This window comes from Archocentrus centrarchus, unplaced genomic scaffold (genome assembly GCF_007364275.1).
Source record: "Archocentrus centrarchus isolate MPI-CPG fArcCen1 unplaced genomic scaffold, fArcCen1 scaffold_125_ctg1, whole genome shotgun sequence".
Lineage (NCBI taxonomy): Eukaryota > Metazoa > Chordata > Actinopteri > Cichliformes > Cichlidae > Archocentrus > Archocentrus centrarchus.
Window position 1 is genome coordinate 8,874 of NW_022060170.1, and position 71,012 is coordinate 79,885.

At 41.1% G+C, this 71,012-nt stretch overlaps 3 protein-coding genes across 3 annotated transcripts in view; all 3 read right to left on the bottom strand.

The window, feature by feature from the left end:
• The window catches only part of LOC115775423 (multiple epidermal growth factor-like domains protein 8), a gene marked incomplete at its 3' end in the record, with an annotated part of 18,107 nt that extends 1,950 nt beyond the window's left edge, over window positions 1-16,157 (bottom strand). The window contains exons 1-29 of the mRNA XM_030722960.1: window positions 15,719-16,157; window positions 14,828-15,017; window positions 14,575-14,738; window positions 14,256-14,465; window positions 13,920-14,100; window positions 13,517-13,605; window positions 11,874-12,087; window positions 11,600-11,783; window positions 10,940-11,085; window positions 9,623-9,727; window positions 8,712-8,863; window positions 7,075-7,176; window positions 6,766-6,913; window positions 6,225-6,388; window positions 5,655-5,858; window positions 4,952-5,149; window positions 4,546-4,806; window positions 4,315-4,433; window positions 4,091-4,222; window positions 2,817-2,930; window positions 2,543-2,626; window positions 2,201-2,440; window positions 1,923-2,107; window positions 1,558-1,771; window positions 1,213-1,453; window positions 962-1,094; window positions 610-857; window positions 134-244; window positions 1-41 (exon numbers count right to left, since the gene is read on the bottom strand). The exon at window positions 1-41 is cut by the window's left edge and continues 78 nt beyond it. Of these exons, the coding sequence (XP_030578820.1) occupies window positions 1-41; window positions 134-244; window positions 610-857; window positions 962-1,094; window positions 1,213-1,453; window positions 1,558-1,771; window positions 1,923-2,107; window positions 2,201-2,440; window positions 2,543-2,626; window positions 2,817-2,930; window positions 4,091-4,222; window positions 4,315-4,433; window positions 4,546-4,806; window positions 4,952-5,149; window positions 5,655-5,858; window positions 6,225-6,388; window positions 6,766-6,913; window positions 7,075-7,176; window positions 8,712-8,863; window positions 9,623-9,727; window positions 10,940-11,085; window positions 11,600-11,783; window positions 11,874-12,087; window positions 13,517-13,605; window positions 13,920-14,100; window positions 14,256-14,465; window positions 14,575-14,738; window positions 14,828-15,017; window positions 15,719-15,742 (4,598 nt within the window). The remainder of the gene's footprint in view (window positions 42-133; window positions 245-609; window positions 858-961; window positions 1,095-1,212; window positions 1,454-1,557; window positions 1,772-1,922; window positions 2,108-2,200; window positions 2,441-2,542; window positions 2,627-2,816; window positions 2,931-4,090; window positions 4,223-4,314; window positions 4,434-4,545; window positions 4,807-4,951; window positions 5,150-5,654; window positions 5,859-6,224; window positions 6,389-6,765; window positions 6,914-7,074; window positions 7,177-8,711; window positions 8,864-9,622; window positions 9,728-10,939; window positions 11,086-11,599; window positions 11,784-11,873; window positions 12,088-13,516; window positions 13,606-13,919; window positions 14,101-14,255; window positions 14,466-14,574; window positions 14,739-14,827; window positions 15,018-15,718) is intronic.
• A 10,661-nt stretch (window positions 16,158-26,818) lies between these two features.
• On the bottom strand, window positions 26,819-59,402 carry LOC115775424 (multiple epidermal growth factor-like domains protein 8). The gene is made up of 39 exons (XM_030722961.1): window positions 59,031-59,402; window positions 58,139-58,328; window positions 57,886-58,049; window positions 57,567-57,776; window positions 57,231-57,411; window positions 56,828-56,916; window positions 55,081-55,294; window positions 54,807-54,990; window positions 54,147-54,292; window positions 52,831-52,935; window positions 51,924-52,075; window positions 51,671-51,772; window positions 51,364-51,511; window positions 50,823-50,986; window positions 50,254-50,457; window positions 49,556-49,744; window positions 49,149-49,409; window positions 48,917-49,035; window positions 48,691-48,822; window positions 47,415-47,528; window positions 47,134-47,217; window positions 46,792-47,031; window positions 46,514-46,698; window positions 46,149-46,362; window positions 45,804-46,044; window positions 45,564-45,696; window positions 45,212-45,459; window positions 44,736-44,846; window positions 44,525-44,643; window positions 43,305-43,530; window positions 33,725-33,896; window positions 33,380-33,543; window positions 33,135-33,270; window positions 32,821-33,052; window positions 32,606-32,732; window positions 32,310-32,520; window positions 31,683-31,897; window positions 27,567-27,762; window positions 26,819-27,449 (listed from the first exon to the last, which is right to left on the bottom strand). The coding sequence occupies exons 1-39, from the start codon at window positions 59,052-59,054 to the stop codon at window positions 27,364-27,366; spliced, it is 6,432 nt and encodes a 2,143-aa protein (XP_030578821.1). The 5' UTR covers window positions 59,055-59,402; the 3' UTR covers window positions 26,819-27,363.
• A 3,678-nt stretch (window positions 59,403-63,080) lies between these two features.
• LOC115775422 (zinc-binding protein A33-like) lies at window positions 63,081-68,131 on the bottom strand. The gene is made up of 6 exons (XM_030722959.1): window positions 67,501-68,131; window positions 66,902-66,997; window positions 65,258-65,488; window positions 65,131-65,153; window positions 64,819-64,937; window positions 63,081-64,250 (listed from the first exon to the last, which is right to left on the bottom strand). The coding sequence occupies exons 1-6, from the start codon at window positions 67,912-67,914 to the stop codon at window positions 63,676-63,678; spliced, it is 1,458 nt and encodes a 485-aa protein (XP_030578819.1). The 5' UTR covers window positions 67,915-68,131; the 3' UTR covers window positions 63,081-63,675.
• Between the last annotated feature and the right edge of the window lie 2,881 nt (window positions 68,132-71,012).

Genomic DNA, 71,012 nt, shown 5'->3' on the forward strand with positions numbered 1-71,012 from the left:
ATAGAGTGTCCCATCCGGTGGAGGAACCTGTGGGCCTGGGTCTGTAAAGGGGAAAAATGTTAGTGTGTGTTGGGCTGTGTAATCTACGAACACTTGAGTTCACTTTCCTGGTTCATTTTCCTTCAGTGCTTACCACAGTCATCTGTGTGTCTAGTAGGGTTTCCCACACCAAGCTGTTGAAGTCTCGAGGAATAGTGCAGTCTGATCCAGCCCAGCTCTCTGAGCACACACACACTCCCAGAGACTAAGACAAACAAAGTTAAAATGGTAAGAAATATAATTTTATTTTGTTGTTGTTTGGGATTTTGTTTAATAATTTTTGGTAAATCTGTTTTTAAACAGACTTTACTAAAAAAAAAAATCCTGGATAAAAAAAATTAAATTAAATTAAAAAAAACGTACACAATACACAACTAAAAAAATATATTACGTGATTGTTAGCCTTGTTACTCTGGTACTAAATAAAAATGTCAACAATTTCCACATTTTATGCAAACACTTCTAAGTCCTGGTTACGGTACTTCAAATAAATGTTCCTTTTGTCAAAAGAGCAACTTGGAAATATAAGCAAATGCAAACTTTTTTAAAGTAAATTTGCACAATCCTTACTATATTACAAGTTCCTCTTCCTTCTACTATTCCACAATCTTGAGGACACACCAGCCGGTCACAATGCGGTCCCCCATATCCCTGAGGGCACTGGCAGAGCCCACCTTGGCACTGGGCTCCACCTGGACATACAGATCCATCTTCATCCTCATCAGAGCTCTGCTGGCACCGTCGTACCCAGAAAGATGCATTAAAGCCTTGAGGTTTGTCTGAAGAGACGTTGGCTTCAAAATAGACTGAGATCACACCTGGAGGTAGAAGAGATGATTATACTATGCTCAGTTATTGCATATATGCAGATTGGTTTGATAGGTTAAATAGTATATTTATTAGCAAATGAGTTAAAGCGAACCTGAGGTGGCTTCCACTGTGATAGGCTGAGTCCTTGTGGTGCCACAAAATGCTCCAATTAAGTTGTGATCAGAATGTACAACTCCATTGCCCAGAAAACGAGGAAGGCCGTCAAACACATAGACATACGAGCTCTGAAAAATAAAGCAGTTCGAATATAATAATGAATAGTTTAGGAACAGTTTAAGGAATAGTGATAGTTTTGATGCTACAGAGCAGCCAACATGTTCATTGGTGCATATTTGAACTCACTTTACAGTGTGTATGGGAGTCTGGGTGTAGAGTGAGGGCAACTGGGGGACAGAACTGTTTAGGCAGACAAGGTGCCAGGTTCTCAGTCACAGAGAGGACCCACAGGCAATGAGAAAGTCCACCTTTCCCCTCTGTGCCACTTCGCCATCCCAAAGAAGAGGACAGAGGAATGGTGGTGGAGGAAGGGGAAGAGAGTAGGACAGAACGGCCCTGGCACTGACGATAGCATGTGCCATTATTCCTAGATGGTACAGGATGGTACAGACAAGTCACGATCACAGAATCACAATATACTAACAATCATCGCAAATTATTACTCCTGAGCAAAACAGTGAAGATGCTTACCTGGGAGCTCCATAGTAACCAGGTAGGCAGGACTCGCAATGTGGGCCCTGAGTGTTGTGGGTGCAGTAACACTGGCCTGTTTGGTTGTGACAGTATCCTTGCAGAGGGTCACCGTGTCCGTTACACTCACAAGGAACGCAACCGCCGCCACCAGCCAGGGCTGAGCCAAAGCTACCTGGACGGCAGTGCTCACAGTGTGGTCCTGTAGTCCAGTCTGAAAGTGATCCAAGGGACCGTTAACCAATAAATAACCTGACACCCTTTATATATCAAACACCAAAATGACTACTGCACTTTCAATTTTATGAATAGTGACTGTGAGTGTAAAACTAAAAATAGTTATAATCCATATATCAAGGTCTCACCTTGGCATTCATCACAGATCCCTGGAGCAGTAATACAGGTGGAGTGAAAGTTGCAGCCACAGTCAACATCACATTCAACGCCACTTAGAACCAGAGTAGCGGGGTCAGATGTCCAGCCTAGAGAACATTCACACTCAAACCGTGGGCTGCCGCTACATTGACCCTCACGACACTCATTGTAACAGCTGTAGTAGGGAGGAAAATTGAGTCCATTAAAAAATTTACTAAGAGCAATCTAGATAATTTAAAGAATGAATCATTACATTTGATGGACTTACGTTTGGTTGCAGTGCAGTGTGCCATCCCCTGTGTATCCTCTCTCACAATGGCACTCGTATGAAGTGGGAGTGTTGATGCAGGTGGCAAAGAGATGACAGTTGTGGAGGCCCAGCCTGCATTCCTCTACATCGGGACAAGTAGGATAGGCCCAGATTGCATCTTGTTCTTCGTCATTCAAGTGCTCCAACTCCATCTCCATTTCTAGGGGTCGAGGTGGGGCTGAAGTCTGGGGCTCAGGACTTGAGGAGCAAGAAAAAGACATGTAAAGTTGGACAGGTATACTACATGCCTATCATTTTTTTTCAGCCTATATGTAGAACAAATGTTATGAAAGATCTTACTTTGCAGCTCGTGCTTCAGCCACAGCTACACTACAGTTATACACAGATGGATCATCCATTCCTGCCCAGTCTCCTCTCAAGCATCTGAAAAAAGGGTGGAAAACATGAAATATATACAAAAATTAAAAAACAAACAAAAACAATGACTGCTAACATATCAGCACTTTTGCAATATAAAGGTTGTATTACTTTGAATTAAATCAAGGGTGCATTTGCCTTATATGCAATTTATGTATATACTCTGTTTGTATTGTTATTTGTCTGTCATACTTACTTTCCAATTGTGGGATTATTGTAGTCACCACACCAGCCACACTGGAAAGTCCTCAGGCACTCTGTACATGTGTTTAAAGCTGAGCACTGCTTACACTGGGGAACTGAGTGAACGCTGACAAGCAAAAGAATAAATATCATTTTATTACTGATTGAAATTAAAAAGTTAATTCAGCTGTCTGGGAAAATCTAAATGTTTTCTAAATCTGAGTATACTAGTATAAAAAAAGCTATCAAGAAAGTTAGTGACTATACAGCCCAGAGTGAAAGCATCTGATAAGTCAAAGAGTTTTGCTCTTTAGTGTGTAAGCTTCAATTTTTAATCATGGCCACTACTTTTGGTACCAAGTCCAAAATCTCAGCTTTAAGTTGACATGAATGAAACCTCTGAGTGACAACATACACTGGCCAAAGTGAAAGGGTCCTAAAGTAATTGGACAATGGACTACTGTAATCTCTTAGGCAGCTTCTCATTTCAAATTTTGTAAACTTAAAAAAAGTTGTTTGCAAGTTGCAAATTGCAATTTTAATTGGAGTTGTTAGTCAAATTTGCATGAAAAAGGCAATTAGGCTCAGAAAGAATAATATCAACAGATTTTCAGTTAGTTACAGTTGCAGTAACTTTGTAAATAAGGCAGGCACAAACAGGAGTCCTGACCAGCTGGAGTCCTGATGATGATCATAAGAAAGTAATTTGTTTTCTTCATTCAAAAAAAAAAAAAATGTAGAGGCAGCAAATGCATCAAAACAATATTTGATAATTCCACAGGTTACGGTACAGCTTTTCAGGGTGAAGAAGTGGAATATTTTTTAAATGTTAAGTCAATCATATAATCTAAATCTAACTGCACACTTGCTGAAGGCCCTCCAATAAACAAAGTGGCTGCAGTGAAGACATGAGAGAGCATAACCAGGGAAGATGTTTTAAAGTGTGCTAATGTCTATGGATCAGACTCCGAAGGACTTTCCATAAAATATTTAAGATTTTTTTGACTCTAGGTATTTATGACTCATCTAATTACTTTTGAACTCTTTCATTGGGTTATTAAAAAAAGGCTACAGACACTTCTTTTAATATTGATGTAAACCCACTCAAAATAAAGCTGAGACATGGCACCTGAATGTAGTTCAAACTGAAGAATGAGGTCTACATTAAAAAAAGAAAGGTAAAAATACAATACTTCAAGTCTGGACTGTATGTGCTACTGCAGTACAACTCTAAACCAAAAAAGCAACCTGATAATGTCTTTAAAAATGTCCTCGTTTTTTTTTTACCTGTCGTACCAGTCCCTGCACTCTCCATAGGGGTACTTTGTGAGGTAGGCAGCAAAATAGAAGCAGGCCTGAGCTGACTCACACCATGCACACTGGCTCGAGTTAGAGAGGCACTCACCACACGTCTTTCTCCTGTAAAAGAAAATGAAAGGAGAACAGAGAAGATGAGCTACAGAATTTTGCATGATCTGAAATAACATTAAAAATATAAACTTTCAGCTCACTGGTTGCAGACTTTAGGACAGCCCTTTGGGTCACGTATGGATCCATCTACTCTTCCCCGTCGACTGCACTGATAGTCGCCTTTCTTGCTGGAGTTTATCTGCCACTCACAATAAGGGTCCTGCAAGTCAAAGTAAGCGCGCATAAGTCAAGAATACAGTTGTCCCAAGTTTAGCTATAAAATTACTGCAGCACACTGACAGTCAATGCATTTTTTTCAGGTGTATCTATACCTGAGTACATGCAGAGCAGTCTCTATACTCTTCACACAAGGTGCAATGCTGGGGTGCCAACAGCAGATGGCGCTGACCTTCTACCTTCCCTTCACTATTCTCCCCCTCAGGGCAAGGTTCAAGGTCTGGGCTGTCACGCAGCAGACAGCGGGACAAAGATGGGCACCAGCCACAAGACTGGTCAGATAGACATGCCAGACAGGACATGTACCCTGAGCAGGAACCTGAGCGGTATGGCTCCAAGAACAGGAAGGAGATCTCCTAGAAGGAAAATGGTACCAAGTAAACAGTATGCTTTTGTTTCATAATCTAAGAAAAATCACAAAAGAAATGTGTGTAAGTTATTTTTTTTAATCACTACATGCAGGCGGTTCTGCTGTTGAAGCTGAACTGGGTTAGTACTCACACTCCCTCCAGGCAATGTCCTATTCCAGATCAAGGCCATCTCACTGGTCTGTCCTGAGCCCGAGTTGTTAAGGTAGCCCTCAGCCTGAACAAGGTAATGGTTGCCCCTGGTCAGGTTAGAGAAAAGTCGGCTCCCATCCGGTCGAGCCAGCAGCTTCAGCTCCTTTTCCTGCTGAGCTGCCCAGCGACCCACCACCTCCTGATCAGCCAATGGGGTCACAATGTGTAGAAAATTGAACATAAAGAAAATATGGACATAATTATAAAAAAAAAAATCCAAGCATAAAATTTAAAGTACCTGCTGCTGAACAACCCATTCTGGATTAAACTGTCATTCCAAAAATGTATGTCTGAGTATTAACCAATTTAAACCTGTTCTAGTAAAGCACACCAAAATAAAATGATGTGCCTGTAAATTAGCATATTAAAAGGCCCTTAAATTCCAGTGCAGGGAGCAGACGGATTAATGTTCAATCTTAATACTTAGCCCTGGGGCACAACATACTGGGTTTCATTGCCAATCTTTAAGCCTTCCAACAGTTACAATGTTAGTCCATATGAAACTATAATAAATTGTTTATTTAATTATATAATCTAATCAACTAGAACTAATCCTATGAAGACAAAGAAAAAATTAGACAAGATAGCAATTTTAATTTAATGAAATAAAAAAAATTCTATAGCTGACATGCATTTATCCTCACCATCTGGCTGGAGTTGGGTCCTGTGGCCATTCGAGCCTCAAAGTGAAGCCTCTGAATGCGAGCCCACATGGAGACAGTCTCTATAGGAGGGGGTGCAGGCGGAGGTCCCCCCCACAATGGGTGGATGAAGCCCCTGAACTGTAGGGCGACGTCCATTTCTGTGGTGGGGCTAAGGATGATGGTGGTGCTACGGAGAATGGACACCTGATGTAGGGGGTGAAGAGGATGGAGGGTAGTGGAAGATGGATGGAAGTGGAAACACATCAACAGAGGCACTATTCTCTACCAACTGCTCCACAAAGTTTCACAAACTACTTGAACAAGAGTATTTTTTTTCTATGCAAAACAAACAGAGAAAAAGAAAAAGAAATAGAAATGAGCATTGAAGTCAAGGGACTAAAAACCAAAGAGCACAAAGAAGAAATGAACAAAAGAGAATCATTATATCCAAGCTGGAGAACTGCAGTGGAGTAAAAGCAATATTGGAGGAAGGAAGGACGAGTAAGTATAAGCAGAGAGGGAAGTAGTTACAACCACAACTAATAAAATCAATAGATTTGGACTCCGTACCTTGTCAGGCTGGGAGTCGTTGCGGGGGTGCTGGAAGGTGAGCAGGTGCAGTCCCGGGACATAGTTCTCGGTGCGACAGGAGTGGAGGGAGGTTAGGAAAAGGGTACGCTCCCCCCACCAGCCGTACGCCCCTGAGAGCTGGTCCACACGGCACGCACTTCGCTCTGTGAGACCGAGAGGGAGAGGTCAGCACACAAAAAAAAACACATCTGACCTCTTCAAATTTGATATTACAGCAGCATCCTACTGTGCACTACTGTACTGAAATGAATGTAATTGGTGACTCTTGTTTGAAGTGTGTTCTGAAGGAGTAAAATGGCCTCACTGCACCAAGAGAAGTATGCCATTGGACGGGTGAGTCAAACTGTGGTTTGAGTAACCTGTCCAATCTCAGCTAGGTGTAGTCAAGTCACTGTACTTCATCTCTGAAACACATCCAACATGAGTCGGTTAAGTCCCTCCCAAGTCAACTCCCAACATCATTTCTTTTCCAGTCTTGACCCTTCTCTTCTGCCCTCCTTCCTCCCTCCCTGGGTCTCACCTGACACTGGTAGGCAGGACTCATTCTGAACACACCAGCCAAATTCACCAGGGGCGCGGGCCAGAGAAGCTGGAGTTCCACTGAACACCAGACAGGACTGGCAATCAGACAGGAAGCGAGCCAGGCCCAAGCAACCAGTACTCCCACACTGTCACCAGAAAACAGAGATATGCACTTTAATTTTATGCTATACAAACACTTTGGATTTATTAACATAATGGATTAAAAAATATATATATATATTGTTAAAAATTTTTACATTTATATAAAATCAGTCAGCCAGAGTAAAGAAATAAGCAGAGGTGTTACCGGGTTAGTGGGTTGGTACTCTCGACAGCGGCCTTCACACCAGCTGCACTCTGGGTTCTTAAGGCACATGCTTTCATCTACTGCCTCAGCGCAAACAGCGTCCTGGCAATGGAACAAACACACACACATGTATACACAACAATTTCATTACCACTAGAAGCCCTTAGCCAAAGCCTTTTTCAACCATACTTCCATTAGCCTGGCACATTTGCCAGTCTTCCAAATACTGTTACTTTAGAACAGTGGTCCCCAACCTTTTTTGAGCCGCGGACCGGTTTAGTGTTAGAAAATATTTCCACGGACCGGCTTTTAAGGTGTGGCGAATAAATACGTCAAAATAAATGATACGACCATAACCAAGTGTGATATTTTCTACGTATAATAATAAAAAACGGGAATCCACTTTGTATTCGTATGCAACTCTATCAGCAGCGTTCTCGTAACATCCCGCCTCAACATGAATAACAGGCTCTCTGCTCACAGCGCTCCCTGGTCAGCTGTTAGAGCCATGGTAAAACATGCCTTCAAAATAAGATACACCGCAAAAACAAATACAGTGGAAATCACCTCAGTCGGATTCAAATGGCCCAGTTTGGGTCTATTATCGAATTTCGCTGCAATGGCTTCTGCTTCATCTATGAATTTGCTTCTGCAAATTTTATAATCTGAAATTTTACTCGTAAGTGCAAGTTTGTAGCTTACACTTGCCACGATTGTCCCCGGTGAAATGAACTGATATAAACACTAAAACAATTTCCAGGCGTTGTTAGTGTGTGTGTAGTTGTGCACGAACGAGCCGATGCATGGAAGTGGGCGGACAGGAGCTGAGGAGGGTTTTAGCGCTAAACTCATCCAGTTTATGCGATCACATTTAACTGGAAATTTATTACAATAGGACCAGATTTTTCATCCGAGGTAGGTGAATATCCGACGGATTTATGTGATGATTTTATTGGAATTAATGTTAGGAAAAATCAGGACCTGCAGATGCCATCCAACTAGAGCGAAAACCCGATTTGTGCGACTTCGACTTAGGTGATTTTTACTGTATAAAGCGCATGAAAAATACAACTCACCATAACACTGAATCAGTGTAAGCCCCCTGAGCTTGTTTCTCTGATACTCATTTTTGCTGGCTTCTGGTTTGACTGGGTTCGGCCGATTTCACATGGAGCGTGGCTGCAGAGCCGCGGTGTCAAGCGCTGGACAGTCAGTTTGATGGCTGGGTCTACCTCACTGCTATCCCCGGTGTTGATAAATAAAAATGGTAAATGGACTAGTTCTTACATAGCGCTTTTCTACTCTTGTTGAGCACTCAAAAATATAAAGAAGCGTTATGTAGGTCAACCAACCGATTTCGTTAGACAGGCCTGAAGCTTCTGGGTTTAATTTTAGCGGTGACGTATCATGTGAGCAGAAACGTCTTGACACGTCAAGAGGAAGTCATGGAGGGAAGTAACGGAGCGAATCCCCCATTTTTCAAAATAAAATATAGTTTAGGCGCAGATAATAAGTAAAACGGAAATAATTTAAGTTATTTATTCTTTATGTGCGGCCCGGTACCAAATGTCCCACAGCCCGGTACCGGTCCACGGCCCGGGGGTTGGGGACCTCTGCTTTAGAACACTTTCACTCACCCTGTCACCTTGATCACTACTGACAAAAAGTGGTACTTTGTAAGCCACAAGGTCTCCACGCGCAACACCGCTGTAGCCTCCAGCAACCAGCAACACTCGTCCCTCCATTACTGCAGCAACATGTGAGTAACGCCCCCTCACAGTATCACCACCTTAGAAAGAAAAAAAAAAAAAAAGAAAAAGTAAAGAAAGCTGAGTAGACGCTGCACATGCACACATAACCACTGAGGGCCATTTTATACCCGCCGTGGGGTGCCTCACGAGCAGCACCGTAACTCGCTAGCTGCCATGTCTGCAGGTCGTGCACCTCACGATTTTTGTAACCTGCCGTGCTGTGCTGCTGCCACCGCAGCGACATGAGTGTACGGTTGTATTGGTTTTTACTGCTGTTTTAATGACATATCAGTAGAGAAGCTCAGAGATTCACAAATTATACAGAGGGAGTTGCTGCAACAGTTTGAAAATATTAGGAAAATACTCTGGGAAAAAAAAAAAAAAAAGATATTGAAAATGACTTTGCCAGACATCTGAGCATCGCTGACATTGAAACAGTAACTAGATGCCTTTTTATGTCTGGAAAATGCACTCATGCACCTCTACAAACTCCTCAGATGTCAAACAGATCTAAACCCAAACCCTTCTGACTGTCCTTAAGGCTTGTACAAATATTCTCATCATGTGACACACAAAAAGACATGTAGAGCATAATTGATGGCATAAACATGTTTTTTTTATATTTAAAAAAAATGCTATTTAGTCTGTATACATAAAATGGACTTTGTTTGACTCTCTGATCACAACCAAATAAAATATAGTGTTAAAAACAAGAATTAAACAACAGCTAGGTGTGATCCAGAAGTCTACTAAGCTTTCACTTTTAAACCAAATTTAACCAGATTTCAGGTACTCACTGAGTCGCTCCCTTGCAGAGACCCACTGGTGACAGCCCAGATGGTAGAAAAAGATCTCCTCATCATAGCATTTTTCCTCTTGATAATGAATGTGCACATTTCCTCCTGTCAGACAAACAAAGAGATAAATATTAACAGGTGGTTTAAATTCCTCAACTGGTTTAAATCCCACCATTCTTTAACTACAAAATTCTATTGGAAAACATGTAACCAAAATTGAGATAACACTGCAATAAAAGGAAATTGCATAGTGGACTAGAAGCACCAAATTTTTATAACAATTTCATAGCTAATCAAGTACAATATTTAATCAAATGGATACAAAGGGAAATTTTTAATAACTCATGGATGGCTATAGAACAAAATCAACTCTGACATTTTAATTACAGATCTCCCCCTCTTGAATAAGCTGAAGAAGACGGATGGATAAATTTATTTTTAATTAATTTATAGGTGTGTGTATGTCTGGACACATAATATGTACACAGGGTTCTAGCCAGCATTTGATCACCCAGTGCCACACCGGGCTAAGAATTTTACCGGTTCACCATCACAATTAGCAAGAGGGCACGGTTATTAGCACTGATAGCTAGGGGTGTGATTTTTTTCTGGCTAGAACCCAGACAAAAAATATTTTTTCTCTCTCTGATTTCTTAGTTGCTGGGAGGGTTAGATCTGGGTCACTGTCGGGGGTCTCAGGAGCAGGTGTCGTTAGGCAGGCCAGGTCACTGCAACTCTAAACAGTCTAGATAAGAATAACTTGTACACCATATACAACATCATAAAAGAAAAATAATAATATACAGAATAAAGAACAAAACACTGCTGACCTGGCCAATAACAACACCTCCCCCTCACCAAAACAGCACGGTACTCCTAATGAGGATCACCCTCTGCCATCCATAGTGTCCAGGGTTATAGCTTTCCCTGTTCCCACTCTAGCCCACCCCCAACTAATTATTCATATTTTTATTAATCTCTTTATTTTTTCCTCTTTCTTTCTTTTTTTTTTTTCAAAATTGCTATTATTATCATCAGTAGTTGTAGATATTGTAGTATTAATGGTGGTGGTACTGATGATATTATTGTTATTGACGCTATTTATTGACGTCCACATAACAACACAATGCATTCATACACATACTCACTCATGCACATAATATTTTAATAAAATCTGAAATATGCAAATATGCACAACTGTTCTGGGCGATTTTTCCTCTTTTTTTCAGTTGTCCCTTTTTATGTTTATGTCAGTGCACATAATGTAAATAAAAAGGTTTCAAAAATGATGCCGAAAAAAAGATTCTTAGTACTCACCGTACACAACCATGTAGTTTCCAATGACTGTGGCTGAGTGGAAAGCTCGCTCTCTCGGGCCAGTTGTTGGGAAACGTGAACGGAAAGATGTCCAAAATCGCCGGTCCACATGAAACACATCCGTGTTGTTGACCCTGACACTAAATCTAAGAAAAATATGTGTTGATTACACCAAATGTCAGCAGGGGACCACTAGCTGGCAGGAGACCTGACATGACATAGATAAAGCTAATAGTATAATAAAGTTAAGCAATGTTTAAGTCAAGGCTCATGTTGTCTTGCACATAACAGAATCATTCCCAGTCTCTTCCTCTCCCTCTAAATATAGATTCCTATAATGCTGATATTGAATCAATACTCAACATCAGTAGATACCCAAAGCAAAAGTACTGCCATTGTATCATGAGTCGAAAATGTTGGATCAGTGCAGTCCTAATTTCATATGATTTGATCAAATGTGATATAATTCACTGTTTTACAGGTAAAGGAACAAAACATCCCAGAGTTCCAAAACAAGCAGAGGAACACTTCAATCTTACCCACCCTACTTCACAACCACTAACAGAAATATGCACAAAAAGATTTCTATACTAAATTTCTCACTCTCAGCCAGCTTGTATTGCACATTATTGTATAATGCCTGTATGAAAAGATGCGTACCTGGCAGTGGTAGGCCTGTGGCCCCCATAGACAAGTAGTGTCCTTGATGGGCTGTGGAAGACCATGGAGTGGCCAGCAGTGGCTGGTGGCTTCCCACCTGTGGGCTGACCTGTCTCCCACCGTCCAGATCCATGCAGGCCAAACCGATACAGAGTTGAGGAAAACATATCCTCCTCGGTGCGACCTGAGAAACAAGTTTAGGTTTTGTTCATTTCTCAGTTGCTTAAATATGTCAATCTAAATAAGCAAAGTGACAGCATACCATCAAACCCACCTCCAAATACATAGAGATAACTGTCTACTACAGCTGCAGCATGATTAGCCAATTTAGGAGCACCATGTGAAGTGGAAAGACCAAGCTGTTGCCAGTCATCATTGTGAGGCCGGTACATCCACACATCATTGGCCAGGGAGCCGTTGGCTAGCTCTCCACCAAAGATAACCATTTTACCCATATACTCTACTGCTGTGGGGGAATGACGAGCCACCTGACAGCACAGGAGAGCCAAAGAGTGCAAGAAGGAAAGAAATAACATGGAGATGTTAAACAATAAATGAGAGAGTGCTTAAATCCCCCATTGACCATAATTACAGACTCCATCAGCAAACAAATACGGTAAAAATCAGGAAATGAGACAACAGATTTCTACACACTGCAATAACTTGATTTCTATAAAAACTATAAAAGCACACTTGGTAATAGTTGTGGTAATTTCTTCAAATTTTCTCAACAGTTATTTGATTATTTATAAAAACAATTAAGCAAATATTCTTGCTTTAATCTATTTTCTCTTGTTTTTAACAGCAACCAGTAGAATGTAATGCTCTACTACTACTACCACAAGGTAACAGTAATGCACAGTAAGGCTGCTGGTCAACCAGCATTAAACAACAACAAAAAAGAAATAGGAAAACGCAAGAAAGGCATGTTACAGTTCTGACATCTACAGGTATGCTAGGATCCACTTCAATATGAGTGACAAATTTCATCACCAGATGGTGACAGTTCTTTGTGACTGCATGGATGCATCCTAGGTGCACTAGGTGCACTTACTATATATGCAATCTAGAACAAGAATTACTCGTCTGTGTCCTTGAAAACTGGTTAAACATATATGCTATGGTGAGAGTAGAACTTATTTTATAAACAGAAAAAATGTGTAAAAATGAAACCTAATAAAAAAATCAAAAAACATTCTGTCAGCAACTACACACAACTTGAGCTTCAAAGAATAGTCTAAAACTTCCCATGAACGCTGAATAGTATTGTTGCTTAAAATGCTTTGGTAAGATATCCTCTCTACAGTAAGAGGGCAGGAGAACAGTACACATTTGTACCTGAGTTTTACAAATTATGTTACACAGCTGTAGAAACTATATTTATGTGACTAATATATTTCAGCTTTAGGTAAAGATTTATCTACATTTTAAGATTTTGCATTTAGGCTACTGTAATTAAGGAACATGAGTAAGCAGATATCAGCTGAACAAGTAAAGGAAAAGCAGTGTAAAGCTTTGCCTTTTTTCCTTCTTTTTAGTTTGACAAATTATTGTGAGATTTTTTTTTTATATATATATATATGTATAAAAATAGGACAAAAACAAGAGTTTAATAATTGTTATTCTTACAATGCATTCCTAAAAAGTGCATCTTTTAAAAAAAAATCCTGATGCTTAGGTTGCCACAGGATGACCTGGAGCCTGGCAGGCCATTGAGTGGAAATCTTGGAGAGGATTTCTTTGAATCCATTCTCCTGCTTAAGGAAACTAGATTTCTTACTTACATGGCATTCTGAAGATCAGCTTACTATCTAGTGCTGACAGTAACTGGGCCACTTGTTCGCATGAACATGACAAAGGAAATGCAATAGCAGGAGGAAGGAAAAGCAGCGCATGTTTGACTGTATGCTCACTTACAGGTGAATGACCATAAGACCTGCTTTCCCATTGGCTGGATGTGAAATTGTATTTGATCAAGTCACCAAGAGCTCTGTTGAGATCAAATCCTGCAAGGAAGATAAGCAAAATAATATTCAAACACTGGCACTAATTATCAGATAACACTACAAGACACTATAGAAGACTATGACTCAAATGCAGTGATTCAGCTTTAATAAATACATCAATATGACTATTGGTTGATATATAACACTTTAAGCAGAACTTATGTTAAGTAATAATCTGTGTTGTAAGCTACAATTTATTAAATCTACCAAAGAATCAAAGTCTTGTCACAGAATCACACTTGTGTGTTAAAAATTGAGTTGTTTTCTCAACATTGAAGCTGTATTATTAAAATTTAACAGTATTTCACTCTCACCGCCAAACAGATACATGGCTCTTGTGGTGGAGAGGTACACGCCTGCGGAACCTGTCCTGGGAGGTGTGTAGGGGTTTCCTTCACTCACAAGCCACCACTTTCCTGCCCCACTATCGTTATAGAGACCAAGCTGACAGCTCTGACCTAGGAAGTCTGGCTTACACAGACAGCGCTCTCCTTTCTGAAAAATAAATAAATAAGTAAATGAAAGCAAATATAAAAGATTTCATCATGCCACACAACTGAATAACCTAATCAGGTTGAAAAATGAGTTACTATATGGCTACATTTTGTGTGTGTGGGTGTTCATTTAATCTCCCCCATTCCTAATCTTACCTTGTCACACTGGCCATTCACAGAACAAGCCTGGGTGCAGAGTGGGGTTGTACAGGAGGGGTCACCCCAACCCTGATGACAGTGGCACTTTGATGTAGAGGAATCACAACGGCCATGACCGCCACATGCTCCAGGGCACAAAGAGAAGGTGTAAGTTGCATTGAAACCCAGTAGGTTGTAATTAGCATCACTGAAGAGATGAAGCAGCATCTGGAACAAAGATAGTTAAACAGTCAACACAAATTAAGTTAAAATTAAATTGCTAATGGAGTTTCAAGAGTTCAGTTGGAGTTTCATCTGTGTTATCTTCACTGGTTACCTTGCCAGACTTTGCTTCAATGGGTTGCGGCAATGTGTTGCCACTCAGACTGGCTAGGAGGGGGCTCTGGTAGGAGTCCCCATCATACACAAACAGGTAGTCATAAGTACACTCTGTGTCCATGAAGGTGAAATTCAAGACAATGCGGTGACTGCTGCTGGGAGCTGGAAGATATAAAAAAAAATTCAATAAATGACCAATCGCAGATAACAAACAAAATAACCAAAAAATATTTTCTCTGCACATATTATACCTTTGATTAGCCACTCGCAGTTTCCATTGACAGAGTAGTTTCCTGCTCCATCTGTGACATAGCCAGGTGGTCCCCTCAAAACCTGCCTGTGGCCCTTGCAGTCCCCCGCCTGGCACACAGGCGACCTGGCCAACAGCAGAACCACCAGGATGAAGGAGACAGGGAGGGGGGAGACCATCAAAGGCACTGCCTGAAGGACGGGAAGGAAACGGTGGGAATCATTTGCTGCTGGCTCCTCAAAAAAAAAAAGCTTAAACGTTTGCAATACAGATGAAGACCAACCTCTCAAAGTTTCATTTATGGACCACCTGATCTACCACATACAATAACTAAACTTTGCCAGGAGGATACAAGGGAACGTCCCTAATGGATATCTAATGGTCCCCTGTTCTCATAATTCTCGTTGTGCAGCCTTATGTCACTGAAAGGCTCCGATTTAAATCTCTATGAGTCATCCGTAAACTGCACTGCCATTCATGTTGCACAACATATCACGCATTGCAATGCTTAGTGCGAGACTGAGGGGTAGCCACTGCAAAAAACTGTTCTGCTGATGTTGCTCTACGTGCACTGGAAGGTAACCCATTACGAGTCCAGCAATCACACAACACAAACATAACGCTAAACGACGATACTCGACCAATGTAGTGTTGTGTTTAAACAACCACATACTACACTTTGGCCTTTTTTTTTTTTTTTTACACTTTGGCTTTTATTAACAGCGTTTCTAACAGCTAACTAGCCAAAAGGTAAACCAAAGAGAATCAGCAGCAAGAGTCTCTGCAAGCTATCACAACACAGCTAACGAAAAGGTAGCTAAGCTAATGTAGCTAACGGAATATAGTCAACAGCCTGGGTTGCCAGCTGGTACGGATTCAGGATAATACTCACCATTTCCCGTCTCTTTGTTCGCATGGTGGTTTACATCTTCGGTGGCCCTTTTAAGCGTCAGCTACTACACGAGCTAACTGGTGAGGGCTGCAAACTGACAGCTAGCTAAATTATCCAGTCGACACTCAATTTTGTGCACTGCAGAGGACAGCACTACAACATCCTTCTCTGCTAGCCTGTCCGCTAGCTAGTGGTAGCGGCTCGACCAAATCCAGATGCGCAATCGTAGGTGGCTGCAGACCCTACCATAATCAATCATCCTTGAGAGTAATTCTGCATTATGTAATAACAAAATTATGCTTATAAAACTACGATAGTACACCACAGGAAACTGCGGCTATCAGCGACACGTTTTTAAAGCGTCGACGCGACTCCTGAGGTCCATGTTGTGGTCAGAAGCCCGTGTTTTGGTGCTTTTTGGCCGGCGAGCAGCAGCCAACAGTGGCTGCAAACACAAAAGACAGCGCCGTGATTAGCCTGTCCCGCTACCGCCACCCAGCGGAGATAAGTAACGCTTACACCTGGATATTGCATTAGCCATAAATGGCAGGGTGTTTAAACCATATTTCACTTATTAGGGCCCGAGCACGAACTGTGCGAAGGCCCTATTGTAATTGCTTCGTTTATTATTATTTTTTTTTTTTTTTTTTTTTTTTTTTTTTTTTTTATTATTATTATTATTCAGGCAAATGAATTGGCTTTTTGGGGGCTTTATCATATTCAAAAACTCATGAAACTTTGCACATGCGTCACACCTGGTGAAAATTTAAGTATTTTAATGGGCTCGGGCAAGGGCGCGCCCAAATGGCTCGCTAGCGCCCCCTAAACTGGAGCCCCACCGCTGTGTTTCACGTACATGAATGAAACTTCATACACATGTATATCATGTCCAGGCGCACAAAAAATCCTCTTGGAGCCATGCCCTAAACCCAACAGGAAGTCCGCCATTTTGAATTAATTATGCAAATTTGGCGATTTGCAGCCCTCACACTTTTTCTAATAACTCAGAGGTTTTAGACGTTATCATCTTCATATTTGGTTTGTCTAACCTACACCCCAGGGGAATCTAAATCTTGAAAATGGTGAGTTTTTGCCAAGGGGGAGGGGTCCTTATGCCCCTTTGAACTTTGATCATTCGCCATGAAATTTTGATTGCCTCTCATTCATACCTACATGATCCAATGTGCATCAAACTTCTCCAGTAGGATGAGGGTGCCCCCCTGAACACATACATATGACAATATTTAATATCAGTCGCAGCGCCACCTAGTGGGAACAGGAAATGTCATATTTTACACTTGGAGGTCCAGCTCCAAGGTGGTTTAGCAGAACCATCTCAAATTTCACCTGGAAAGCCTTAAGAAGTTCGACTTACTGTGTTTTCAAAACTGTGACTTTTTGACAAAAGGGCGTGACCCTTATGGGACGGCAAAGTTCGATGATTCGCCATGAACACAAAAATGGCTGTAACTCCAAGCCAACTTGCCCAATCTGGCTCAAACTTCTGTGGTGTGATAAGCATGCTGCCCTGAACACACTCATATGCATAAAGTCCATAAACGGTAGAGCGCCGCCTAGTGGCAGCTCCGAATATCTTAAAATAGCATGTTTTTTGAGTAGCCCCGGAGCTACGTTTTATCTACATGTATGAAAATGTACAGGCTCATGTAACATCCTAAGACGTACAAAAAAGTCTCTTGGACCCATACCCCAAACCCTACAGGAAGTCGGCCATCTTCAATTGAAGGTGTCAATTTTTGCCATTTCCACGCCTGCTATTTGAACGAACTTGTCCTAGGGCATTTGACCCAGTGAGACCAAATTTGCTCCACATCATCTAGACAAGGAGCCCATCAAATATTGTGGAAATCTTTACAAAATATTAAATGGCCTTATCACACCAGGCCATTGAAGTTGGCCTTCGTTTTTCTCCCTCACCACCAAAATTGTTTGTGCACTTGTTCGCACATGCTTTGTCTGATCAGGCTGAAAATTTAATCACTCATGTACACACCCAGGCTGAATCCATAACTACAGATTCAAGACTGTAGGCGCAATAGCGCCCCCTACAGAAGCAAATGAAAATTTGTATGACCGTCCACAGAATTAGTTTTGCTCTGAAATACATGAAATATCTTTCACCATTCCTTACAAAATCCTCATCTATTTGATAAGCCTCCTGCCCTGAACACATTGATATGCATAAAGTCCATAAACGTTAGAGCGCCCCCTACTGGCAGCTTTAAATATCATAATATACCATGTTTTTTAGCTAGCCCCTGAGTTACATTTTATCTACAGCTCTGAAATTTTGCACACTCATGTAACATCCTAAGACATACAAAAAAGTCTCTTGGAGCCATACTCCAAACCCTACAGGAAGTCCAGCATCTTCAATTGAAAGTGTCAATTTTTGCCATTTTCAGGCCTGCTATTTGAATGAACTCCTCCTAGGGCATTTCACCCAGTGAGACCAAATTGGCTCCACATCATCTAGACAAACAGCCCATCAAAAAAGTCAATCAGACCCATGCCCTATTTTGCATGCTGGAGCCGTGACCACACCCCCAAATATTCCATTGCGTCTATGCCGAGAGCAAAAGATACCTTTTCCTATAAAAGAATTCAACTTTCTAGAGACCCATCACGATCACAAAACCTCCGAGTGCGGCACGGGTCGACGAGCGCCACAGGTCGACGCGCGCGGAGTGCGAGGGCCCGATATCACCGCTTGCGGTTTTAATTATTTAAGTAATTAATGCGCAGCTCCCTTTAGGGTCCGCCACAGTGGATCATCTGATTCCATCTTCCCCTATCCCTATCATCCTCCTCTGTCACACCAACCCTCTGTATGTCCTCCTTCACTACATTTATGAATCTTCTCTGTGGTCTCTCTTCTCTGTCTGCTGGGCAGCTCCATATTCAGCATCCTTTTTCTAATATTTCTCATCTGCACATGTCCAAACCAACTCAGCCTTGCCTCTCTACTTGTGCAGAGGCGTGATGGTAGTGAGGGCTTGGAGTCAATCCTTCTTCCACAGAGCTTGTCAACATTTGGGTTCAAACGAGCTCCAACGCAGAATATCAACAACACTGCACTACTAAGTGTGAACTTACCTCAAAGCTACTGAAAAAGCTACTGAAATAAACAAAAAAATCAAATATAAAAGCATATATTACAGACTAAACACCAATCAATGGATAAAATAAATTTTGCTAATATTGCAATGAATAATCTACATTTTAAAAGCTAAACAGTGGAACTTTGAGAACATATGGACATCCTTCATCTCTTATGTCAAGAATGTGGATATAACAAGTTGAAGGAGTAGTGATTAATTCTTTCCCTCCACTCTTTACTTTTTTGTTCAGTGAATCTGCAGCTCTGAGCAGAAAAATGTATATATGTTTCTTTTATTTGCTCTGTCATCTTATGACTAAATGCACACTGCAGTTTACTATTTCTCTTGGATTAGAATCCCATTTTTTAAAATAAGGAGCATACCCTTTCTTCTTCATGTACGTGCAGTTTTTTTTAAATTATTGTTTTTGGCTATTTTGTAAATGTACTTATTTATGGCTGTATTGTGTTAAAATTGAATAAAAACATTGTTGGAAAAAAATACACTTCATGGCATTGACCTGTAAATTCTAATAATTCTATGTGTAAGTCTAAGAGGTGGTTTGTGCTTAATTTGGAAACAAAAAAACCTCTTACAAGCCCTTTGTCTTCATTCTGTTGTTGCACTCTCCTACCTATAGACATTTTCCAGAATCCTCTCTGCCAGAGAAAGTCCTCCATACATCCAGAGGTTGCCCTGTAGTCCAGACACCAGAGAGTGCCCCATCCTGTGGATGAACCTGTGGGCCTGGTTCTATAAGGGAAAAAATGTTTGTATGTGTTTGGCTGTGTAATCTACACACACTTAAGTTTATTTTCCTTCTTCATTTTTCTTCAGTGATGTCTCAAAATACAGCAATTAATGGGACTCAAAGTTCACCAGGGTCTTAGATTAATGTCTGAATCCTACAGTATACAATACTGACTTTAATAAATACTTATTACATGGCATACAGAAAAAATAAAAATAAAAAAAACAACCAAAAAGGGAGGAGACAGCTGTAAGCAGCATCTATTAACTGATGAAGATGGTCATACAGGGGAATTTATATTTTTAAATTCAGTCTGACATTGGATCACTTTTATAGTTGAATAATGCATGGGGTGAAATAGGCTTAGAAAAAAAATAAACATTCACATTTAATCAAATAGCAGTATATCTCTGCTTATACCAGAGGGGACATATAATAAGAGTTCACTATGTTTAAGTCGTGGTTCTGGTTGCTCTGTAGGATTCAAAGTAATGTTTAGCAAGCAGAGCAAAAAAACAATCAAACAACCCCCCCCCCCCCCCCCCCCCCCCCCCCAAAAAAAAATAAAATAAAATAGTGCTCAAAAAAGAGCGGAGTGAAGAGAGGCCTATCTTATTTTTGGTACATGAGTTTTTGTGAACCCCCCCCCAAACAAACAAACAAACAAAAACACAAACAAAATAATTGCACAATACATTAAAAAAAAAAAAGAAAAAAAAAAACAGCCTGTTGTAGCAAATTTGATACAAATTAAAACTCATATTTGACAATTAATATTTAATTATTCCATCCATCTAATCATCTCCACTTATCCATTTCAGGGTTGGTTCAATACACACGCTATTTTCAAATGATTTAATTTTCTGGCAATTATTTCATGTTTCAGGCTTTAAAGGGTTAAGCAGTGTCGTCAATGACTTTGCTGAGCACAAAGACTGAAAGATGAAATTCTGATGGGTAAGTAGATTGTGTTTTTGTAAAGGACTGTAACATTGTTACCACTTATATGCTGAAAATATGCAGCATAAATATGTTATTTTAGGAAGGCTGAACCTGTTTTAGGCTTGTAGTAATAAACTGAAGAAGAAGGAAGTGCTTCCAGCTTATCAGTAACATGGTTTTTAAAGTATCGCCGTTGCTCCTGTGGTCAGAAGCCTGTATTTTGGTGCTTTTGGCTGGCGAGCTCGAGCCAGTGGTGACTGTCAACACAAAAGACAGCTATCCCACTACTGCCATGTCAGTAGTCTTTACACCTGGATATTGTATTATTAGATAATGATTAGCAATAAATGACGAGATTAGATGTTTATATAATGTTTTCCTCACTATTTCAGTGACTGCAATTTGCAGATAAAGTGAATAGAAATTTTTTTTTTTTAAAAATGGCTACACCTGTGTCACAGGAACAACAATCATTATCTGTCTTTGTGCTGTTTGATTCATGTTCTTGCTTTTTTGTTAGTTTGGATATCTGTAACATTTTTAATTTTCTGCAAAAAACAAAAGTATCAGTATCATTTCCTCCACAGTTGTAGGAATTCTCTTCACTGTTGAATAAATGTCCTCCATATTTTTTGCAAATATTTTTTATTTCTGTAAATCAGATTTAGGAAAGAACACATTTAATCTCAAACTTTTTTTTTTTTATTGATGAAGTCTTACAGAAAGGGAAGGTTTAATGTTTTGAGCTTATACAGATTGTAGTAGTATATTCTATAAGCACTGCTGAGCATGAACTTTGTATAGTGCACGATAAACAGCATTGCAATTTAACTGTCCAGAAAACCAGCAGTTTTATTTAGTCCAAAACATCTAACCTGCAGTTTCACATAATAGTAAAACATCCCATCCATTTCAGGTGCATTTTTTAAGCATAAATATGGGTCACTCGTCAGAGTCCTGACAGAAAATCAAACCACATCAAACATTTCCTAACACACAGAAGCAAACAATCTTAGCTATATTCACAATGAAACTTGTTTTTGTTGAGCTCACAAATATTAAAAGCTGACTGTTGTAGTTTTGAAAAACAAAAGCAAAAAAAAAAGGAAAAAATAAAAACTGTTTAATCACCTTTTCAAACTTAATCAATGAAAAATAAAGCTATCAGTCCAATCATCTTCATTCTGTGTTTTGTCTGTTTGGCCACATGAACTACATTCAAAATGAGGGTATGGAGGTTCAGAAAGTCAAGAAAGACAGCTATACAAAAACAGTGTATAAGCAATCACATGAACTGATAAACAGATCAATAAGCCCTAAAATTACCATCAGCACAATGCATAATAAACAACAAACAAAAAAAGAGAAAGTGGACAGAGCTTGTGTGTTGTATGATATAAATGACCACATCTTTACTGTGGTAGTAAGTAGCAGCCTGGTTACTGCCATTTCTTGTCTTTTTTTTTTTTTTGCTGTTTAGTCGTGGATGGCAGCCTGCATTAAGCTGCAATACCATCATCTATGCTGGAGTGTCGACCAGTCGCTGTATCTATGAGATTATCATATGCATAATATTAACACCACAATATTCTGACGATCGCAATTATCTTTGATATAACACACTGTGACACCTTTTCCCCTTTGGTCTGTCGCTAGTAAGGGGTCAAAAAATCGGTTAATTCGGTTTCTCTCAGCAAAGGCAGAAAATGTCCATCTCTGATCACTTCCTGGTTTCCTGCCTTCTGTACACGTTGAACTTGTTTCAGCTCGACTTTCTTTGCAGGCTGGTACGCATGGTTTCAGTTCAGTTTTGGCATTTCACTCTAAATTACATTTCTGACACTTTTTTTATCGTGCATTCCAAACATCACGTCAGCGTCATCATTTTCATTACTTAAACTGATGTTTCATCTACTTTGAGTTTTTAGTCTTTTATTAGATGTTCACCCCCCCCTCATTGATGAGTAAAGGGCTCTTGAGTTTGTCTTGCTTTCAAAAGCTTTCTGTCATGGATTTTTCAATCCTGCATCTTTGGGCCAACAACCCTATCTTGGGTCGTTGACGTGTGTATAGCTATTTTTCCCGGAGCCAGAATCATAGGTGAGCTATGGAGGCCGGGACCAAAAATAGGAAATATCGTGCCTTCAAACTTGTGTGTAAGTGTCACCAGGTACTTTGATAACCCTCCATCCCAAAATGTCATTGCAGGCAAAGACAGGACTTTGTTCCGAATTAACTTTTGCTATTGTTTTAATTATGCAGTTAATATAGTAGTATAACACAACAGTACTAACTCTGAGACAGGCCTTTATACCCTACTGCATGACATGCACACTTTGCTCATAAAATGCCAGGGGCATTCCCAGAATGCAATTAAGGCTTGGAACAATTTTCCATATAATAAACTATAATAAAAACTGTCACCACACCCAAATACTGCATTTTGAATTAAAGCAATATAACCCTAAAGACACGAGTTAAAAACCTGGAAAAAACCCATTAAAACACCATTAAAACGTTAAATAAATAATAACTATTTACTATATAATACTATATTTAACTGTCTCCCGCTCCCCTCCGCGGTGCAGGCGGGCATTTAAAACGAGCGTTTCCTTTTCCGCCTAGCAGAAAGGTCTGTGAACTCGTCACATCGTTAGCTAAACTTCGTACAGTTACCGAGAATTAACATGAACATTAGCGAGTTATATTTCTCAAAGTTTAACCAAGCTAAGTGTGATGCATTTATGAATCACGTTAAGGTGTCTACACCTCTGATATCGGAGACCTTTAAAGGCGCGTGTGAGGCTGAGCTTTGATCTTCAGATATCACTGAAGCTGTGCGTTCAATGAACTTAGTTAAGTCACCTGGTAGTGATGGTCTTACAGTAGAGTTTTATCTCTGTTTTTGGGACTTAATTAGTGACTATCTCTTACAAATGTTCAAAGATTGTATAAGTAAGCAAGAAATGACTACAACCATGAAACAGGGTCTAATAACTCTGCTGCCTAAGGCTGATAAAGACCTTTCAAAAATAGAAAATTGGAGACCTATCTCACTCTTAAATACTGATTATAAAATTTTAGCTCTGGTGTACGCTAAACGATTGAAAAAAAGATAATAAGTGAAAACCAAAATGGATTTCTTCCTAAGCGTCACATAAGCTCTAATATTAGACTAGTGTTGGATTTAATAGATTATTCAGACTTTATAAACTCCAATGCTCTGATGATCTTCCTGGATTTTGATAAGGCATTTGACTCAATTGAACACTCCTTCATTTTGCAAACACTACAACTTTTAGGTTTTGGAGAGTCATTTATTAGGGTCATTAAAATGTTTTATAATGACATAAACAGCTCAATTATCTTATATCCACGGATGTCTGGAAGGTTTCGATACTAAGTGGTGTACGATAGGGCTGCCCAATTTCATGCTTTTTGTTTTTGATCATTGCTGAACTCTTACTCTTGAATATTTCCCACAACCCGTATATACATGGCTTAACAATTTTTAATAAAGAAATTAAAATGGCTCAACTAGCGGATGACACAGTCTTATTTCTTAAAGATAAAACAGAGATACCAGGTGCTCTAGATGCAATTCAGAAATTTTCAGAGGCCTCAGGGCTCAAACTAAATGTTGACAAAAGTGAAATTTTATGTTTATATGATACTGATGAATGCCATATGTTTAATATTCCAGTCAAACAAAGTGTTAAATTTTTAGGAATTCATATAACAAAAGATACAACTCTTAGACAACAATTGAATCTACAATCAAAGATTAAAAAAACACAATCAATCCTTAATATGTGGCTGCAAAGGGACATTTCTATTTTTGGAAGGGTGTTATTATCAAAAGCTGAAGGTGTATCAAGGTTCGTTTATCCTGCCCTTTCCCTTTACATTAATGACAGTCAATGCAAAGAAATTAATAGTTTATTTGTGAACTTCGTTTGGAAGAATAAATATCATCATTTAAAAAAGAATATACTTTATATGGAAAAAGCAAAGGGTGGGTTAGAACTTTTAAATTTCTTCCACCTTAACAACACCTTCAAAGTCAAATGGATTAAAAAATGTTTCAAGTTATCAGAATCTTTATGGAATTTTATTCCACAAAATATTTTAAAATGGTAGGTGGTTTAAGATTTTTGCTACGTTGCAACTTTATTGTTTCTAAGTTACCAGTAAAACTTTCAAAGTTTTACCAACAAGCTTTACTTTCATGGAAATTGTGTCATACACACAATTTTTCCCCACACAAAGAAATATTGTGGAATGATGGCAATATCACTACCAGCAACAAAAGCTTATATAAAAAGAATTGGATTGATAGAGGCATTATCTTTGTTGCAGAATTACTTGATGATAATGGTAACCTTTATAGCTATGACAATTTTCTGAAAACTAAGTGTTTTCCAGTGAAATATAAAGAGTTTGCCACAGTAGTGAAAGCCATTCCTTCAGGAATAGTAGAGTTAATGAAAGCACATATTGCATATCAAAAGGTTAAGTCTGCAGTTACCTCTTCTAAAAGTTGGAGGAATTGATTTAAGGGACAAGAAATGCTCAAATCAGCATATAAGGAAGGTTTTGTGTAGCTCGAGTATGGTGATACCCAAAGGAAGGTTTTTCTGGAATACACAATTTGTTATTGCAAATTGGAGGAAAGCATGGATGGTTCACTTTCAATATTGTGTCTCAAACAAAATAAGAGAGCTTAACTTCAAAATTTTGCACAACATTTACCCTTGTAACAAAAAGCTATCATTGTTTAGGGATCTGGATGAAAACTGTACCTTCTGTCAAGTTAAGTCTGAAACTGTAATACATTTATTTTGTAACTGCTCTCTTGCTTCTTGGTTTTGGAGGGACATGGAGGAATTTGTCAAAGATAAAACTAAACACACTATCCAAATCACTCCTAAGGATGTCATAGTCAAGTTTGAATGTAGAGATAAAATTTTGAGCTTCATTATTAATTTAATGCTCCTCTTAGGGAAATTTCATATACATAAGGCAAGGTCCTCCAGATCCCTCCCAAACTTTTGTGTTTTCTTAGTAGACTTCCATTCGTATGTAAACACTTTAAAGTTAACCACTAATAAGAAAGCAGAACTCACATTGCTGCATCTTCAAAATTTATCCTTGATTAATGCTGACTGATAATAATCATATGCCTTTGCTGTATTTTAAAACATTTTTTTTTTTTTTTTTACTTGCCATGTTTTGTATTTTGTTGTTTTTATGTTCATGCTGATGTCTGTTTCTACCTCATTTTATTTGTGTTTGTAACCAAAGCATAAATAAAGTTTCTGGGGGAAAAATTAAAAAAAAAAAAAAAAAAAAAAAAAGAATTAACATGAACATTAACGCGAGCCAGAGTCGCTTATAGTTGAAGAAAGGCTTCTTCTGGGGTATTTCATCTATTTTAGCCATTTATAACCAGGCTCAAGGAAACTTTGTTGTGAGTTCAGCTTTGGTATGAATTAGGTACTCCACCCACCTAGCATAAACTGCGTGCATCATTGAAGGGTCAAGGAACACCAAAATAGATGTCTTTAAAGGTACAGTACTGTGCAAAGGTCTTGAGCCACCACTCATTTCTTTATATTTTGCTAGGAAAATGGGAAGTAGGTGCAGTGATTCACTGAACTGTGCAAATACACATGGAAATACAGTATGTAAGACAAAACAGTTTGTATACTTCTAATGACTTGGAAAGCCAATATTTGGTATATATGATCACCCTTATTCTTCAACACAGCCTGAGCTCTCTTAGGCACCTTTCTTGTAATTTCTTTAAGGAGCATTCAGGAACAGTTCTCCAGGCTTCTTGAAGGACATTCAAAGGCTCTTCTTTGGATGTTGGCTGCCTTTTGTTCCATTCTTTGTCAAGATGATGCCACGCTGCTTCAATAATGTTGAGGTCCGGGCTCTGGGGTGGCCAATCCATGACTGATAATATTGCATTGTGTGATTTTCTATCCAGGTATGCTTTTACTGCACTGGCAGTGTGTTTGGGATTGTCATGCTGAAAAAATGAAGCTAAGCCAATCGACATCCATAAATTTTGACATGATCCCCAACACCACTGGCTGAAATCTAGCCCCAGACCACGACAGAACCTCCACCAGGCTTTACAGATGGCTGTAGACCAGGGGTGTCAAAAGTTGTAACTTTGTAGCTTGTATTAGTTACTTGTAAACTTGTATTCTCAGAGATAAAACCTCTGATTTTACATGTATGTATGAGTTGGAAAACACAGAACAAATACAAATCTTAAATTTATGCACGTTTATTGACTTACATTTACATATTTCAGATGTGCTGTAGATGCTCACTGTTGTATTTCTCTCCTGGTCTTATATATACTTGCAGTGTGATGACCATTTGAACCAAAAGATTTTGATTTTGGATTCATCACTCCATAAAACTTGTCACTAATTTTCTGTCCAGTTCTTGTGTAATTTGGCATACCCCAGCCTTTTGACCCTGTTTCCTTTCCTTAGGAATGGCTTCTTAACAGCCACCCTTCCTCTAAGACCATTTCTGACAAGGCTTCAATGAATAGTAGATGGACCAGCTGATGCACCTCTCAGGCTTTGTACCAGGTCTTTGAATTTTTCCTATTTCTTAAGGACACAACTTTCAGATACTGCTCATCTGCTGTAGGTATTTTTTTTAGGCCTGCCAATTCTTTTCTCCTTCACGTGTCTCGTTTCCTCAGTTTTTAAGGACACTGCGCACCATGCAGAGATACACTAGGTTTTTGACTAGTTTTGGGGAATCACCTCGTTGGTGCAAAAAATACTATTTTATGCCTGTCAAGCTGTGTTATCTTTGGCATTTTCTGGACAATGGAGAAAAGACCAACTGCTATTTCTCAGGGGGCAAACACCCTCACTCACGCCTGTGAAAGAAAAATGGACAAAGGTAAGTGAATCAGGGATCAGAAAGCATAAAATAAATGGGTAACACTCTTAGATGCTCAGCTTCTTAAAAACCATTAACTTCAGATTGTTCTCACCATCGAGTCCTCCTTGTAGGCAGCGTCCAGCCCCACTGCCCCCACGAAGGGCACACCAACCACACTGAGGCCTGGCAATGCACTGGGAGCACTGGGTGAGCTGGGAGCACTGGGGAGAGCAGGAGTCCCCCCCTGAGAGCAATCGACCACACTGGCCCGCCTCACACCGGAGGGGCACAAAAGATGGGCTCATGCACTACAGCAAGGGGAGAGAGGTTTGCTCAATAAAATAATAATAGTAATAAAAAAAACAAAACAAAAAAAAAAAACAGTATATTCAGTTAAAGTCAAACAATCAAATTAGGGGTGGGTGACACAGGTTCAATATTATATCAGGATATTTTGAGAAAACTTGCAACAACAATAATTCTGATGCCACAAAAATTAATTTATTGACGCTTGCATTCAACAGCATTTATAAGTGTAAGTAAATGAAAGGCATTTTCCTTCCTTTGCTTCTTTCCCAGTGAGCTTTCATCATTGATGCCACACTACCAAATTTGAAGTGTGAATCTAGTGAAACAAGAGCAGCTGAGAGCAGCAGTGTCTCTCACACACTGTCCAAATAAGAATAAGATTGAGAGTAACATGGATCTGGCAAGCTGGGCCCTAAACACCATTGATTGAATTTTTTCCACTATGAGATCGGGGAAAGGGGAGCCTGCGTGTCCGAGTGGAACAGACCCGGTTGGATATGTCATCGATTCTTGGAGCTTGTGGAGACCTGTGTGCTTCTCAGCCCTGGAGGTCGAGGACGTGGAAGACGTCTACATATTTGGCTATGTGGTAGGGGTATCTCTTTTGTTTGGGCTCGGAGGAGATCTGATTTACCAGGAAATTAAGAAAATCTGGGCAGCAGTTCAACATCTGCAGAGGCTGCAGACCCAGGTGGATGGGCTGTGCAGGGCCGTACAAACTCAGACTCAAAGCCTGTTGGACCTGAGCCGTAAAGCAGACGGGTAGTACAGCTGAGAACGTGCTCGCAGGCGAGAGGGGTTCGATCTGGAGATAAGGTTCGGTTCTGCACGGTGAGGACGGTAACTAATGAATTTGGAATATTGGATTACTGAATAGGTTCCCCAGTGAGACTGAAGGCTGTTGGAAAAAAAACAAGCAGCCTGTTCCAAAAACAACATCTGCATTATCAGGAATTCGGCTCCCTAGCCGGCCTTGGGCTGGCAATTATATCTCCAGGCCTATGTGTGACGGTAGCTCTCCCCCTCAGCCCCTCTCTGTGATTTGTGAAGCTGGATCTGGTGTACCACGGCCGCTGATGAACTTCCACCACTATCAGCGAACTGTTTTGGCTAGGAGCTGGCATCTGGGCTCCACAATGCCCCCACCCTCTCGTCTCCGTCTGCATCCCCTCCTGACCCTGACCTTACCCAACATATTGCTATCCTGGCTTTAAATGTGCAAATATGCTTTTGCTGAGGTGTTTTTTGGAACCTCGTACGGTGTTTATAATAAATACAGTACGAGATGATTTTTTTGAACCTACCTATCCCAGTGTATCTCTTTCTGTCCTCCTGCTAAAGGTAGCGCCGGGAAGACGGCTGCATGACCTCGGACACCTGTCCCCCCGTGTTTGTGTTTGTTGTATTCTTGGATGGGTGCTCTGTTAACTGCAATTTCCAATGTGTGAACCTGTTCACCCACATGGCAATAAAACCTTCATTCATTCATGTATAGAGTAATAGTAGTGACACAGCACTATATCCAGTGACACAGCAAGTCAAATGTAAGAATGAAAGTAGCTCAGTTAGCTCTGCATGTTTGACCTGGCAGATTTTTTATTTATTTATTTTTTTTACACCACATGCTAAAGCAGTGCTAAAGAGATTTGTGTTTTCTTCCAGGACTGAACCAGGGACCTTTTACTTATTAGGACAATGTGTAAACTGTCACATAATAAAACTAGCAAGGCCACCTATGCATACAAAGCCCAATCATCCAACACCGTCAACGATCAGCTGATATAGGCCTAAACATTAGACCTTGCAGTCTATTGCAATTGCAATCCTGCAATCTATTTTCATCAATAATTTTTCCTAACCGGTAATATCAAATAAATAATAGTCTACATGAAAAATATTCCTCTTGAAATGAGCTTCATTTTGATTCAAATTTTATTATCCAAATGTCTCAATAAAATGGTTTTCCATCCATTTGCTTCTACTTATTAATACAAAAAATAATACTTATTACCTCAAAACGCATGTGTTGCCCGCAAAGGAATATTTTGACCATTACATTTTATGAAATGAAATGAAATTACTAGGAAGTCAGACAGATTTTATCAGAATTATTCTGTCAAAGTTTCACGATAATAGTACACCAAAATACATGTTTGTTTTTTTTAAATGGTAAGTCTAAACATCATTTAAAAACTTTTGAATGGTAATGTATATATTATCAAAATCCATTGTGATTTACACTAGGGCTGCAACTAACGATTATTTTGATAGTCGATTAGTCATCGATTATTCAAACGATTAGTCGACTAATCGGATTATGAATCACATAATTATGAAATGGCACTTATTTAGCTCTCAGCTTTTACATTTAGCATAAGGTTATTTAAAATGTGGTAGTAAACACATACTTCATTCAAAACCTTTAATCAGGTTTGCTGCTGATATAACTTTAACGGTCCATTTTTCCAACCATTAAAAAAAAAAAAAAAAAAAGTACTTTTTCGTCCCTGTAAAACAAAGTTGGCACAGTTTCACCAGTATCCCCAATCACTAAATGTGCTGCTGAATGCTATCCAGTCTTCAAGTCTGACGTCGTTTCTGGGTCCAAATGCTTCTAAATAAACAGCAATGGTATAACCAATGACTGTTCACTATTAAAGATTATTGTAACATACCTTATCAACTGCAGCCATTTCCGCTTCTCTTTCTCATCGGTAAAAATCACAGCTGAGTGTGTTTTTTTCGAGTTAAAACAACCAGGGACACAGCATTGCGGAAAATTGATCACGTGACAGTTTGGACTCGGAAATGAAATTCTACGTCATCACTTAACCGGATTGCGCATGTGTGAAGCTCGCCAGAGATAGACGGACAAGAAGATGTCTCACTACGTTAAAAAAAAAACAAAAAAAAACAAAACACCAGTAATAAACGACTATTATCGACAATTAAATTCATCGTCAACTATTTTTATTGTCGATTATAGTCGACAATGTCGACTAATCGTTGCAGCCCTAATTTACACCCGTGCACAACACTGAGAAGCTGGCCTTCCATGCTCGGTTCTGAAAAACTGCATGACGATCTTTGAGGTCACACGTTTAGATTTCAGCATTGGTCAAACTACGTCATCAACAGTTCATTTTTAGACTTGTCTGACAACATTTGTTTATATTTTGCAAGAATGCCAAATATTATGCTCTGAAGCCATTTTTTTTGCCTGTTATGACTGGAAACTTTATGAAACACAGTGCAGCTTATGTTAATGATTTATTTAGGCACCTTTGATTATATTGAATTCTGCCATAATCTCTTCCCAAATTTCTCACAGAAAATCAGAGACTTGTATGAATTCTGACCAATTATGATGACAAATTAAAAAAAATTCAAAAAGCATCACATTTGTCTTGAATTGCTCTATTTTGGTACCAAAATACAAAGAATTTAACATAATTTAAGAAAAATCAGGTGGCCTTGCTAATATATATCTTTCTTTGAACAAATAATAGGTAACGACATGAGTAATTTCCATCCACTGTTTGCTCTTCCATGTAGAGTGCAACTAGCCAGTGAAACTAGTGAGTGCTCCAGAGATGCTCGGTGGAGTCATCGGTCTACATTTTGGTCACACATCACCAGCTGCTAGTATCGCCTCCTTTGCAGCCTCTACTTGTCATTGTGTTTTTTGCTTCGAGTGGTGAAACACATTTATTGTTTCCACCTTCAGCTGGCAACATTTTCTTGCACATTTTTCAAACTACTGTGCTTTGCTGTAGGTTGTTGAAGTAGTTCCCTTTATAGGTACTAAACTGCATTGCAATAGCAGTGATATTCCGATATGACGTTTATATCATGTAAGAATTCATACCGCTGTTATCACGGACGATATGATGTGGCATACCCTTAATTCAGATCTTACCTGCTGCAGGGCCATGCTCCACACACAGTGCTGCCAGCCCCCGTCAGAGCCTCTGGAGCTCAGACAAAGGCTGCAGTTATGGAGACTGTGGCAGGGAGGAGGGCATGGCAGAGGAGGGGATGACTCCACCTGCATGGGTGAGACGTTGAGCAGAGCAAGGCTGAAACATGTCCAGTCATAAGTGGGGTTCACACTCAAGATGCGCCTTGTCTCGCCTGCAGGAAACAAAAACAGTAAACATTTCTCAGTGGAACATTTCTACAGAATAAAAACATCCTAAAAGCATGAGAAACATCCATATGAAGCTATGCAAAGCAGTCACTGTAACAAAATCACAACTGCTTGCACTTTTAACTGATTATTTTTACACACCATTCAAAACATGGGATGTAATATGTGACCTTGCATGATTATTCTTCATATCAAGACATTATGCAGACATCAACTCCTGGAGGTTAAGGTCAAAACTCATGGTCACATAATTATGAAATCTTTGTTTTTCATGTGTCAACAAACAGGGTTAATAAAGTGTAATGGGTGCATTTTTTCCCACTAGGTGGTGCTCTTGTTCATAGATGGAAATAAATTTTCAGCAACATACTGAACACTTAATCTAAGCCTGGGTACCTGTGCGTTTGAACTGGCGTGTCCACATGCATTTTCCAGAAGCTGTACACTTGGGGCAGTCAGAAGCCTCACAGCTAATCTCAGTACAGCTGCTGGACAGGAAAATCTCTCTCTGGTTGACTCGACAGTCGTGTACAGCTGTACAGCTGAGAGAGCTGCTGATACAAGCTCCCTCTGGACAATTTGTGCACCACTTACACTGTAAAACAGGCTGGGAAATTTATTTAAGAAGACATTTTAGTAACTGTCTCTCTTTGAGTGAATAGCTGTGTTTGATAAGGAGCATTGTATGTTACCTGTGATGGACTGGAAAATGTTTTAGGGTGTCGTGCAAGGCATTCACTGCATGTCTTTAGTCTGCGACACTGCTCTGGTTCACGAGGGGTTGGAGAACAGGGAGACTGACCAGTGAAGCAACCCATTCTGATGGTGAACAAAGAATATAATATGCATTTCATTTAATATCTATACATAACTTTAACCTCAGAGTTGCTGCCAAACAATGTTTTACCTCTCAGCAGTGTCAGAAGAAGCACAGGTTCCCCTACACCAGATACAGCTGCCTGTGGTGGTGTTGCAGGCCTCTGGTGTGGGAAGAAGGGCGCAGGGGTCAGAGGGCACAGACAGGGTTACGAGCCTGCCAAGAGTGACACCATTGAAGCCTCCTGACAGGAAGAGACGACTGCCCCAGCTTGTCATGGCAAGAGACACTGAACCATTTACTGGATCTCCAACAGCTGAAACTAAAGGAAAGACATGAAGAGTGGTTAGCCTATTGTGTGTTATGATTTACAAATTAATCTGCAGCTAGAAATCTATAGTTACTTGGTTGTATCCAGGTGTTACAGTTGATCTGGTACAGAGAGACAGAGTTACTGTAGTCTTCTGCTTCTGTCCTGCCACCTACAATCACCATAGTGTCTTTGATCATTGCAGCAGCGTGGAAGAAACGGGACAGGGGCTACACAGGAAAACGAAGACACAGCAAGAATAAAGAAGTTATCTTTCTGCAGTGGACTGATGGATGATGACTGGCTGCCTTTTCCGAATGTAAGAGAGCAGCTTCTTACCTTAATACCCTGAGAAGAGGCCAGCAAAGACCAGGTGAGGTTGGGGTAATACAGACTGTAGAGCTCACCAGATGGCTCCACACTTTCCACGTGAAAGCGGTAGCCTCCAAAGACATAGATGGCGTCAGTCTGTTCATGGTAGACTGCCGTGTGGCCATATAAACCTGATTCAAGAAAAAATAAAGCAAAACAGGTTCATATAAAAAAAAAAAAAAAAGAATTTTTAGATCTGTTTTTGTCTTTTTCAAAGCATGACACTGTATTGTAATAGCAGTAAGTGGTCCATCAGTGAGTTATTGATCATTTAAAACTATGGCTCAACATAGCAAAATGTTTCAAAAAAACCTGTTGGAGGTGTGCCAGTATGGGGGGCAATGGTCCAGTTTCCAGACTGAGGACTGAACTCCAGTAAATGGTGGTTGAAACCATTTTCTGGAGAGTAACCGCCAATCAACAGCACAGAGGAGTCTCGACGTACAGTTAAAGTGTGACCAGCCACTGGGGGAAGCACTGTGCTCTGTCAGCAGCAGAAAAAAAATGTGATTAGTTAAAACTTAAGGTTATGTATATAACCCCGGTTCTCTGAGTAGCATGAGTTAGTGTCTCACTATGGGAACGCCTCCTGCGTGACCTCATCAGAAGCTCAAATGTCATTACACCAGCCCTTACAGGCTGGCTCAGCGACGCTCATGTCAGGGAGGGGCCAGAGCCTCCCTATATAATAGGCCGACATAGCGTCAGATGTCATTCAAAACAAGCCCACCTCTTCCTCGCTTCCATTGCAAGGAGGGTGGTCTGGTGAGACACTCACTCATGCTACTCAGAGAACCGGGGTTATATACATAACCTTAAGTTCTCTTTCATAGCATTCGTTTCGTGTCTCACTATGGGAGAAATACTGACTCCCGGATTGCCAGACATGCCTGTTAAGAAGACAACTGTCCCCAATAGCACTTCACAGGGGCACAGCCCCCACTTAGGAAGAACCTGCACTGAGGACCGAATGCGCCAGGCTAGGTGCTGTAACATCTAGCTTGTAAAACCTAGCAAATGTGTGAGGTGAAGTCCAGCACGCAGCTGCACACACCTCCTGAATGGAGACCCCCTTAAAGAGCGCCCATGAGGTTGCCAGACCTCTGGTGGAGTGTGCCCGCAACCCAGCAGGAGGCTGAAGATCCCTGCTGGCATAGGCCAGGGCGATTGCTCCTACTATCCAATGGGAAAGGCGCTGTTTAGACACTGGCCTCCCCCTATGTGGTTTAGCCCAAGACACAAACAGCTGGTCGCTTTGCCTAAAGTCCTGGGTTCTGTTCATATAAATCCGAAGAGCCCGGACTGGACACAGGGTATGCAGCCGCTCTTGCTCCTCAGAAGTGAAAGGTGGCGGATTAAAGGCAAGCAGTTCTATAGGGGAACACGTGCCCATAACCTTTGGAATAAAAGCGGGGTTAAGCCGCATACTGACCTTTGTATCACCTGGGGAGAACTGAATGCACGACTGGTTCACTGAAAGAGCATGCATCTCCCCCACACGCTTAGCCGAAGCTAAAGCGATCAGTAGAGCTGTCTTCAAGGACAGCAATTTTAACTCAACCTGTTCCAGGGGTTCAAACGGGGGACAGGAGAGTGCAGTTAACACTGTGGGAAGATCCCACAATGGAGCCAGTGGCTTGGATGTAGGCAACTTACGGCGTGCACCCTTCATGAAACGACGTAACAGGGGATGCTGACCTACCGTCTGCCCCTCAAAACCGATATGGCAAGCTGAAATGGCTGCCAAATACACCTTGATGGTGGAGAAGGCTTTACCCTTGTCAATCAGGGCCTGAAGAAATGACAGAATCACAGCCACAGAGCACTGAAAAGGGATGGCCTGTGATTCTAAGCACCAGTTTTCAAACACACGCCACTTATGCTCATACAGCGTCCTAGTAGATGATGCTCTAGCACACTGAATAGTGTCAATAACACTACGAGGGAGCCCGGCTGTGTTCAGGATAAACCACTCACGGGCCAAGCCCACAGAGCTAACCTCTCCGGGTGGGGGTGGAATATTTCCCCCCGTGCCTGAGACAGCAGATCTCTGCGTAATGGCAATGGCCATGGTGGGCTGCACAGCAGCTGAAAGATCTCCGCTAGCCAGTGCTTTCCTGGCCAGCGTGGGGCTATCAGGATCACAGAGTGACCTCTCTCCCTCACTCTGGCCAGAGTTGGGGAAATGAGGGCCACTGGGGGAAAAGCATAAAGGAGGGTCCTTGGCCACTCGTGAGCCAGTGCATCCACCCCCCAGTGGTGCTCTCTGATCGTGCAGGGAGAAAAACAGGGGGCACTGAGCACTCTCCGCTGATGCAAAAACGTCCACAGTCGCCTGACCGAACCGCATCCAGATCTGCTTCACCACCTCGGGGTGAAGTTTCCAGTCTGCATAGAGTGGACTGCCCCTGGATAAAAGATCTGCCCCAAAGTTCAGGATTCCTGGCACATGAGTTGCTCTCAGTGACAGCAGGTGGATGCTGCTCCAGACTATCAGTCTGTGTGCCAGTGTGTGTAACCTGGGGGACCTCAGGCCCCCTTGTCTGTTGATGTAGGCCACCACAGTGGAGTTGTCTGACCTCACTAAAACATGATGGCCTCTCAGCCACGGGAGAAAATGTTTTAGCGACAGATGAACTGCCAGCAATTCCAGACAGTTTATGTGGGTAGTGCGCATGTGAGGGCCCCACCTCCCATTCACTGCTCTCCCCTCGTGAGTGGCACCCCAGCCTACAAGGGAGGCATCTGTGGAGACCACCTTCCTGGTTAAAACTGTCCCCAGGATAACACCTTGAGACAGGAAGCCTGGCTTCTTCCACTGGCGAAGAGCAAGTGAACAATCTGAAGAGACCCTCACGCGACAGTGGCCGTTGTAGTGGGGTTCCAGTCCCTGCGAGCCCACCCAACTAGTGTTGTAGTACTCGAGATCGGTCTTGGTCTCGAGACCGGTCTCAAGACCGCTTTTTGATGGTCTCGGTCTTGTCATGGACTCGACCGCATTTGGTCTCGGTCTTGTCATGGACTCGGACCTTGCGGACTCGGGATTTTATTTCAAGACCAGTCAAGACCACAGCTGTGGAAATATCACTAAATTACCAGAATACTGTCCAATTTATTTGTTAACATCTTTGCTTTTATTGGATGCAAAATGTACTGATTCAAATCCAACAAAGAAGGCGCTCCTCTGCCTCTCAAAGGAGCGCACCTCACAGACTCCGCCCCGGCTAGGTCGCTGCTATTATCGCTGCTTACACCTGTATCATTTCACCGCAGTTTGCAATCTACCACAGAGCACGGACAGTTTCATTCACAATGTGTACGTTTGATCTCACTATGGTCACGTGTGTGCTGCATAAATCGAAATAACAACCGGCATGAACACGAGGAGAAGTAAGAGGGAAAATGAAGATCAAAGGAAAATTTCAGGCTTCCGATTCAACAAAAAAATCCCAGCATGAAAGGTAAATACCAACCTTCATGTATGTTGACACACAAACAAAAAATTTAATGCAAGTTTTAGGGCTGCAACTATTCTTGGAATAACGCAATTCGATTATTAAAAATCCTCGACACAAATTTGTTGCTTTGATGTTTCGTTTCAGCTCTGCAGCTCAGGTGTCTCCGTGTAAGCGGAGCATTTCCAAAAAAAACAAAAACGACCCTTTAACACGAGTGGATCGCTGAGATGTTTTTCCACGCCCCCACTTCTCTGTGCTGTGAGTGCGCATGTTTGAATGTGCGCGCGTGTTGTGCAGAGGATGTCAGCTGTTACTTTTTTCTTTACGTCAGCTGTAGCCACCAGAACAGATCTATAACCACAGTGTACTGGGGAAAGGGGGGCTGCCATTAGCACTAGCAATCGTTCGGTGCCCCCCCACCCCCTTCAGTACAGAGGGGCTCCGTCAAAATGTTTTTATCAACCACCTGATCAGCAACATGAAGAACAGAGAACTTTGTAGCTGCTCCATCCACCCTGTTTGTTTCACACAGAGAAACATCTGCAGTACAGAAGTTAAAATATGCTGATGAATTGTTAAAATGAAAAATTATTTCTTATCCAATTACTTGATTAACTGACGGAGTAATCAATTGAATACTTGATTACTAAAATAATTGATAGTTGCAGCCCTACTTGTATTCAGAAAGCCATAGTCAAACATTAGTTTTCAGCACCAGTAGAGCTATGAGAGGCCTTCAAGAATAAAATATTACAGTTCCCAGCAAGATGATGTCACTTCCTATTGTTGCATTAAAAACGTGATAGTTTATGCTCACAATATGGTGGCTGATATTCAAATGTAGGAAATGCTATTAGCAGCCGAGGAATCTGGATTATGTTTTTGTTGTGTATTTTTTTATGTGATTTCTGCAAACACAGTGGAAGGAAACGGCACTCTGGGACACATTAAATGCGTGATGTATAAATGTAACTTTTCTGGATTATATGCAAAAATGATCATTCTATCAATCTAATAAGGCCTGATTTAGAATTCTGCATTGATCCTTTGTGTATAACTGAAAATCCTCTCTGAAGCAAACCTGACATGCACCTCGAGAAATGTAACTACACGTCCAAAAAAACTGATTACTGCTTTCTGGTTATGTCTTAGGCCCCATCACTCAATTAACGAGTGGGAGCGGCATTTAGTGGTTAGTATTAGCTTACTAATTAGCATTAGCATTAGTGCTGGGGTGAGAAATATTTCTTGCTAGAACCCGGAAGTTACCATGGCCACCACCAATGGTAACAGCAGAGAAGTAAGTAAGTTGTTTCTCCGCCATTAGTACACTGAGCTAGTGGTGGGCAGATTGATCCTAATATTGATAATATGGATGCCAATGTTGTATTGGTATTGATCAATATCAGTGTAATGAGATACTTTGGCTTCAGTTTCTTTCCTGTATGCAGTGCTGCGGTTTCATCAAAGATGCGAGCTGACTGTCTAAGTGTCGCTCCTGTCACAGCACAGAGCACTTTGCTCCTCCCCTCCCCACAGTGTTTTGTTATACTGTCATGTGATGCATAACATATTTTATTTGGGAAAAAAAAGGATTTTGCTATGAAACATTTAAATCAAATTTAAATTTAAATTTGTAGAAAATTAGTGAATGAAGGAACATTTTTTATTAAATTTTTTTTATTATACTTTCTGAAAAATCTACCTGGAAAAAAGTTTGCATTTGTTCTTGAGTGATGATTTTGTACACTTAATTTATGAAAAAAAATTCCAGACATCAATTTATGGGGAAAATTGTTTTGTTCTATTGTTTCAGAACAATAACTTTTATTTTGATAAAGTATTTTCTACTTACATATAAACTTTGCCCAATTCTATCCTGGGTTTTAACTAATTAATGATCCAAAGGAAAAAAATCTCAAACCAGTTAAACTTCATGGAAATTCTTCATAATTATTAAAAAGTATTGGTATCAGTATCGGTGATAATGGCCCTGTGTTTACTTTACATAAGATCGATACCAAATTATGAAGTGTTGCACACAACTACATTGAGCAGCATACACCAGGAGTGATTGACAGTGCTAAGACCCTCCTCCTGGCTCTGACCGGTTGTTTTTGACTGGGAGCGGTTCAGGGAGGAGGTGGAGGAGCTCCATTTTTTTCGCAGATTATCGGTCTCATACTGTCGTGATATGGTGACAGTTTTAACAAATATGTAAAAACCAGATTTTTTATAAAAGTTACATCCTGCAGCTTTAATCTGTATAAGATTAAAGGCTTTAGTTCTTACTGTTGATGAGTGTTTGCCATTTTTTCAGTTTTACACATTTAGCTATGTGGCTTTGAAAAAGCACCCATTTTTACAAAGGTTGTTGGTTTAAAAACAACACAACTTTATGCATAGTTTATGAAAGGCAGAGAAAAGTTAAGACTATTGTGATGAACTATGAATAATTGTTTTACATTCTGTGATAAATGATGGAAGTCACCCAGGAGTATTAAATAAAGATGGTTATATTTATTTGAGCTGTGAGTGTTTAATATCAGGATGATTTTATGGGAATGCGGATCTTTCAGATCAATTTGAGAAGTGATTTTGATCATGTTTCACATTTTATTGTGTCATGTAGCATCAGGCACTGGTCTTGGTCTTGTCTCGGTCTCGCCCCCCCTCGGTCTTTGTCTCGACTGGTCTCGGACCCTAAAAGTCTTGGTCTTGTCTCGGTCTCGATACCCTCTGGTCTTGGTCTTGTCTCGGTCTCGGGTTAGGTAGTCTTGACTACAACACTACACCCAACGCTGAAAACTTCTCATGTGCAGGCGTCCCAGTGGTATCGCCACTACAGCGGAAGCCATCAGGCCCAGCAGTCTCTGGCACTGTTTGAGGGTAACTGTGTTGCCTCTGCGAAACAGTGCAAGGGATGACTGAATGGTCACTATTCTCTCTGAGGTGAGAAACGCTCTCACCTGGAGGGAGTCTAGACTGAGCCCTATAAATGTTATGCATTGAGTTGGTCTCAATATGCTCTTTTCCACATTTATCTGGAAACCCAAATTCTCCAGATGGTGTATAAGAGCATCTGTGTGACAAACCACCTCCTGACAGGAGGGGGCTGCACCAGCCAGTCGTCGATGTATGTGGCTACTCGAATGCCCCTTTCCCTGAGTGGGGTCACTGCTGCCTCGGTGCATTTTACAAAGACCCTTGGGCTCAGTGACAGGCCGAATGGCAGAACCACAAATTCGTATGCTATCCCCTGGAAAGCAAATCTTAGATACTTCCGGTGTGGGGGATATATGGGGATGGTGAAATAGGCATCCCTCAGGTCGATTGATGTGAACCAGTCGCCTGCTCTTACAAACCGTAGCAGCGAGGCGTGGGTCAGCATCCTGAACTTGTATTTTCTTAAGTGCTGATTTAGAGCACGGAGATCCAGAATGGCTCTCATCCCCTTCCCCCCCTTCTTTGGGACAAGGAAGTACCTTGAATAGAAACCGCTGTGGGCTTCCTTGGGGGGGACAACTCTTATAGCCCCTTTGTTTATTAAGGTGGCAATTTCCTCCAAGAGAAAACCGGCAGACTCGCCCTGGGCATGAGAGTAAATAATTCCTTTGAATTGTGGTGGAGCGACATTGAATTGAAGCCTGTAGCCCTTTTCTATTGTCCTCAACACCCATGCTGACTGAGTGCATGTGGCCCAGCTCTCCATGTGAAGAGACAGCGGGCTCACTGGCCACTTTGTCAGAGACGGTATATTGGCGCCCCCTTGTGGCTGGGGCGCGTAACATACGTCGCCCCGGTGGCCTGTCACCTCGCTCACCTTCGGTGAAGGTGGCGGGACCGTCTGACTTGTCACAGCCGTGGGAGTGCGAATCTCCACGGGCTGCGTTATGGCAGACAGTACTGATCTGTTTTTCAGCATGTTTATCTTTATTATTTTTTTCAAGTGTTTTACAACACCTGACAGTGCCCTCGGCAAACTGCCTGGATGCGCATGTCGGGACTTTTTTAATACAGAATGCATGAGAGAAGTGTTTGTGCAACAACTTTGCAAACTTCGACGCTGTTTCTGCACGGTGGGTCCGGTGAGAGGAACGCCGACCCGAACACTGCACTCTGTGTGGAACATGTCCCATTGAACTTGCTCTGGAACGGAGCTGGGTGGGGGCAGAGCGGCCCAAAGGGACAAGCTGGGCTCGCTCTTCCCTAGAGGGGAGGCTGTCAGGCCGACCGCTTCTTTTTCCTCCCGGTCGCGGCAGCGGGGAGAGGAGGAGGAGCTGCTTGAGGTCTGGCCTGGGGAGACTGCTTCCTAGCCCATGGATTCTTGGGAGTCCCCGCAGCTTGGGGGGCTGCCTGCGCCTTAGGCACCTTAGGGATTCTAAAGCCGGGGGCCGGGTGAGACGCTGCCTGCGCGTATGACTGGCGTGGCGCCGCTGGGGTGGCGTGCTGAGCCCTCCTCGGCAGGCAGACTTTCAAAGCCTCATCATCTCTCTTTTTCTCCTCACATCTCTTCTGCATGGAGGTAACAGCTGCACCGAAGAGACCTTGAGGGACGACAGGTGTGTCGAGGAGCTCCTCTTTTTCCTTAGTCGTCAGGTTGGTAAGCCCAAGCCAGCGTGCCCGCTCCTGGAGAACCATGAGACCCATGGCTCTCCCAGTAGCCTGTATCGCTACTTTGTGGAGGCGGAGGACGTGGTCAGTTATAACACAGATTTCTTCCCACACAGTGGTATCTGGTTTAGCCGTCATGTCCTCTTCTAGCTCAGCTTGGTATGCCGTTAAGATGGAAGAGGCATTCAGGGCTCTCGCCGACAGAGCCGCTGCCTTGTAGCACTTATCCGTGAGGCTGGACTGGAAGCGGTCTGCCTTGGAGGGAAGGGACGGGGCCGACGAAGACAGGGAGGTCTTCGGGTGAAGATGGCTCGCTACCAACGGCTCCACTTGTGGCATCTGGCGGAGACCGAGGGATTCCATCCCCTCACAATCCAACAGGAAGCTTCCCACGATGGGGTGCTTCTCGCTGTATGGTTTTGCTTTCCATGTCACCGCTATCTCGTCGAGTAGCTCCGGTAACACAGGCAACATCTGCTTACCCGTCTTTTTCGCCTTAGGCAATTTCTTACCATCAAAACGCGATTTTACAACCTCGTTTTGCACAGCGGGCCACGGGATGTTGAACCTAGCGGCTGCGCGCTTGCACATGTCCTGCATATCGAGATCCAGGGGAGACGGCGCCGCAGGTTTATCAACCTCGCCGGTAGCCGTGGGCTTCGCAGCCCAGCTGATGCTAGCCATGGAGTTGGAGTCTTCCTCCTCGTCGTCATCTGACAACAGGAGCTCCGAGTCGGCCGACTCGTCTCCACCCTTGTTAGCATCTTCTCCTAAGATGATCCCAGCAGCGGAGAAGCCCTCACATCCTTTGTCAGCCTCGAGCAACGGGAAAGCGGTGGCGATGGGCAGAGGGTCTGCCTCTGCCCAGCTGGGGCCAGGCGTTGCCGCCAGGTCCCCGGGCATTTCCATTTCTGCCTGCGGTGCAGCAGCCTCACCTAGCAAAGGGTCGCTGCCCGATAGATTAGCTTGGCGAGCTAACCTGCGGCGGAGCAGTTTGCGTGGAAAGGCCGCACAGTGGATACAGTCGTGAGTAGACGTTAGGGCAGCCTGAGCGTGGGATAATCCCAGGCATGCCGCACACACGGGGTGTGTATCCCAGGAAGAAATCTTGTTGCCGCAAGGACAAAATTTCCCAACTTCGTTTGGGTTGTTAGTCGTAGCCATGGTTAGCTAGAGGACTATGAACGCTAGCGAGCCTGACACCTGATTGAAGTGCGGAGAATATTGCTATTCCTCGGCTAGCGTGAGGAGAAAAGTAGTTCTACTTCTCTACAGGTATTGCTACCTAATGTGAGAAAACCGCTAGCGCCAATGGATATTGCTACCAAAGGGTGAAGCTAGTGGTACTTTATTAGCAAAGTGTTGCTACTTTGCTTTGGGATAGTATTGCTACTTCCCAGGGTGAAAGTATTGCTACTGAACACCGGCACTAGCTACAGGACAGTATTGCTACTGCTTGCAAACTAGCGAACAACTGAAAAGTTGGGAACAAAGCGCCCGGTGACCGAGTTGTGCACTCGAATCTGTGGACAGTTTAGCTTAGCACCCAATAGCACAGTTGTCAACAGGCTTCTGTGAGAAGCGAGAAGAGGTTTTTGAATGACATCTGACGCTATGTCGGCCTATTATATAGGGAGGCTCTGGCCCCTCCCTGACATGAGCGTCGCTGAGCCAGCCTGTAAGGGCTGGTGTAATGACATTTGAGCTTCTGATGAGGTCACGCAGGAGGCGTTCCCATAGTGAGACACGAAACGAATGCTATGAAAGAGAACAAAAATTTTTCAGATATTTAGTATTTACACATCAAGTCAAATACAAACCTTGTGCTCTCTCCAGACTAAACTGCTGAGATTGAGACTCCAGGTATCCATGGCAACACCATCTTGAGTAACCCCGCCTACAACCAACATAAAGTTGTGACTGGTTCCAGAACCAGACTCATGACTCAGCAGTGCAGAGGCGTGATGGTAGCGAGGGCTTGGAGTCAATCCTTCTTCCACAGAGCTTGTCAGCATTTGGGTCCAACGACGCTCCAACACAGAATATCTAAACCAACCAGTGAGAAATGTGTTATCACACACATACAAAAACAACAATGCACTACGTAAGTGTGAAATTACCTAATTAGAGTTACCAACTTGCGATTGGATGCCTCTGCCAAGATGTGCGCAATAAGAAGGTTATATAAAGAACACTGATTTGATTTTACTTTAAGTTTTGTTGTTCTCATGCTGCAGTATGCCTACTTTATTAGGTTTTAGGCCAATAAGGGTGATTCTGATAGACAAAAAAGTTGTAGGCATGGCTGTAGATAATTAAAAATATTCAAGTTCTTGCTGCAAAGAAAGTAAGAAATTGTAAAACACAAATGCTTAATACACACCGTCAAACCGGCACTACAGAAAATCTACAACCACAGTTTGAGGATTTCAAAATTCCTGTTACCAATTCAGTTTGAAACCAAATGTGAAATAGGTTCACAATACCCCCTTCTTTTAATGCCAACATAACTATCTTTGTATAATAATATCATGTTACAAATGGTTTACCTGTTAAATATAAAATGTCCTCGCTTGTTTCATGACATTGACCTTTAAAATCTAATAATTTGTAAATCTATTAGGAAGTTTGTGCCTAATTTGCACTCATGTCAAAGTCGAAATCAAAATTTAACTTTGGGTCCAAAAAAGGGTTTGTCACAAATCAGAACCAATTGTTTCACACTAAGAGGATGGAAGGTTTTCACAAATGGATGGACTGGTGGCTATTTCCACTACGTTTGAATGCTTTCTTGCTACAAGCCTTATTTACAGATTCACACAAGCATTTTTTTTCTGTGCGGTTTAGGGGTTCAAAATCTTGCCCTAGGATACTTTGACATTTAACTAGAGGAGCCGGGGATCAAACCACTGACCTCTCAATTGGTAGCAGACCTGTTCTACCTTCTGAGCCACAAACATGAAAAATGAGAACTACTAGGAACTTGACTCTTATAAGCCCTTTGTCTAAGCATATACATTCTGTTGTTGCACTCTCCTACCTATAGACATTTCCCAGAATTCCTTCTGTCAGAGAAAGCCCTCCATACATCCAGAGGTTGCCATGTGGTCCAGACACCATAGAGTGTCCCATCCGGTGGAGGAACCTGTGGGCCTGGTTCTGTAAAGGGGAAAAATGTTAGTGTGTGTTGGGCTGTGTAATCTACGAACACTTGAGTTCACTTTCCTGGTTCATTTTCCTTCAGTGCTTACCACAGTCATCTGTGTGTCTAGTAGGGTTTCCCACACCAAGCTGTTGAAGTCTCGAGGAATAGTGCAGTCTGATCCAGCCCAGCTCTCTGAGCACACACACACTCCCAGAGACTAAGACAAACAAAGTTAAAATGGTAAGAAATATAATTTTATTTTGTTGTTGTTTGGGATTTTGTTTAATAATTTTTGGTAAATCTGTTTTTAAACAGACTTTACTAAAAAAAAAAATCCTGGATAAAAAAAATTAAATTAAATTAAAAAAAACGTACACAATACACAACTAAAAAAATATATTACGTGATTGTTAGCCTTGTTACTCTGGTACTAAATAAAAATGTCAACAATTTCCACATTTTATGCAAACACTTCTAAGTCCTGGTTACGGTACTTCAAATAAATGTTCCTTTTGTCAAAAGAGCAACTTGGAAATATAAGCAAATGCAAACTTTTTTAAAGTAAATTTGCACAATCCTTACTATATTACAAGTTCCTCTTCCTTCTACTATTCCACAATCTTGAGGACACACCAGCCGGTCACAATGCGGTCCCCCATATCCCTGAGGGCACTGGCAGAGCCCACCTTGGCACTGGGCTCCACCTGGACATACAGATCCATCTTCACCCTCATCAGAGCTCTGCTGGCACCGTCGTACCCAGAAAGACGCATTAAAGCCTTGAGGTTTGTCTGAAGAGACGTTGGCTTCAAAATAGACTGAGATCACACCTGGAGGTAGAAGAGATGATTATACTATGCTCAGTTATTGCATATATGCAGATTGGTTTGATAGGTTAAATAGTATATTTATTAGCAAATGAGTTAAAGCGAACCTGAGGTGGCTTCCACTGTGATAGGCTGAGTCCTTGTGGTGCCACAAAATGCTCCAATTAAGTTGTGATCAGAATGTACAACTCCATTGCCCAGAAAACGAGGAAGGCCGTCAAACACATAGACATACGAGCTCTGAAAAATAAAGCAGTTTGAATATAATAAGGAATAGTTTAAAGAATAGTGATAGTTTTGATGCTACAGAGCAGCCAACATGTTCATTGGTGCATATTTGAACTCACTTTACAGTGTGTATGGGAGTCTGGGTGTAGAGTGAGGGCAACTGGGGGACAGAACTGTTTAGGCAGACAAGGTGCCAGGTTCTCAGTCACAGAGAGGACCCACAGGCAATGAGAAAGTCCACCTTTCCCCTCTGTGCCACTTCGCCATCCCAAAGAAGAGGACAGAGGAATGGTGGTGGAGGAAGTGGAAGAGAGTAGGACAGAACGGCCCTGGCACTGACGATAGCATGTGCCATTATTCCTAGATGGTACAGGATGGTACAGACAAGTCACGATCACAGAATCACAATATACTAACAATCAAAGCAAATTATTACTCCTGAGCAAAACAGTGAAGATGCTTACCTGGGATCTCCATAGTAACCAGGTAGGCAGGACTCGCAATGTGGTCCCTGACTGTTGTGGGTGCAGTAACACTGGCCTGTTTGGTTGTGACAGTATCCTTGCAGAGGGTCACCGTGTCCGTTACACTCACAAGGAACGCAACCGCCGCCACCAGCCAGGGCTGAGCCAAAGCTACCTGGACGGCAGTGCTCACAGTGTGGTCCTGTAGTCCAGTCTGAAAGTGATCCAAGGGACCGTTAACCAATAAATAACCTGACACCCTTTATATATCAAACACCAAAATGACTACTGCACTTTCAATTTTATGAATAGTGACTGTGAGTGTAAAACTAAAAATTATTATAATCCATATATCAAGGTCTCACCTTGGCATTCATCACAGATCCCTGGAGCAGTAATACAGGTGGAGTGAAAGTTGCAGCCACAGTCAACATCACATTCAACGCCACTTAGAACCAGAGTAGCGGGGTCAGATGTCCAGCCTAGAGAACATTCACACTCAAACCGTGGGCTGCCGCTACATTGACCCTCACGACACTCATTGTAACAGCTGTAGTAGGGAGGAAAATTAAGTTCATTAAAAAATTTACTAAGAGCAATCTAGATAATTTAAAGAATGAATCATTACATTTGATGGACTTACGTTTGGTTGCAGTGCAGTGTGCCATCCCCTGTGTATCCTCTCTCACAATGGCACTCGTATGAAGTGGGAGTGATGATGCAGGTGGCAAAGAGGTGACAGTTGTGGAGGCCCAGCCTGCATTCCTCTACATCGGGACAAGTAGGATAGGCCCAGATTGCATCTTGTTCTTCGTCATTCAAGTGCTCCAACTCCATCTCCATTTCTAGGGGTCGAGGTGGGGCTGAAGTCTGGGGCTCAGGACTTGAGGAGCAAGAAAAAGACATGTAAAGTTGGACAGGTATACTACATGCCTATCATTTTTTTTCAGCCTATATGTAGAACAAATGTTATGAAAGATCTTACTTTGCAGCCCGTGCTTCAGCCACAGCTACACTACAGTTATACACAGATGGATCATCCATTCCTGCCCAGTCTCCTCTCAAGCATCTGAAAAAAGGGTGGAAAACATGAAATATATACAAAAATTAAAAAACAAACAAACAAGCAAAACAATGACTGCTAACATATCAGCACTTTTGCAATATAAAGGTTATATTACTTTGAATTAAATCAAGGGTGCATTTGCCTTATATGCAATTTATGTATATACTCTGTTTGTATTGTTATTTGTCTGTCATACTTACTTTCCAATTGTGGGATTATTGTAGTCACCACACCAGCCACACTGGAAAGTCCTCAGGCACTCTGTACATGTGTTTAAAGCTGAGCACTGCTTACACTGGGGAACTGAGTGAACGCTGACAAGCAAAAGAATAAATATCATTTTATTACTGATTGAAATTAAAAAGTTAATTCAGCTGTCTGGGAAAATCTAAATGTTTTCTAAATCTGAGTATACTAGTATAAAAAAAGCTATCAAGAAAGTTAGTGACTATACAGCCCAGAGTGAAAGCATCTGATAAGTCAAAGAGTTTTGCTCTTTAGTGTGTAAGCTTCAATTTTTAATCATGGCCACTACTTTTGGTACCAAGTCCAAAATCTCAGCTTTAAGTTGACATGAATGAAACCTCTGAGTGACAACATACACTGGCCAAAGTGAAAGGGTCCTAAAGTAATTGGACAATGGACTACTGTAATCTCTTAGGCAGCTTCTCATTTCAAATTTTGTAAACTTAAAAAGACTTGTTTGTGAGTTGCAAATTGCAATTTTAATTGGAGTTGTTAGTCAAATTTGCATGAAAAAGGCAATTAGGCTCAGAAAGAATAATATCAACAGATTTTCAGTTAGTTACAGTTGCAGTAACTTTGTAAATAAGGCAGGCACAAACAGGAGTCCTGACCAGCTGGAGTCCTGATGATGATCATAAGAAAGTAATTTGTTTTCTTCATTCAAAAAAAAAAAAAATGTAGAGGCAGCAAATGCATCAAAACAATATTTGATAATTCCACAGGTTACGGTACAGCTTTTCAGGGTGAAGAAGTGGAATATTTTTTAAATGTTAAGTCAATCATATAATCTGAATCTAACAGCACACTTGCTGAAGGCCCTCCAATAAACAAAGTGGCTGCAGTGAAGACATGAGAGAGCATAACCAGGGAAGATGTTTTAAAGTGTGCTAATGTCTATGGATCAGACTCCGAAGGACTTTCCATAAAATATTTAAGATTTTTTTGACTCTAGGTATTTATGACTCATCTAATTACTTTTGAACTCTTTCATTGGGTTATTAAAAAAAGGCAACAGACACTTCTTTTAATATTGATGTAAACCCACTCAAAATAAAGCTGAGACATGGCACCTGAATATAGTTCACACTGAAGAATGAGGTCTACATTAAAAAAAAGAAAGGTAAAAATACAATACTTCAAGTCTGGACTGTATGTGCTACTGCAGTACAACTCTAAACCAAAAACGCAACCTGATAATGTCTTTAAAAATGTCCTCGTTTTTTTTTTTACCTGTCGTACCAGTCCCTGCACTCTCCATAGGGGTACTTTGTGAGGTAGGCAGCAAAATAGAAGCAGGCCTGAGCTGACTCACACCATGCACACTGGCTCGAGTTAGAGAGGCACTCACCACACGTCTTTCTCCTGTAAAAGAAAATGAAAGGAGAACAGAGAAGATGAGCTACAGAATTTTGCATGATCTGAAATAACACATTAAAAATATAAACTTTCAGCTCACTGGTTGCAGACTTTAGGACAGCCCTTTGGGTCACGTATGGATCCATCTACTCTTCCCCGTCGACTGCACTGATAGTCGCCTTTCTTGCTGGAGTTTATCTGCCACTCACAATAAGGGTCCTGCAAGTCAAAGTAAGCGGTGCATAAGTCAAGAATACAGTTGTCCCAAGTTAAGATATAAAATTACTGCAGCACACTGACAGTCAATGCATTTTTTTCAGGTGTATCTATACCTGAGTACATGCAGAGCAGTCTCTATACTCTTCACACAAGGTGCAATGCTGGGGTGCCAACAGCAGATGGCGCTGACCTTCTACCTTCCCTTCACTATTCTCCCCCTCAGGGCAAGGTGCAAGGTCTGGGCTGTCACGCAGCAGACAGCGGGACAAAGATGGGCACCAGCCACAAGACTGGTCAGATAGACACGCCAGACAGGACATGTACCCTGAGCAGGAACCTGAGCGGTATGGCTCCAAGAACAGGAAGGAGATCTCCTAGAATGAAAATGGTACCAAGTAAACAGTATGCTTTTGTTTCATAATCTAAGAAAAATCACAAAAGAAATGTGTGTAAGTTTTTTTTTTTGAATCACTACATGCAGGCGGTTCTGCTGTTGAAGCTGAACTGGGTTAGTACTCACACTCCCTCCAGGCAATGTCCTATTCCAGATCAAGGCCATCTCACTGGTCTGTCCTGAACCCGAGCTGTAAAGGTAGCCCTCAGCCTGAACAAGGTAATGGTTGCCCCTGGTCAGGTTAGAGAAAAGTCGGCTCCCATCTGGTCGAGCCAGCAGCTTTAGCTGCTGAGCTGCCCAGCGACCCACCACCTCCTGATCAGCCAATGGGGTCACAATGTGTGGAAAATTGAACATAAAGAAAATATGGACATAACAATTAAAAAAAAAAAAAATCCAAGCATAAAATTTAAAGTACCTGCTGCTGAACAACCCATTCTGGATTAAACTGTCATTCCAAAAATGTATGTCTGAGTATTACCTAATTTAAACCTGTTCTAGTAAAGCACACCAAAATAAAATGATGTGCCTGTAAATTAGCATATTAAAAGGCCCTTAAATTCCAGTGCTCGGAGCAGACGGATTAATGTTCAATCTTAATACTTAGCCCTGGGGCACAACATACTGGGTTTCATTGCCAATCTTTAAGCCTTCCAACAGTTACAATGTTAGTCCATATGAAACTATAATAAATTGTTTATTTAATTATATAATCTAATCAACTAGAACTAATCCTATGAAGACAAAGAAAAAATTAGACAAGATAGCAATTTTAATTTAATGAAATAAAAAAAATTCTATAGCTGACATGCATTTATCCTCACCATCTGGCTGGAGTTGGGTCCTGTGGCCATTCGAGCCTCAAAGTGAAGCCTCTGAATGCGAGCCCACATGGAGACAGTCTCTATAGGAGGGGGTGCAGGCGGAGGTCCCCCCCACAATGGGTGGATGAAGCCCCTGAACTGTAGGGCGACGTCCATTTCTGTGGTGGGGCTAAGGATGATGGTGGTGCTACGGAGAATGGACACCTGATGTAGGGGGTGAAGAGGATGGAGGGTAGTGGAAGATGGATGGAAGTGGAAACACATCAACAGAGGCACTATTCTCTACCAACTGCTCCACAAAGTTTCACAAACTACTTGAACAAGAGTATTTTTTTCTATGCAAAACAAACAGAGAAAAAGAAAAAGAAATAGAAATGAGCATTGAAGTCAAGGGACTAAAAACCAAAGAGCACAAAGAAGAAATGAACAAAAGAGAATCATTATATCCAAGCTGGAGAACTGCAGTGGAGTAAAAGCAATATTGGAGGAAGGAAGGACGAGTAAGTATAAGCAGAGAGGGAAGTAGTTACAACCACAACTAATAAAATCAATAGATTTGGACTCCGTACCTTGTCAGGCTGGGAGTCGTTGCGGGGGTGCTGGAAGGTGAGCAGGTGCAGTCCCGGGACATAGTTCTCGGTGCGACAGGAGTGGAGGGAGGTTAGGAAAAGGGTACGCTCCCCCCACCAGCCGTACGCCCCTGAGATCTGGTCCACACGGCACGCACTTCGCTCTGTGAGACCGAGAGGGAGAGGTCAGCACACAAAAAAAAACACATCTGACCTCTTCAAATTTGATATTACAGCAGCATCCTACTGTGCACTACTGTACTGAAATGAATGTAATTGGTGACTCTGGTTTGAAGTGTGTTCTGAAGGAGTAAAATGGCCTCACTGCACCAAGAGAAGTATGCCATTGGACGGGTGAGTCAAACTGTGGTTTGAGTAACCTGTCCAATCTCAGCTAGGTGTAGTCAAGTCACTGTACTTCATCTCTGAAACACATCCAACATGAGTCGGTTAAGTCCCTCCCAAGTCAACTCCCAACATCATTTCTTTTCCAGTCTTGACCCTTCTCTTCTGCCCTCCTTCCTCCCTCCCTGGGTCTCACCTGACACTGGTAGGCAGGACTCATTCTGAACACACCAGCCAAATTCACCAGGGGCGCGGGCCAGAGAAGCTGGAGTTCCACTGAACACCAGACAGGACTGGCAATCAGACAGGAAGCGAGCCAGGCCCAAGCAACCAGTACTCCCACACTGTCACCAGAAAACAGAGATATGCACTTTAATTTTATGATATACAAACACTTTGGATTTATTAACATAATGGATTAAAAAAAATATATATATTGTTAAAAATTTTTACATTTATATAAAATCAGTCAGCCAGAGTAAAGAAATAAGCAGAGGTGTTACCGGGTTAGTGGGTTGGTACTCTCGACAGCGGCCTTCACACCAGCTGCACTCTGGGTTCTTAAGGCACATACTTTCATCTACTGCCTCAGCGCAAACAGCGTCCTGGCAATGGAACAAACACACACACATGTATACACAACAATTTCATTACCACTAGAAGCCCTTAGCCAAAGCCTTTTTCAACCATACTTCCATTAGCCTGGCACATTTGCCAGTCTTCCAAATACTGTTACTTTAGAACACTTTCACTCACCCTGTCACCTTGGTCACTACTGACAAAAAGTGGTACTTTGTAAGCCACAAGGTCTCCACGCGCAACACCGCTGTAGCCTCCAGCAACCAGCAACACTCGTCCCTCCATTACTGCAGCAACATGTGAGTAACGCCCCCTCACAGTATCACCACCTTAGAAAGAAAAAAAAAAAAAGAAAAAGTAAAGAAAGCTGAGTAGACGCTGCACATGCACACATAACCACTGAGGGCCATTTTATACCCGCCGTGGGGTGCCTCACGAGCAGCACCGTAACTCGCTAGCTGCCATGTCTGCAGGTCGTGCACCTCACGATTTTTGTAACCTGCCGTGCTGTGCTGCTGCCACCGCAGCGACATGAGTGTACGGTTGTATTGGTTTTTACTGCTGTTTTAATGACATATCAGTAGAGAAGCTCAGAGATTCACAAATTATACAGAGGGAGTTGCTGCAACAGTTTGAAAATATTAGGAAAATACTCTGGGAAAAAAAAAAAAAAGATATTGAAAATGACTTTGCCAGACATCTGAGCATCGCTGACATTGAAACAGTAACTAGATGCCTTTTTATGTCTGGAAAATGCACTCATGCACCTCTACAAACTCCTCAGATGTCAAACAGATCTAAACCCAAACCCTTCTGACTGTCCTTAAGGCTTGTACAAATATTCTCATCATGTGACACACAAAAAGACATGTAGAGCATAATTGATGGCATAAACATGTTTTTTTTATATTTAAAAAAAATGCTATTTAGTCTGTATACATAAAATGGACTTTGTTTGACTCTCTGATCACAACCAAATAAAATATAGTGTTAAAAACAAGAATTAAACAACAGCTAGGTGTGATCCAGAAGTCTACTAAGCTTTCACTTTTAAACCAAATTTAACCAGATTTCAGGTACTCACTGAGTCGCTCCCTTGCAGAGACCCACTGGTGACAGCCCAGATGGTAGAAAAAGATCTCCTCATCATAGCATTTTTCCTCTTGATAATGAATGTGCACATTTCCTCCTGTCAGACAAACAAAGAGATAAATATTAACAGGTGGTTTAAATTCCTCAACTGGTTTAAATCCCACCATTCTTTAACTACAAAATTCTATTGGAAAACATGTAACCAAAATTGAGATAACACTGCAATAAAAGGAAATTGCATAGTGGACTAGAAGCACCAAATTTTTATAACAATTTCATAGCTAATCAAGTACAATATTTAATCAAATGGATACAAAGGGAAATTTTTAATAACTCATGGATGGCTATAGAACAAAATCAACTCAGACATTTTAATTACAGATCTCCCCCTCTTGAATAAGCTGAAGAAGACGGATGGATAAATTTATTTTTAATTAATTTATAGGTGTGTGTATGTCTGGACACATAATATGTACACAGGGTTCTAGCCAGCATTTGATCACCCAGCGCCACACCAGGCTAAGAATTTTACCGGTTCACCATCACAATTAGCAAGAGGGCACGGTTATTAGCACTGATAGCTAGGGGTGTGATTTTTTTCTGGCTAGAACCCAGACACAAAATATTTTTTCTCTCTCTGATTTCTTAGTTGCTGGGAGGGTTAGATCTGGGTCACTGTCGGGGGTCTCAGGAGCAGGTGTCGTTAGGCAGGCCAGGTCACTGCAACTCTAAACAGTCTAGATAAGAATAACTTGTACACCATATACAACATCATAAAAGAAAAATAATAATATACAGAATAAAGAACAAAACACTGCTGACCTGGCCAATAATAACACCTCCCCCTCACCAAAACAGCACGGTACTCCTAATGAGGATCACCCTCTGCCATCCATAGTGTCCAGGGTTATAGCTTTCCCTGTTCCCACTCTAGCCCACCCCCAACTAATTATTCATATTTTTATTAATCTCTTTATTTTTTCCTCTTTCTTTCTTTCTTTTTTTCAAAATTGCTATTATTATCATCAGTAGTAGTAGATATTGTAGTATTAATGGTGGTGGTACTGATGATATTATTGTTATTGACGCTATTTATTGACGTCCACATAACAACACAATGCATTCATACACATACTCACTCATGCACATAATATTTTAATAAAATCTGAAATATGCAAATATGCACAACTGTTCTGGGCGATTTTTCCTCTTTTTTTCAGTTGTCCCTTTTTATGTTTATGTCAGTGCACATAATGTAAATAAAAAGGTTTCAAAAATGATGCCGAAAAAAAGATTCTTAGTACTCACCGTACACAACCATGTAGTTTCCAATGACTGTGGCTGAGTGGAAAGCTCGCTCTCTCGGGCCAGTTGTTGGGAAACGTGAACGGAAAGATGTCCAAAATCGCCGGTCCACATGAAACACATCCGTGTTGTTGACCCTGACACTAAATCTAAGAAAAATATGTGTTGATTACACCAAATGTCAGCAGGGGACCACTAGCTGGCAGGAGACCTGACATGACATAGATAAAGCTAATAGTATAATAAAGTTAAGCAATGTTTAAGTCAAGGCTCATGTTGTCTTGCACATAACAGAATCATTCCCAGTCTCTTCCTCTCCCTCTAAATATAGATTCCTATAATGCTGATATTGAATCAATACTCAACATCAGTAGATACCCAAAGCAAAAGTACTGCCATTGTATCATGAGTCGAAAAAGTTGGATCAGTGCAGTCCTAATTTCATATGATTTGATCAAATGTGATATAATTCACTGTTTTACAGGTAAAGGAACAAAACATCCCAGAGTTCCAAAACAAGCAGAGGAACACTTCAATCTTACCCACCCTACTTCACAACCACTAACAGAAATATGCACAAAAAGATTTCTATACTAAATTTCTCACTCTCAGCCAGCTTGTATTGCACATTATTGTATAATGCCTGTATGAAAAGATGCGTACCTGGCAGTGGTAGGCCTGTGGCCCCCATAGACAAGTAGTGTCCTTGATGGGCTGTGGAAGACCATGGAGTGGCCAGCGGTGGCTGGTGGCTTCCCACCTGTGGGCTGAACTGTCTCCCACCGTCCAGATCCATGCAGGCCAAACCGATACAGAGTTGAGGAAAACATATCCTCCTCGGTGCGACCTGAGAAACAAGTTTAGGTTTTGTTCATTTCTCAGTTGCTTAAATATGTCAATCTAAATAAGCAAAGTGACAGCATACCATCAAACCCACCTCCAAATACATAGAGATAACTGTCTACTACAGCTGCAGCATGATTAGCCAATTTAGGAGCACCATGTGAAGTGGAAAGACCAAGCTGTTGCCAGTCATCATTGTGAGGCCGGTACATCCACACATCATTGGCCAGGGAGCCGTTGGCTAGCTCTCCACCAAAGATAACCATTTTACCCATATACTCTACTGCTGTGTGGGAATGACGAGCCACCTGACAGCACAGGAGAGCCAAAGAGTGCAAGAAGGAAAGAAATAACATGGAGATGTTAAACAATAAATGAGAGAGTGCTTAAATCCCCCATTGACCATAATTACAGACTCCATCAGCAAACAAATACGGTAAAATCAGGAAATGAGACAACAGATTTCTACACACTGCAATAACTTGATTTCTATAAAAACTATAAAAGCACACTTGGTAATAGTTGTGGTAATTTCTTCAAATTTTCTCAACAGTTATTTGATTATTTATAAAAACAATTAAGCAAATATTCTTGCTTTAATCTATTTTCTCTTGCTTTTACCAGCAACCAGTAGAATGTAATGCTCTACTACTACTACCACAAGGTAACAGTAATGCACAGTAAGGCTGCTGGTCAACCAGCATTAAACAACAACAAAAAAGAAATAGGAAAACACAAGAAAGGCATGTTACAGTTCTGACATCTACAGGTATGCTAGGATCCACTTCAATATGAGTGACAAATTTCATCACCAGATGGTGACTGCAAGGCTCCCCGCAGACGTCTGCGTACCTGACAGTTCTTTGTGACTGCATGGATGCATCCACGGAGTCATTATATTGCACTAGGTGCACTTACTATATATGCAATCTAGAACAAGAATTACTCGTCTGTGTCCTTGAAAACTGGTTAAACATATATGCTATGGTGAGAGTAGAACTTATTTTATAAACAGAAAAAATGTGTAAAAATGAAACCTAATAAAAACATCAAAAAACATTCTGTCAGCAACTACACACAACTTGAGCTTCAAAGAATAGTCTAAAACTTCCCATGAACGCTGAATAGTATTGTTGCTTAAAATGCTTTGGTAAGATATCCTCTCTACAGTAAGAGGGCAGGAGAACAGTACACATTTGTACCTGAGTTTTACAAATTATGTTACACAGCTGTAGAAACCATATTTATGTGATTAATATATTTCAGCTTTAGGTAAAGATTTATCTACATTTTAAGATTTTGCATTTAGGCTACTGTAATTAAGGAACATGAGTAAGCAGATATCAGCCGAACAAGTAAAGGAAAAGCAGTGTAAAGCTTTGCCTTTTTCCTTCTTTTTAGTTTGACAAATTATTGTGAGATTTTTATATATATATATATATATATATATATATATATATATATATATATATATATATATATATATATATATATATATATATATATGTATAAAAATAGGACAAAAACAAGAGTTTAATAATTGTTATTCTTACAATGCATTCCTAAAAAGTACATCTTTTAAAAAAAAATCCTGATGCTTAGGTTGCCACAGGATGACCTGGAGCCTGGCAGGCCATTGAGTGGAAATCTTGGAGAGGATTTCTTTGAATCCATTCTCCTGCTTAAGGAAACTAGATTTCTTACTTACATGGCATTTTGAAGATCAGCTTACTATCTAGTGCTGACAGTAACTGGGCCACTTGTTCGCATGAACATGACAAAGGAAATGCAATAGCAGGAGGAAGGAAAAGCAGCGCATGTTTGACTGTATGCTCACTTACAGGTGAATGACCATAAGACCTGCTTTCCCATTGGCTGGATGTGAAATTGTATTTGATCAAGTCACCAAGAGCTCTGTTGAGATCAAATCCTGCAAGGAAGATAAGCAAAATAATATTCAAACACTGGCACTAATTATCAGATAACACTACAAGACACTATAGAAGACTATGACTCAAATGCAGTGATTCAGCTTTAATAAATACATCAATATGACTATTGGTTGATATATAACACTTTAAGCAGAACTTATGTTAAGTAATAATCTGTGTTGTAAGCTACAATTTATTAAATCTACCAAAGAATCAAGGTCTTGTCACAGAATCACACTTGTGTGTTAAAAATTGAGTTGTTTTCTCAACATTGAAGCTGTATTATTAAAATTTAACAGTATTTCACTCTCACCGCCAAACAGATACATGGCTCTTGTGGTGGAGAGGTACACGCCTGCGGAACCTGTCCTGGGAGGTGTGTAGGGGTTTCCTTCACTCACAAGCCACCACTTTCCTGCCCCACTATCGTTATAGAGACCAAGCTGACAGCTCTGACCTAGGAAGTCTGGCTTACACAGACAGCGCTCTCCTTTCTGAAAAATAAATAAATAAGTAAATGAAAGCAAATATAAAAGATTTCATCATGCCACACAACTGAATAACCTAATCAGGTTGAAAAATGAGTTACTATATGGCTACATTTTGTGTGTGTGGGTGTTCATTTAATCTCCCCCATTCCTAATCTTACCTTGTCACACTGGCCATTCACAGAACAAGCCTGGGTGCAGAGTGGGGTTGTACAGGAGGGGTCACCCCAACCCTGATGACAATGGCACTTTGATGTAGAGGAATCACAACGGCCATGACCGCCACATGCTCCAGGGCACAAAGAGAAGGTGTAAGTTGCATTGAAACCCAGTAGGTTGTAATTAGCATCACTGAAGAGATGAAGCAGCATCTGGAACAAAGATAGTTTAACAGTCAACACAAATTAAGTTAAAATTAAATTGCTAATGGAATTTCATGAGTTCAGTTGGAGTTTCATCTGTGTTATCTTCACTGGTTACCTTGCCAGACTTTGCTTCAATGGGTTGCGGCAATGTGTTGCCACTCAGACTGGCTAGGAGGGGGCTCTGGTAGGAGTCCCCATCATACACAAACAGGTAGTCATAAGTACACTCTGTGTCCATGAAGGTGAAATTCAAGACAATGCGGTGACTGCTGCTGGGAGCTGGAAGATATAAAAAAAAATTCAATAAATGACCAATCGCAGATAACAAACAAAATAACCAAAAAATATTTTCTCTGCACATATTATACCTTTGATTAGCCACTCGCAGTTTCCATTGACAGAGTAGTTTCCTGCTCCATCTGTGACATAGCCAGGTGGTCCCCTCAAAACCTGCCTGTGGCCCTTGCAGTCCCCCGCCTGGCACACAGGCGACCTGGCCAACAGCAGAACCACCAGGATGAAGGAGACAGGGAGGGGGGAGACCATCAAAGGCACTGCCTGAAGGACGGGAAGGAAACGGTGGGAATCATTTGCTGCTGGCTCCTCAAAAAAAAAAAGCTTAAACGTTTGCAATACAGATGAAGACCAACCTCTCAAAGTTTCATTTATGGACCACCTGATCTACCACATACAATAACTAAACTTTGCCAGGAGGATACAAGGGAACGTCCCTAATGGATATCTAATGGTCCCCTGTTCTCATAATTCTCGTTGTGCAGCCTTATGTCACTGAAAGGCTCCGATTTAAATCTCTATGAGTCATCCGTAAACTGCACTGCCATTCATGTTGCACAACATATCACGCATTGCAATGCTTAGTGCGAGACTGAGGGGTAGCCACTGCAAAAAACTGTTCTGCTGATGTTGCTCTACGTGCACTGGAAGGTAACCCATTACGAGTCCAGCAATCACACAACACAAACATAACGCTAAACGACGATACTCGACCAATGTAGTGTTGTGTTTAAACAACCACATACTACACTTTGGCCTTTTTTTTTTTTTTTTTACACTTTGGCTTTTATTAACAGCGTTTCTAACAGCTAACTAGCCAAAAGGTAAACCAAAGAGAATCAGCAGCAAGAGTCTCTGCAAGCTATCACAACACAGCTAACGAAAAGGTAGCTAAGCTAATGTAGCTAACGGAATATAGTCAACAGCCTGGGTTGCCAGCTGGTACGGATTCAGGATAATACTCACCATTTCCCGTCTCTTTGTTCGCATGGTGGTTTACATCTTCGGTGGCCCTTTTAAGCGTCAGCTACTACACGAGCTAACTGGTGAGGGCTGCAAACTGACAGCTAGCTAAATTATCCAGTCGACACTCAATTTTGTGCACTGCAGAGGACAGCACTACAACATCCTTCTCTGCTAGCCTGTCCGCTAGCTAGTGGTAGCGGCTCGACCAAATCCAGATGCGCAATCGTAGGTGGCTGCAGACCCTACCATAATCAATCATCCTTGAGAGTAATTCTGCATTATGTAATAACAAAATTATGCTTATAAAACTACGATAGTACACCACAGGAAACTGCGGCTATCAGCGACACGTTTTTAAAGCGTCGACGCGACTCCTGAGGTCCATGTTATGGTCAGAAGCCCGTGTTTTGGTGCTTTTTGGCCGGCGAGCAGCAGCCAACAGTGGCTGCAAACACAAAAGACAGCGCCGTGATTAGCCTGTCCCGCTACCGCCACCCAGCGGAGATAAGTAACGCTTACACCTGGATATTGCATTAGCCATAAATGGCAGGGTGTTTATACCATATTTCACTTATTATTTAAGTAATTAATGCGCAGCTCCCTTTAGGGTCCGCCACAGTGGATCATCTGATTCCATCTTCCCCTATCCCTATCATCCTCCTCTGTCACACCAACCCTCTGTATGTCCTCCTTCACTACATTTATGAATCTTCTCTGTGGTCTCTCTTCTCTGTCTGCTGGGCAGCTCCATATTCAGCATCCTTTTTCTAATATTTCTCATCTGCACATGTCCAAACCAACTCAGCCTTGCCTCTCTAACTTGTGCAGAGGCGTGATGGTAGTGAGGGCTTGGAGTCAATCCTTCTTCCACAGAGCTTGTCAACATTTGGGTTCAAACGAGCTCCAACGCAGAATATCAACAACACTGCACTACTAAGTGTGAACTTACCTCAAAGATACTGAAAAAGCTACTGAAATAAACAAAAAAATCAAATATTAAAGCATATATTACAGACTAAACACCAATCAATGGATAAAATAAATTTTGCTAATATTGCAATGAATAATCTACATTTTAAAAGCTAAACAGTGGAACTTTGAGAACATATGGACATCCTTCATCTCTTATGTCAAGAATGTGGATATAACAAGTTGAAGGAGTAGTGATTAATTCTTTCCCTCCACTCTTTACTTTTTTGTTCAGTGAATCTGCAGCTCTGAGCAGAAAAATGTATATATATTTCTTTTATTTGCTCTGTCATCTTATGACTAAATGCACACTGCAGTTTACAATTTCTCTTGGATTAGAATCCCATTTTTTAAAATAAGGAGCATACCCTTTCTTCTTCATGTACGTGCAGTTTTTTTTAAATTATTGTTTTTTGGCTATTTTGTAAATGTACTTATTTATGGCTGTATTGTGTTAAAATTGAATAAAAACATTGTTGGAAAAAAATACACTTCATGGCATTGACCTGTAAATTCTAATAATTCTATGTGTAAGTCTAAGAGGAGGTTTGTGCTTAATTTGGAAACAAAAAAACCTCTTACAAGCCCTTTGTCTTCATTCTGTTGTTGCGCTCTCCTACCTATAGACATTTTCCAGAATCCTCTCTGCCAGAGAAAGTCCTCCATACATCCAGAGGTTGCCCTGTAGTCCAGACACCAGAGAGTGCCCCATCCTGTGGATGAACCTGTGGGCCTGGTTCTATAAGGGAAAAAATGTTTGTATGTGTTTGGCTGTGTAATCTACACACACTTAAGTTTATTTTCCTTCTTCATTTTTCTTCAGTGATGTCTCAAAATACAGCAATTAATGGGACTCAAAGTTCACCAGGGTCTTAGATTAATGTCTGAATCCTACAGTATACAATACTGACTTTAATAAATACTTATTACATGGCATACAGAAAAAATAAAAATAAAAAAAACAACCAAAAAGGGAGGAGACAGCTGTAAGCAGCATCTATTAACTGATGAAGATGGTCATACAGGGGAATTTATATTTTTAAATTCAGTCTGACATTGGATCACTTTTATAGTTGAATAATGCATGGGGTGAAATAGGCTTAGAAAAAAATAAACATTCACATTTAATCAAATAGCAGTATATCTCTGCTTATACCAGAGGGGACATATAATAAGAGTTCACTATGTTTAAGTCGTGGTTCTGGTTGCTCTGTAGGATTCAAAGTAATGTTTAGTAAGCAGAGCAAAAAAACAATTAAACAACCCCCCCCCCCCCCCCCCCCCCAAAAAAAAAATAAAAATAAAAATAGTGCTCAAAAGAGAGCGGAGTGAAGAGAGGCCTATCTTATTTTTGGTACATGAGTTTTTGTGAACCCCCCCCCCCCAAACAAACAAACAAACAAAAACACAAACAAAATAATTGCACAATACATTAAAAAAAAAAAGAGAAAAAAAAACAGCCTGTTGTAGCAAATTTGATACAAATTAAAACTCATATTTGACAATTAATATTTAATTATTCCATCCATCTAATCATCTCCACTTATCCATTTCAGGGTTGGTTCAATACACACTATTTTCAAATGATTTAATTTTCTGGCAATTATTTTATGTTTCAGGCTTTAAAGGGTTAAGCAGTGTCGTCAATGACTTTGCTGAGCACAAAGACTGAAAGATGAAATTCTGATGGGTAAGTAGATTGTGTTTTTGTAAAGGACTGTAACATTGTTACCACTTATATGCTGAAAATATGCAGCATAAATATGTTATTTTAGGAAGGCTGAACCTGTTTTAGGCTTGTAGTAATAAACTGAAGAAGAAGGAAGTGCTTCCAGCTTATCAGTAACATGGTTTTTAAAGTATCGCCGTTGCTCCTGTGGTCAGAAGCCTGTATTTTGGTGCTTTTGGCTGGCGAGCTTGAGCCAGTGGTGACTGTCAACACAAAAGACAGCTATCCCACTACTGACATGGCAGTAGTCTTTACACCTGGATATTGTATTATTAGATAATGATTAGCAATAAATGACGAGATTAGATGTTTATATAAGGTTTTCCTCACTATTTCAGTGACTGCAATTTGCAGATAAAGTGAATAGAAATTTTTTTTTTTTTAAAAAATGGCTACACCTGCGTCACAGGAACAACAATCATTATCTGTCTTTGTGCTGTTTGATTCATGTTCTTGCTTTTTTGTTAGTTTGGATATCTGTAACATTTTTAATTTTCTGCAAAAAACAAAAGTATCAGTATCATTTGCTCCACAGTTGTAGGAATTCTCTTCACTGTTGAATAAATGTCCTCCATATTTTTTGCAAATATTTTTTATTTTTGTAAATCAGATTTAGGAAAGAACACATTTAATCTCAAACTTTTTTTTTTTTATTGATGAAGTCTTACAGAGAGGGAAGGTTTAATGTTTTGAGCTTATACAGATTGTAGTAGTATATTCTATAAGCACTGCTGAGCATGAACTTTGTATAGTGCACGATAAACAGCATTGCAATTTAACTGTCCAGAAAACCAGCAGTTTTATTTAGTCCAAAACATCGAACCTGCAGTTTCACATAAAAGTAGTAAAACATCCCATCCATTTCAGGTGCATTTTTTAAGCATAAATATGGGTCACTCTTCAGAGTCCTGACAGAAAATCAAACCACATCAAACATTTCCTAACACACAGAAGCAAACAATCTTAGCTATATTCACAATGAAACTTGTTTTTGTTGAGCTCACAAATATTAAAAGCTGACTGTTGTAGTTTTGAAAAACAAAAAAAAAGGAAAAAATAAAAACTGTTTAATCACCTTCACCATTAGTCCAATCATCTTCATTCTGTGTTTTGTCTGTTTGGCCACATGAACTACATTCAAAATGAGGGTATGGAGGTGCAGAAAGTCAAGACAGCTATACAAAAACAGTGTATAAGCAATCACATGAACTGATAAACAGATCAATAAGCCCTAAAATTACCATCAATACAATGCATAATAAACAACAATCAAAAAACCCATGGGACAGAGAAAGGGGACAGAGCTTGTGTGTTGTATGATATAAATGACCACATCCTTACTGTGGTAGTAAGTAGCAGCCTGGTTACTGCCATTTCTTGTCTTTTTTTTTTTTTTTTTTGCTGTTTAGTCGTGGATGGCAGCCTGCATTAAGCTGCAATACCATCATCTATGCTGGAGTGTCGACCAGTCGCTGTATCTATGAGTTTATCATATGCATAATATTAACACCACAATATTCTGACTATTGCGATTATCTTTGATATAACACACTGTGACACCTTTTCCCCTTTGGTCTGTCGCTAGTAAGGGGTCAAAAAATCGGTTAATTCGGTTTCCCTCAGCAAAGGCAGAAAATGTCCATCTCTGATCACTTCCTGGTTTCCTGCCTTCTGTACACGTTGAACTTGTTTCAGCTCGACTTTCTTTGCAGGCTGGTACGCATGGTTTCAGTTCAGTTTTGGCATTTCACTCTAAATTACATTTCTGACACTTTTTTTTAATCGTGCATTCCAAACATCACGTCAGCGTCATCATTTTCATTACTTAAACTGATGTTTCATCTACTTTGAGTTTTTAGTCTTTTATTAGATGTTCACCCCCCCTCATTGATGAGTAAAGGGCTCTTGAGTTTGTTTTGCTTTCAAAAGCTTTCTGTCATGGATTTTTCAATCCTGCATCTTTGGGCCAACAACCCTATCTTGGGTCGTTGACGTGTGTATAGCTATTTTTCCCGGAGCCAGAATCATAGGTGAGCTATGGAGGCCGGGACCAAAAATAGGAAATATCGTGCCTTCAAACTTGTGTGTAAGCGTGACTAGGTGCTTTGATAACCCTCCATCCCAAAATGACACCTCTCCCTTGTCCATATTAAGCTTGATTCTAATCTTTTCGGGTCGCTGCTGAAGCTGCAACTCTTCACGCTTAGTTGTCATTACAGTATACACCCCTTTGCTCAGTGCTATGGCCCACACGCCACGATTTGTTGCGACTGTGAATTTCTTTTTACGTGGCAGGGACTCTCGGCACACTCCCACGATCCACTTGGGGTTGTCGCCAACGATGACATCCCATTTGTGTTTCCCGGAGGTGTAACCTTCAGCGCCTAGGACAAAGACGCAGGGATCAAAACGCTCAGGGTTATCAGGGACCGTCATTCGCTCTTCGCTTTCCTTCACACTGATCAGGTTTCCACTCAAAGACAGCCAAGGAGCGGCTGTGTTTGGGTTCAGCAGCACTGGATCTGCACACACATGATGAGACAAGGCACAACAGTGTCAAATGTCTTCTGAAGCGATTTACAGAAAGTTGCTAAAGGCACGTACCATCTTGACTAAAACATGCTGATTACAAGGTATAAGAGGCATTGCTTTCTGTTTGAAATAAATAAATGGGGTAGTATTTTTTGCCTTCCATCCTCACAAGCTTAGTTTTCATGGAGGATCAGGATCGCTCTCAAATGATGACCCATCTGATACAGAATATCTGTTACACAGCTCAGTCCTGAAACCTCCCTACTACCAGACTATTCTTCAGGCAATGACTGAACAGCACAACACAGATTTACATTCATAACTCTTATAATAGAAAAATAGCCTGTGAGATATGATGCATGTGTGTCTTCAAAAAGAGGAAAGTTTGCCTCTTGGAGGTTATAAGCCCCTGAAATTTGGCTTTAGCTGAACAATAAAGGCAGGGTGGTGGTGGTGGGGGGGGGTTATCTCAATGAAGCATTGCTATGTACAGCCACAGGTAAACTTAACCTGATGGCAGTTCCAATGTTCCTAAATCCCACCATGTAATGTACTCACAATATTTTACATGAGTCTGCATTTTCTTCCATATGTTGAAGTCCAAAGCACCAACGTGCTTGTCCATGTTCAAAAGGGATCCGTGGGGAAGGCGAGGCTCTGAACGAGTCCAATAGGATCTAGAAAAGAAATGGAAATATATAACAGGTAACAAGAGACACTTAACAAAAGACAGCAGAAAACTTGATGAAGAAAATCTTTGTTAAAAATATACTGAAAATTTTCTGTGGTCTTCTTTGTAGTGAACCTTAAGAAGTATTTATTCTAATACTGTACTATAGTTGCACATTGTTTTTGATTGCAGTGACTTACTGTCTTTTTAAATTCTGGAAATTCTGAAAAATAAGAAAGAGTGATTGAGATTAGTTTGATGTGAGTCATATACAACACTTAAAACATGAGAGACAAAACAACATTGTGATGAGTGATGTTCTTTTACCCGCAGGAGTGGTAGATCCTCATTGCCCATCTCCTTCTTAATCGTATCAATGAGCCCCTTCATAGAGACAATGTCCTTTTCTGTGATTTCAATCAGCTCCTGTATGGCAGCGATCTTCTCGCCCTCCTCATCAGACAGTGCATTTAGACGCATAGCTTCTTCTGCGAAGAGCACCTGGTGCAGCCTCTCAAACTCTGCTTTGATCTGTTTTTCTGCTTCCCCTGCCTGATACTATATTAAGACAGGAGAGTTTACATTTACAGTGTCCAGTATGAAATCAAACATGTGCAGCCTTTATTACCTCAGATAAACTATAGAAAAACCTTAATGTGCTAAAACTCCTAATAGCCCATCTACACCAGTCTCGTCTTTTTCTTTGAAATGTGATCAGTTTCAGGTAAATTCAACATAAGGTGCAAAGTACTTTACAGTTCCCTCTAAGGAGCCATCCATCCATCCATCCACTTCCACTTATCCTTTTCAGGGTCGTGGCTGGAGCCTATCCCAGCTGACAGAGGGCGAGAGGTAGGGTACACCCTGTACAGGTCACCAGCCTGTCGCAGGGCCAACAGAGAGACAGACAACCATTCACACTCACATTCACACCTATGGGCAATTTAGAGTGGCCAATTAACATAACCCCAGCATGTCTTTAGACTGTGGGAGGAAACCCACGCAGACACGGGGAGAACATGCAAACTCCACACAGAAAGAGGCCCAGGCCAAGGTGGAATCGAACCCAGACCTTCTAGATGTTATTGCAGCTGTGAGGCAGTAGTGCTAACCACCACGCCAGTGTGCTGCCTCTCTAGGGAGCCCTGCTTTAAAAACTGAAGATGTCTGAATTAGGGCTGGGCGATATATCGAGTTTTTAAGATATATCGATATATTTTCATACATGATATGAGACAATATTGTTTATATTGATATAGTCTATGTCACATTATAATCATACTTGTAGATCTACCAGTTCACCTTTCTCTTCTCCCAGTTTGTCTGTGTGCAACTTCACACTGCTCTGCCTCTCTCCCTCACTGCTTCCCCCATAAATCATGCAGGAAGCAACAGAATGGCAATGTTGCCAATTTAACGACTTTGTCACTAGATTTAGCGAATTTTCAGACCCGCCTAATTTTATTCATTCAGCCTGTTTATATGTTTTGTTATTTGCACAGATAACTAGATGTACAGGACTACACACAGGAGAAAGCACTTTGGTGAAGTCTACTTCACTGCAGACTGGCTTTTTAAAGAATGAGTCAGCCTTTTGCTATTTTTGCTCTGCATCTTTTCTGTTTACATTTTAATAGCACAGCTATGAGTATTTTGTTATGGAGGAAAAAACAACATTTATTTGAGGAGCACTATTATTTAAATATGCCAATAGTTTTATTTATGAGCAATTTATCATGTACATCTACAGCTGAATGTTAATAAAAGTGCCCGTGTGATATTTGGGACATGTAGCTTTGACTCAGAAGTCCCTTTTTGTTTATATCTTTTGGAAAGGTATTCTTTGGAAAGGAGATATTCTTTTTGGTCCATTATCGCCCAGCCCTAGTCTGAATGCATTGTACCAGTTCTACTGCTATTAAAAACCAGGTTAATCATTACACATGTAACATGACATGTCAGTAACTGTACCTTGATGTATTCCACGGTGTTTTTGAGCTTCTGAGAAATTTTCTTGTATGAGTCCACTTTCTTTTCAAAAATGTGGACTCTGTCGCTAAGCTCCTTCTGCAAAAAAAACAAAAAAAAAACAACACAAAATGTTTTAGGCCAGTGACAAAGGTTAAACTCACAACATATACAGTACTATGTTATATAGCGCCTTTCTACTCAATATGAGCATTTAAAGCACTTGCTACTAACAAGTATCAGTCACCCAGTCACACAAACGTTCACGCAGCTCTTTTAGCTACGCCTATGCCCTTTAACATTCACACACTCGCACTCCGATGGATGAATCAGGATTAAGCCCCATCTTAAACTAAAAAACTTTGTTTTTTCAGTGAGAATCCTTTTAGTCTGACACTAGGCTTAACCCATGTTTAGGCAATTTGCTGTAAATTATATCTCTATCCAGAGGAGCAGCTGTACCTAAACTGGCAGTTTGCCATCGGAAGCTTTTAAGAAATCTAAAACAAACTTGTTTGTCTTGGTGAAAAACTGCAAATTACTTATTTCTTAAGAACAGTTTGGGTTTACGCCAAGTTAAAAACAGGTTGGGGAACTATTACCTTACACATAGGCGCCCCATCACTTAGTGTGTAGAGCCTGTGGGTGCTGTGGAGGGTGACGCATTCCACGCACACCGGCTCCTCGTCCTTCTCACAGTACAGCTCCAGCGGCTTCAGGTGCAGGTGGCAGACTGCCTCGCTGGGCTTAATGGTTTTCGGTCGCTTGTTTGTCTGTTTAAGGAAGGTCTCGCAGGCGCTACTGAGCGCGCGATTGGCGATGGCCTTGCCTTCCTCAAACACTTCCCTGCAAACGGGACACTTTTTATTGAACTCCCAACTTTTCTGCAGGCACTCCCGGCAAAAGCTGTGTGTGCAGGGGAGCAGCACCGGGTCCCGGAATATGCCCTGACACACAGGGCAGGTCAGCTCCTGCTGGAGAGGTAAGGGCTCATCCTCATCCATGCTGTCAGCCATGGTTTTACAGGCCCGCTTCAACTTGGTTTCGCTTTCAAAAAACACCGAAAATCGATAAAGGCACACAGACACGCCGTTACCTGCCTCTGCGTGTTACGTCACGGTGAAATCACGTGAAAAAAGGTTTTACATTAAAACAAAAAGCCCCCAAAATTGTATTTGCTGTCAGTGCGACGACAAAGTTGAACAACTCTTCCTCCCACCAACTCCCTTTCCGTGTTTCTCCTACAGGAAGTAAACCTGCTCGCCGTTTTTTGAAGCACTGCCCTCTACCGGCTCTGGAGGCAGTTAACAGAAATATCTGGTGGCGAGCAGGATGAGCAGATCATGGGAACATGGGACAAAGAGCATGTTTGTGTGGAACGATGTGGGACAAGTTACTAGTGCTGAGAGGCTTTTAGCATGTGAAGAAATTTATTTTTACTTGAATGTGGCGTTCTAAAATTCCTTAAACAGCCAGCATAAAAGGAAACTGAAGTTTGTTATGTTTGTTATGCAATTGCATTTTTTTTTTTACTTTAATGCATTCTCCATTTTGTCCCAGTGATAGAGACATTTACACCTATTTCAGTCTGAGTTTCAGTGAGAATGTTTCCATTTGCTGCCACATCTCTTTCAGAGTGACAGGTTTCTTGTGACACTCATAAATAGCTGTCAAAACGGGGAAATCCCTCTGCTAATCACCCTCGATCAGTTTCACCCAGTGGAAGTTTGCCATTCTTTATTGTGGCTCTATTTCTATTTGTTTGTTTTTTAATCCCGCTTCATTGGAACACACACAGCTTTTGATTTTGTGGTGACACACAATTTTCCACTTTGGGCATTGCGTGGGCACCAAATGACATGTTTAACCGTAGTAACAGCCTTTGCTGCTTGCACAGTCAGATGTTAGAAAAATATCCAGTCTTACAGGATTTTTGTTTTCACTTATTTATTTATATATTTTTCTTTTGTCTGATGTTTTGTCAGGTTTTGTATTCTGGAGTACCATGCCAACATGTCTTCCTGCAACTTTCAGATAACACAACAGTTGCTTAGTCATTACGCTGTGGGAATAAGTTAAGGCGACTCAGCGGCCTCTTCAATCAGCAGAGCGTAATCTATGAAGGTAAATACCTGCAGAACACAAGCACATTGGACATTTATTCTTTCTACATTTTTACTTGCAAGTGAAAGATCTAAAGCTTTCTCCTGTAGGTGTGGCTGCTTAGAGTTTACAAGAGAGCATGAATAGGATTTTGCATTTAATGTGGGGTCTCCTATTCATCTTTTATTCTACAAAACAGACTTTAAATTATTTTGTAGCATTGATCTTTTATTCACATTGATGCAATCATATGGAAGATTTGTTTGACAAAACACTGTTCTAAGAGCATACTAGTTTATCCAACAGATGGCACCACTGCACATCTCTGTGACTCATTATTTTGAGGAGCAGTGGTTCTCAAATGATGTGCCCTTGAAATTTGGTGTCAACCACGCATCGGTTGTTGCAACTCACCATACAGTCTTCTTCTTTTGTCTGGTCCCCTAGGGGATGTTACCACAGATCATCTACCTCCATCTCATCCTATCCCTAGCATCCTCCTCTGTCATACTAACCCTCTGCATGTCCTCCTTCACTACATCCATGAATCTTCTCTGAGGTCTTCCTCTTTTCCTTCTGCCTGGCAGCTTCATATTCAGCATCCTTTGCTCAGTATATCCACTATCCCTCCTCTGCACATATCCAAACCATCTCAGCCTTGTCTCTCTAACTTTGTCTCAAAAGCACTCAACCTGAGATGTCCCTCTGATGTACTAATTACTAATCATGTCTGTTCTGGTCCCTGTAAAATCTTAACATCTCCATCTCAGCCTCCTTTGTGTCAGTGCCACCATCTCTAAATCATACATCATAGCAGGTCTCACTACCCATCTTGTAAACTTTCCCTTTTCTCTTACTGCCAACCACTTGTCACAAATCACCTCTGAGACTCATCTTCAACCGCTCCACCCTGCCTCTTTTCTTCACCTCTCTTGTGTCAGTTGCTTTGGGTAGTTGATTGCGGGTATTTAAACTAACAGATGAAATTTGTCATGTTAGTACACATCAAAGGCCCCGATTGATAGTGACGAGGTCAGCTAAATTTGAGGGGGGAAAATTGATTACTTTTTGCTCAAAGCAGATGGCCCACTAGCTGAAGAAAAGAGAACAAAAAGCAATCAAAATAAATTGTGTGAAAGTTACCCGTCATAGTTCCAGTTCAAGCAGGAATAGCAGCAGCAGCTGTCAGCGCCAATGCCTCATCTGCTGGGAGAAGCAGTCTGACATGGTGCCAATCAAGCTGAAAAGGAAACCTACACCATCTTTTCTGAGAGAAACTTTGCTTGTTAAAGGAAATGCTTGAGCTTAACTAGATCTGCCACGATATCTGACTGTCACTACACTGTCATTGTGGTGATATGAATATTATTACAATATCCACAGGAAATTTGAATAAAAATTAAAAAAGATTTTTTTTTTAGTAAAAATGTGTGTTTAATGCGTGTTTTGTCTTTATTGGTGAATAAATTCAACTTGATGTAACTTAACTGTTACCAGAAGTTGGGCGCCCAGGTGGCTTAGTGGTGAAGCCAGTGACTACATACATATGCCACATTGCAGTGCGGGCGGCGCAGGTTTGAGTCCTGGCCTGTAGCTAATTTGTGTCTTCTCCTGTATCTTCCCTCATTTCCTGTCTCCCTACACTGCTGATAAAAGCTGCTGTGGCCAAAAATGCAAAAAAACAAACTGTTACCAGAAGTGTACAAAAACTGAAGTGATGATGATGTTGCCATAAAATTTCGCAATTTCATCAAGCACCTGTGTTTGATGACAATAAATGCTTCTGATTCTAAAAAGTGTTTACAATCAACATAAGAACTGATGACAGAGAGGCTATTTTTCTCTACAGATTTGTCTAGAAATTTTGGCTTATCCTTTAGTGTGTCTTTTGCACAAAATATTTGAAAACCACTGTATAGAGTTAGGTTACTAAAACCAGGGACATGGTTATCCTGAACTGAAATCCAAGGGAAATCTAAAGGAGCTTTACAAAGGAAACAAGCAAGCAAAC

Bases quoted from the DNA above. Each gene is read 5' to 3' on its own strand.
- LOC115775422 (XM_030722959.1), bottom strand. From the start codon at position 67,914: ATGGCTGACAGCATGGATGAGGATGAGCCCTTACCTCTCCAGCAGGAG. The intron at 66,998-67,500 runs GTAATAGTTCCC...TTTTTTTTGCAG, and splicing joins ATGGGGCGCCTATGTGTAAG to AAGGAGCTTAGCGACAGAGT. The intron at 64,938-65,130 runs GTAAGTCACTGC...TTTCTTTTCTAG, and splicing joins TTCCAGAATTTAAAAAGACA to ATCCTATTGGACTCGTTCAG.
- LOC115775424 (XM_030722961.1), bottom strand. From the start codon at position 59,054: ATGCGAACAAAGAGACGGGAAATG. The intron at 46,045-46,148 runs GTAAGCATCTTC...TGTACCATCTAG, and splicing joins GGTTACTATGGAGATCCCAG to GAATAATGGCACATGCTATC. The intron at 27,450-27,566 runs GTGAGAACAATC...TTTCTTTCACAG, and splicing joins CCTACAAGGAGGACTCGATG to GCGTGAGTGAGGGTGTTTGC.